At 55.2% G+C, this 70426-nt stretch overlaps 1 protein-coding gene across 1 annotated transcript; it reads right to left on the bottom strand.

Moving 5' to 3' along the window:
- Positions 1 to 21879: 21879 nt before the first annotated feature.
- TSC22D3 (TSC22 domain family member 3) lies at positions 21880 to 43108 on the bottom strand. Its single transcript, XM_013942233.2, has 3 exons — positions 42715 to 43108; positions 23865 to 23916; positions 21880 to 23241 (listed from the first exon to the last, which is right to left on the bottom strand). The coding sequence occupies exons 1-3, from the start codon at positions 43035 to 43037 to the stop codon at positions 22996 to 22998; spliced, it is 621 nt and encodes a 206-aa protein (XP_013797687.1). The 5' UTR covers positions 43038 to 43108; the 3' UTR covers positions 21880 to 22995.
- Positions 43109 to 70426: the final 27318 nt, after the last annotated feature.

Here is a 70426-nt window from a genome sequence, read left to right on the forward strand (position 1 = left end):
GGGATCCAGCTGCCAACTGCTGAAAGAGCCTGTGATGGGGCAGGAGGATATCTGTGCCACCGGCACAGCTAGCATAGGACAAGATATTGCATAGCGTCAAGATTAGGTGTGGAAAAAAGAAGCTGTTGGGCTGATCCTGCTAGAAAGGGCTAAAACCAACCAACGCTACCCTCTTCCACACCCTACATGCACATCTGTGCCTGGGCTCTGCCTCCCTTGTAAGCCTGCCCACACAGCCCTTCAGCTCCTGGCCATGGCACCTGCCCTGCCCTGCTCCTGGGCAATTTGCACTCCAGCTCCAAGAAGGGTCCAGCAAGCTTTGGGTTCAAAAGGAGAAGCTGTCCCTCACCCTGCCCTGGCACAAGTATAGGAGCAGGTGGCCTGGCCCGCTGCACATGGGGGTCATGCTGGGCACTGCATGGCTGCTATGCTGCCAGCCATGCTCTTCCTGTTCCTGCAGCAGTTGTGTAAACAAGTCCTGGGAATGAAGATCTGAGTCATCAACCGGCTCAAAAACATCCAAACATGGTAGCAGGCAGAACAACAGCTCCTGCAAAGCTGAACCAGAGTTCGGCTGGGGTCCAGGCACATGAAGAGATGCAGCAGGTGCTCCTAGCATCCATGCACAGCTGTGGTTTTGCAGGACTCTGGGCTGGAGCTGGGGGGATCTCCCAGCCCTGCCAGTGGGGCAGGACAGTGGTGCATCTGGGCAGTCTGCCACCAGCATGGCACAGTTCCTTCGGGACACTCCTGCATCAAGCTGCTCTGCTCTGTCTGGCCAGGCACTGGCACAGGTGGGCAGTCTGGCCCTGCTGGCAATGCTGTGCACGCATATCCCTGAGCACTCATCTCGCAGCAGTCCCAGAAATCCAAGCAGCAGCTTCAAAATACACTCCCTGCCCAGGAAGGGGTACATCAGACACAAGATATGTTATATACCTGGCAAACGTCTGAAGAGTTCAAAAAAAGAGAAAAGTGTTATTCTGCATAGCACTGTTGGGGTGGAAGTATGCTGGATGCCACAAAACATTCTGCTCTGGAGATCCAGAGTTTAGAGAGTCAAAGCAAAGTAGAAAAGGGTCCAGAGTGGCTGTGTAGGACCCAGCTGATGGAAGTGATTAGTATGAGGCTGGCTAGCTCTAGCTTCTAAAAATACAGGGTATGGCACATTGCAGTTTTCAGCCCAGAGGTCCTTTGTGATCCTCCCTACCAGCCTTCCTTCAAGCTAGTCAAACATCATTTGTGGCATCTTTTAGGCCTGAAAATTGGGGGAGGAGGGGGGAGTTCCCAAAAGAAACAGTCAGCAGGAAAACAGTGCCTGTTTCGAGGTTTATGGCTTCAGTTAAAAATAATCAGTCCTGATGAAAAAATTAAGATTGAAACAGGAAAGAAATATCCTGGTTTTGATGTGTCTGGGAACTGACTCGTCTTGGAAGTGGTTTGGGCTGGAAAGTCCCTTTGGCTTCTTCCTCAGTCCATAAGGGCACTGTGTTGCAGCAGAGCAAAGTCAGCAAAGTAGCTTGCAGATGGGGAAGGACTGAGGCTGCTTTGAGCCCCAGGACTCTTGGTGTCCTGGTTGTCTGCCTTTGGGAAATCACCCAGGGCCAGGCAATGGACACATCTGCACAGGCAACCCATAATTAGGTTCCAAAGTGACTTTGAAATGCCTCTCCAGAGCACCTAGCCCATCGTGATCCCCATGCAATGGCCCCAGGTGTTGGGCAGACCTGGCTTAGCACAGCTGGGAGTATGTGGTGTGCAGTGAGGACAGAGGCAAGGCAGGACTGTCCTGCCCTGCCCAATGCAAAGCCTCGGGGGGGTCCAACCTCCACATCAAGGGTGCACAGCTAAAGGCACAGGGGTACATCCCCTGCCCAGCCAGAAGGAGGTAGCCTGGAACAGCTACCCTGAGAGGTCCTTCACCACCAAGTCCAGCCCGTGCTCATGCTGATGGAAAATTGCTCCCTCAAAAATGCAAGTCATGAGCAGCCCAAGAGAAATATAGCACAGAGCTGGCTGCAGTGCAGAGAAGAGGGAGAGACAGGTTTCCAGCAGTGGCCCATTTGGGCAACGACTGAACACAAGGCTTTGCAAAGGAGATGGCACACCATGGAGAGGAGAGGCTGTGGAGGTGTCAGGACTGTGGCTATTGGGGTTACGTGGGCTGCCAGGGTTGGTGGGCACAGGTGCTGACTCACTGTGCTGTCTGGCAGCAGGAGCTGGTGTGTCTTCCTGGTGATATTCTGCCAAGAGCCTGGCAATAGGAAGCAGAGTAATTCTGGTGGTGTACTTCACAGAGCTTTGGCTAAGGTGATATATCCTGGCCAGACCAAGGTGGGCCTCCGAAGAGCAGAGAACCCATTCCTTCCTCACTTCCAACACAGCCTCTGTCTGAAACAGCTGGATGGGATGAATTGGTTCAGGGTGCCTGGTTGCTTTTCAAGGGCTGGTTCTTACCGTGGTGCTGAGGACCCATCCCTGGGAAGTTGCCCTGGAGAAGCTCAGACTGCCCCATCCTGCGCGGACCAGCTTGGGGCTGACAGAGGGTGGGAGAGGTTGGCCTGCAGATGGCACTGAGGGGTATTAGGCAGAGTAAAGAGGGTCGGAGAGTGCTTGCAGGACCCTAGGAAGCTTGTGGGAGGAAGAGGAGGCCAAAGACAACCCCACAGAGCTGTTTGAGCCATGGCAGTGGATAACATATCAGCCATGGGACCCCGTGTGCAGTGTGAGGGGCTAGGAGTGGTGGGACCAGGCCACACTTGGGGTCTGGTTTATCCTCACAGCCTCTTCTGTGAACTTTCTGGCTCCTTTAGTCCTGTTACTCTGGGGAGATAGGAAGTGGAGGGCATTTTTGGCCTGGTGCCTGCTTGCCACTGGGATGGGAGCAGTAGGCAGAAAGCAGATGCTCTGGACTTATATAGAGTGCTGTGCCTGGCTCCTGGCACATCACTGCCCTGGATGCCACAGAGATGAGCACACTGGGTGGCTGGGCTATAGGCAGGGGGAGATGAGATGTTCAGGGATCTCAAAGCACCCTCTGGGTCATGAAGCAAACACGTCACCTTCCCTCCTCTGGCTCCTGGCCCATCATAGCTGCAGGGAATCTGAGCTGAAGTCACTCCTGGGACCTGGGCGGTGGAAGGGAGAACACAGGCCTCTTCCTCCAGCAATAGCCCTGGGCAGAATTGGGTCACCCCGAGCCATGGGGCAGGGATACAGATCAAGGATGGACATGCTGGCAGGCTGGCTTCCAACAGAGGCAGTGAGCCCCAGGTGCTGGTTAGACATTCATACACCTCGGGGATGTTTTCTCTTCTTGCTTGAGTCCACACCAGCCGTGGAAAAACCTGGATGTTCTGTCCCAGTCCCAAGCTGATGCCTGGATTAATTAGTATTACAGCTTTCCCATGGTGTGCCCATGCAATTCTGAGCCCTTTGCAGTCTCCAGCTGCTTAATTACATCCAGTATGTGTGCAGAGTCAGGGCCCCACTCGGATCCTTTCCTTTGCTCTGCTCTGTTGTGTGCTCTTGGGGGTTTGCAGCAGGTCCTACAGCTGCCAGCAAAGGAAGTTTTCCTTTTTGTACCAGGCAGGCAGAGGAGAGAGGTGCTGCCACAGATGACTTGGGCTGTACTGGAAGCTGGTGGGATTCAGGACCTGGGGACAGGGCATGCCAGAGCAGAGCTGGATGGAAATTTTCCTCCAAAACTTGTCTTTTGACAGTAAACATTTTGCACAAACCAGGACTGATCAGGAGAATGTCAGTGTTGCTGGCATTTTTCTGTTGGGGAAACAAAAAGGTGATGTGGCAATTTAAAGGATTCTGACACAGCTTTGTGGCCTCCCAGGATTCTGCAGTACTGGATCTGCCCACGGATCAGGATGCTGAGTGATCACAACCTTGGTGTTTTAGGCATTGGTAGGACTCAGTACAACTCAGCCCCAGCAGGGTTGAAGTGAATGTGGCCCCAGCACTGTACCTTCTGGGAGGTGCTGCTGCAGCTCGGGGGTGCAGGAAAGCATTGCAAGTGAGATGAGGTACAAGCCCAGGAGCTCCGAACTCTCATTTCTGCTGGCTGTTGGGGCACTGGAATCATAGCTTTTGACCTGATCCCTTCTACAGGGCTGAGCAGACCGCTCAGGGACAGGGAGCAGGGTGTCTATGCATGCTTATGCATGCCTACGTGCGTGGTCCTTCCCCTCTGAGAATGACGCTGCAGTCCCAGAGGCAGACAGGGAGAGCTGCCAGGACAGTCCTGCTGCTGCAACAATCCCCTTAGCATAATCCAGGCCCAGCTCAGAGAAGGGGTTTGCTTTCTGGGGTGAAAAAGACCTACCTGCCCTCTGCATGGATACGTATTGCATTTAGCAGAGGACATGTGAGCACTGTCACTGCTGCATTGTGCACAGCAGGACAGACCTGGGACTGGCCAGAAATGCTTCAGGGCGTTCCTTGGGCCCAGTGCTGCAAGGGACAATGTGTCCCAGAGGCATTGCTCACTTCTTGGCCCCAGGCAGGTCAGGGAAACACTGGGCGCTTTGCTCCCCCAAGGCTGCCTGAAGGAGGAAGGCAGACTGGAGCGAAGGCAGTCACGGTACAGCAAAGAGAATGAATGGGTGGCCCTTGCTGGGTGTGAGCTGCTTATTCTGATTCTCCAAGTGCTTCTTGTAGGTGTGAAAATTAAGGAAGAGCAAATAGTTACGGGAAGGTGGGGATTGCCTCCCTCTGCCCTGGAGCAATTGGTAAAGTTTTGGGCAATGCTGGTTCCCACATGCACTGCTCCTCTGCACCAGGAGGTTTGGCGCACCCTGTCTTTGTCTGTAGTATAGCTGGGAGCTACCGCCACGCAACAGGTCCCTACTGCTCCCTCTCCAGTCTTGTGGACTTTCCAGGACCCAGAATTAGGGAGCTGTGCAGCATCACTGCTTGCCTTTGCAGGGCTTGTGTGCCAGGGTGCTCTCTCCGTGGCTTCCCAAATGGAGCAGTGCCTGGGTACTGCCAGCTGGGCTGGGTGCCAGCCACTCACTCACGGGGCTCAGGTCTCTGGCAGCACAGACCGGCGAGTCAGCTCCGGCTGGAGAGGTGCTGGCACTAAGCCACTGTCCTAGGGTAATCCCTGTCCCTAGGCAGCCCACAAACCAGACCTGCTTACTGCACAAACCTGGAATTCCCCAGTAATCCATCCATTAACAGCAACATTTATTGGGGCAGGAGGAGAGCTGGAAAGACAGGCAGTCCCTTCCCGTGAATGGGGTGTCCTCACTGGCAGAGACAGCTCTGGCCAATGAAACCTGCCCTGGGTATCTTCCAGATAGACATCCTGCCAGGCCCCTGGGGACGTGATGAGTTTCTGGCATGGCATTTAGGAGCTAACCAGGGAAGAAAGACATATCCCTTGGATCACTAGAGTGGCTTGGAGCTGTCAGTTTGTCTTCAGTCCCATACATCTGTCTGTCTGTCTGGATATTAAGGCACCTTCAGACTATGAAGCTGAGTCCTGGGCAGTCAACCCTCTGGAGAGAGGGGACAGACTGCACCCACATCTTCAAGACATACACTTGCACTGGGGGTTGTCCCCCTTCCTATTGCACTTCCTGCCCTTAGGGCTGCAATTTCTAAGTGAAATGATGATGGTGATGATGCCAGTGATGATGCAGTACTAGTAAGTTGTGTTTGCTATTGTTACAGTAATAATAACAACAATAATAACCCTGTCTTCCAGAATCTGCAGGCAGCCAGTTGCAGTACCCCTGCTGCTGCTCAGTGTTTTGCCATCCAGGCTCTTCAGAGTACTGCTGATCAGATCCTGGCCACCTTTGTGTTCGGTCCTAGAGCCTGGTGCTGAGCATTTGGGGGTGGGAGGTGTTTGTAAGATATCAACATCAATGAAAAGCCTCTCTCTCATATCTGCTTCTGGAGCTGAATTACCAAAACACTGCATGGGGCAGCTGAGCCCCCTCACACCCTGCTCCTTTGCAGCAAGGTCTTTCTTGCGTCTCTGGAGCCTTTACCTCCTTTCCACAGGCATGTACCTGTTCAGGGGATGACCAGTCGGGGCATCCAGGGCTTTGGTCCCTCTGGACTTGGCAGGCAGAGTGGCCTGGGAGGGGAAGCAATGTTGTCTCTGCTCATCTCAGACATCATGATCTGAGCAGGGATCGGTGGTGCAGGATGCGGGGTGTGGGGTTGGATGCTGAGCAGTGTGTATGAGGGTGGTGGGGGAGACTGTGTGTTTAGCAGTGTCGTGGGGAGCTATGTGTGTGGTGTGTTGCATGTGTCTGAATGGGCATGCATGTTGGGGGGGAGTTTCTGCATGTATATGTTGATGGGGGGATGAAGGTGTCTGTGTTAGTGTGTACAAGGCGGGGTGTCTGCATACATGTATGGATGCATGGTGGTGCATGTGTGTATGTGTGGGGGTTTATGTGTGTATATGTCTGTGTGTTTGTATGAGTTGTGAGGGGGAGTCTATGGGGGTGTTTTTATGTGGGTGTGCCTATGAGCAAGTGTGGTGGTGGGGTTGTCAATGGGTCCAGTTGTGTGTGATGTGTGGGGACTGTCTGTATATAGGTATGTGTGGTTGTATGCATGCTTGGTGGAGTGTGTGTGTGTGTGTCTGCACGTATGTGCGCATGTGTCTGTGTGTGTGTGTGCAGTTTCCCACGGTGCCGCTAACACAAAGGCCAGCGGCAACAGCAGCAGCAGCAGCAGCACTGCCAACAAACAGGCTCTGTCTGCTGGCTGGCCCCAGCCAGCTCCAGCCTGTCCCAGCCCTGGTGTCTCCTGCGCTGACGGCTGCACCTGGCAGTGCCCCAGCTCCTTGGGCTGGCACAGGGACCCGCAGCCTGTGCTGCCATGCATGCAAACCAGGGCAAGCCTCCTTGCACAGTTCAAAACCTGGCATGGGAAGCCTTTGGGTCTGAGGCCGTCTTCCTGGAGCCACAGCCCTAGGAGTTTGCTGTCCCCCAGATGGTGCTCAGTCCTCGGCAGGAGCAAAGGACCAGTTTTATACTCCTGGATGGTGCCTAACTAAATGGCCCCATTCTCACCGTCACTCGCCTGTCATGGTCCCGCTGTGGGCTCCAAGCCAGGATCTGTCTGGGCAAACTGGGGCAGCTCTCATGAGCCATCCCCATGCAGACACATGCAGGGGTCTCAGTAGTCTGGGTGGGCTGAGTCTGTGCACTATGCGCATGACAAACACAGATGCTTTCTCCCTTCCCCTGTGCACATCTCAGTCAGTCTTTGCCCGATGTCTGTGCTCCCCTCACTTTGGGCTCTTGGGGGAGAGTGGGAATAGGACCAGCTGGCCTGCTGTGCTGGGACTTGGGTGCCTCCTCCTGTTAGAGAGTGCAGGTCTCTGCTGCCACGCCATCCGTCCTGGCTGTATCAGAGAGCAGCTCCTGGGCCCTGGGGAGAACAGCGCAGCCCTCAGTCCAACCAGCATGGCTGCTGTCCCTTGTGCCCCCAGTTATCAGCATGGGCCATGCCTGCAACCCTTGCTCTATCAGTGTCTTCTGCTGTTTTCCCACACAGATGTTTCTATCCATACTCCACCCCAACCAATCTGAGTATTTGTTGCAAGATCTCCACCTGATACACAGATGGCCAGGCCAGCTTGCAAGGAGGAGAGGGGCCTTGCAGAGGGGACACAAAGCTGGGCTCTGGGGAGGGGGAAGGGGCACGTGCTGACCGCATGGTCCCTGCGGTGCCCAGCCTGCACCAGGCATGCCAGCTAAGGTATTTGGAGCAGGAAGTATCAGTGCCATAAGCAAGCCATTTCCCTGGCACTGCCAGGGCTGGCCCATCCCTGAGCCCTAGGAAACAGGGTCAGCAAGAAGCCTGTGCTTCGCACTGGCCCCCAGATCCGTGGGAGGCCAGTCCCTGCCTCTCTGTGCTTTCCTGCCGCTCCCTGGCCAAATCCTCTCTCTTTGTGCCTGGGTGGGGGTGGTGGGAAGCCAAAGTAAGAAGGGCTTTGATGTGCCATTTTGCTCTGCGCCACGGCTCCTGGGCACAGCGGGCTGGCACCGGCAGGACCTGGGCTCGTCTGCACGGCGCAGCCCATGCGGCAGCTTCAGAGGCGCCTGCGGCTCTCATCCCAGCATGGCGCTGCCTTGTTTTGGCCTGGTGAGGCAGGACAGTCCCTCAGCACTCCAGCCCCTGCTGGGATATGTTCCCAAAATGGCACTTCCAGAGCAGCGGGGCAGGCCAGTGGCAGTGCCCCAGGGGGAATCGGGGCCATGGTGTTATATAAGAGAGCAGGTGCTGCCCCATGGATGGGGAAGGTGCCTGGGGGGGCAGGGAAACCCCCAGGGGCAGCCTGAGGGGCCTTGCAACTACAAAGCCTCAGGCTCCTGCATCGCTGGAGCCATCCAAGAAATTGGTTTAATTAGGAGCCTCCATGGGAGGAAGCAGATCCCAGCTGGAAGCTGACACAGTCAATAAGTGACTCTGGGGCCCAGCAACCCCTCCCCACCGGGAAAGCAAAGGACCAGCGGCTGCTGTTGTACTGCCTCTCCTGCCTGGTCTTGACAGTGTGGCCCCAGTGGCAGGAGCCTTGTGGCGCTGGTATGTGGTCAGCACTGGGATGGAGGTGGCGAAGATGGCCTGCAGTGGGCTAGGACAGAGCCCTGCTGAGACCCAGTTACTCTGTGGCCCAACACAAGCTCTTTGCAAGAGTCTCAGGGCTGCGAGATGGATTTGCCTTCACCCTAACAGGGCTGGAGACAGCCAGCATGTTTTCCTTGCCAAGACTGAGTCCCCATGCTCCCAGGAAGCAGTTTCCCCAGCTGCCAGCCATGCTCCAGGGAGCGCAGTTCACAACACACTGGTGGGTTGTACCACAGCCCAGGATCTTCCCAAGACAGAGCCTGTGCTCTGCCCACCCCACATAGCAACACATACCCACTTGGCCTGCATGCCTGTTGGAGAGATCTGAACCAGGCTTAACACAGCCCTATTCAAACCAGATGGGTTAAAAGGGCCTCCTGAAATAAAGGCATTGCTATCAAGGGTGGTACACAAACTGCTGCAAAGTACATTAGTACAAGCTGTACAAATGGGCCTTCCCAGCTCAGCAGTTGCCACTACCCGGGCTCGGTAAGACTGAGGGAGGTTGGCACAGAGGGACTGGAACCAGGACTCTGCTCGCCTGCCTTCACCCCTGCTTTCCCCAAGTCTCGAACGTTCCATAGTCCAAAGGTCTCCCTCCTAGACAATAAGTAACAGGATGCTGGCAAACCCCACAAACCCCTGCCAGAGTGCTGAGCGCTATCGGTTTCCACCCCTACAACTCCCATCTGGGACGTGGGAGAATTTTCCCATGGCACAGACCCAGCTGCCCTCTCACAGTGTCCTGACAACGCCAAAGCCTGTATCAGCCTGAATTAACCTTTGCTGCGGAGATGTTTGGGGTGCTCCAGGGAAAGAGCAGGGCAGCAGTCAAAAGGCTCTGGCACACACAGCGAAGGCTGTTCAGACACCGGAAGCAGCGTGGCTGCAAGCAGGCTGTGGCACTCATGCCCATGTTTTCTGCTTAAAAGAGGTACCACATTGATGTTTCATACTTCATAGCACTGGGATGTTCCTGGAGAGTCAGGAGAAGAGGGACTTTTATGCAGCTGGGATCTCTCAGACAGGAAGTTTGGCTGTGTTTGGCTCAGAGGTGGCCAAGGACTATCTTTGGCCTTGCCAGGGTGTCTTTTGCTATACATATGAAAGAATTACCAAAATAATTTAAATGGTGAGTATGGACAGGTCAGAGGAGAGAATATCCAAGAAGAGGAAGATAGGACATTCCTCCAGGTGTGGAGAGGGAAGGATGGCAGTGTTGTGTCTGTTTTGCACTGGTGGGAGCATGAACAGAGTCCATACATCCTCCAGGAGAGCAAAGATTTTTCTCAGACCATCTCTTGCCATCTTGTCTGAGCCTCACCTATATGCGCCCATTATTCACTGCAGCAAGTAGGGCTGACCATGGGTTTTGCCTGGAGAACCCTTCTCGGAAATGCTCAGTGAGCCACTTCCCTGCCTCTGCCACAAACTGCAGTGCCCGCTGCAAAGCCAGGGAAGTTCTCCAACGAAAAGTAAAGATCAAAAATGTGGTAGGGAGTCCAGCTCGTGCATAGCCGTCCCAACGAGCACACAGACCGGGAGGGCTAGCCCTGGAAAGTAGTGTTGGATCTTGCCCTGGGATCAACCCTTAACCCTGACTGGGGTTAAAGCTGCAGACTTTAGTACACAGAGCCTGGGCAAGGAGCTGACAGTTTCACCTCCCACATGCAGTAACGTTGGTGAAAGAGAACTCCGTCAAAACAAACACGCTTGAACACCATTCTGCATCGCCAGCCAGCTGCAAGGCCTCTTATCTCAGCCTGCCACAGCGGCGGGCCCACTCTGTCCCGTGACCCTGCCAGCTGCAGGAAAGCCAGGCTTGGGAAGGTCTGCCAGGCAGGTGGCTCCCAGGAGATACCTCCACAGTTGGTGTTTCATCTCTTTTGCAGGGTCCCCTCTGCCCAGGTACGGGGAAGGGGGCCTAGGGGCAGAGTGCAGGTGCTGAACTGCAATGGAGCTGGGGGGGGTGTCAGGACATGGAGGCTCCCTCCTGCCCCATGATCTGCGGGATCTCTGCGGTGCGCCCTCCTTCCTGAGAAATCACCTCCCTTTTCCTGTGGGATTCCCCAGACAGTCAGGCAGTGGGAGCTGGTTTCACTCTGAGCCAGAGCTATCAGGATCTTCCGTCTCCGAGTGTCATCTCATGTGTGGTGAGACCCCCTTCCAGAGGGATGCAGGAGGGACCAGGACTGTGCTGTGTGCATCGTGGTGGCAGGGCAGCCTGTCTTCGTAATGTCTCCTACCTTGAGGTGACCAGTTGCAGCCTGAACCCTGATGGTGGATAAAAAAAGAAGGGAGGCCCACTCTCTCCACCTTCAGCCAGAGCAGTGAGCCCCCAGCACCCACTCTGTGAGTGGAGGGACTTCCCAGAGGCTACATGGGATGGGGAGACAGGGGACCCTGGCTGGTCCTATCCCAGCTTAGGGGAAGCAGAGATGGGGTTAGAAACACCTTCCCAAGGCAGCTGGACAAGGGTTAGGGGTCTCTTCCCCTTTGCAGGGACCATGCTCTCTAGACAGGGTCCCATAAATCACACTGTTGGACTGCTGGGCTGCATGATCCGGGCAGCTCTTTGCCAGGACTGATGGCTGATTGTAGGAAAGGCAATTCACAGCAGATGCCCAACACTGCCAGGGCTTATCAGAGCCTTTGTAGAAGTGGTGCCAGACTTTGGAACCTCCCCAGGTTCCCTGAACAGGACAGAGGTCATGAACAAGCCACGGCTCCCCACCACTCCTGGAGCTGGCCACAAGCAAGGGCTGGGCCAAGGCTGATGTTTCCCAGGAGCGAAGATTTCTGGGGAGGAGGCAGAAGTGACCGTGGGTTCATTTGCGGTGACACCAGGGTGATGGGCAGATAGCAGGAGCCTGGTGCGACCTGCGCCCACATTCCTGTCCTTGTATGGCAGGAAAGTGGCCCGAGATTCCCCTCCTCCCCGCCACACCTGGCTCGGCAAACACGTACGGCACGCAGGAATGGCGATAACAGCGGGAACCCGGGCAGTGTGATGGTGCCACCTTCACCAGTGGATGTTCAGGGTCCAGCTGTCAGAGGGTAAGCAGCCCCTGAGGTTGCTAGCACCAGCAAAGGGAGGAGGCCCTGTGGTTTCCAAGCAATGCCAAAGGCCAGTAGGAGCCATGAAGGACTCCCATGGTGATCCCCAGTCAAAACTGACAGATGGCAGCTGTGAGGGCCTGAATATCTGTGCTGGACCAGTCTCAGGTCCCTCGGCCCAACATCCTTCCCTTCACTTCCAACAAGACATGCTCAGGGAAGCTGCAGGGATGGGGGAAAGTTTTCACCATGTTGGGAGACATGAACAAAACATACACACTTGTCTAGCTACTCACCCCAAAAGCCAAGACATGCACAGATGAGACTTGCTGACAGTTCTTGGCCCCGTTACTCCACTATACCTAGGCTCAACAAGTTCATTTGAAAGCCACCCCATTTGTAACTGCACTGGAGCTCCCAGCAGTGTGGACAAGCATCCGCCAAGCTGCTCAGGAGCTCTCCAGCCAAGCTCTCTTTACAGGGTCTGGAAGGCCATGAGCCACACAGTGCAGCTCCACCATTGCCCCAGCAATCACATATTGCACAGCAGGGAAATGGATCAGGCTCCTGTGTGTGTCTCTCCCACAACAGCAAGTCACCTTTGGGTGGCAAGGGGAAGGGTGGCCTCGCATGCCACCAACTGTGAGAGCAAATGGCTATTGTGGGAGTCATAAAACTCTAAAGGACTGGGAGCTGGCACTGTTCCCAGGCCAGAGCTGTTTCTGTTTGTTCAGGGAAGACATTCTTGTTCAGTTCAAGTCTCAGTAGCTCTTAGGCAACCTGCCTCCCTGTTAATCATTAAGAGACTTGGGAAGATTTGCAGGTCAGACCTTGCATGTCCTTAAAAACAAGCAAGTGAAACCTGGGTGCTGAGCTCAGGGTAAATTTCCTTGGCTGTGTTTGGGAATGATGTGAATCTGTCACAGAGGGACAGGGCAGAACAGGGCCCCAGGTGAGGAGAGCCCATGGCCAGGATCAAAGATGTACAAGCAACTCCAGGCAAAAGGGTGCTGGGGCCCTCAACCCTAAGAGCAGCCGTGATGCTGCCCTGTCCCTCAGAGAGTGGCAAGGTCACAGTGCACTGCTGCTCTGGCAGGACAGGACCAGTCATGTGGGGTGCCAGCTGCAGGGGACAGGGTTTGTACTCCCTCCAGCAGGGTCAAGGCACCTGACTGGCTCAAATCCAATGTTCAGACATCTGTGTCACCCGTACCACGGTCACCAGCCAGCTACTTGCCCCTTTCCAGAACATGGACCCTAGGCTGTCCTGGGTTTGGGGTGGAAGTGGGACAAAGGGACTAGGAAGGACAGGATGGAGATATGAACCTTCACCAGGATGAAAATCAGCCTGTGTCAGTCAGGTCTGTCCCTGGGCTGTTTTCCAGTCCAGGCAAAACTTTGTTCCTGGATCTGACCATGGTGGGCAGATTTGCCTGGCAGAGCATGTCTGAGGCAAGCACAGAGTCCGGGTGGTTGGCCCCACTGCCAGAGCAGGGCCACGCTTAGTTCCCTTGGGTGGGGTTTGCAGGGCAAGCAAAGCAGTTCTTGCTTAGGAACGTCTGCACCACCTTCTGCGATGGAGACAATCCTTTGGTGACTCGTGCCATCTTGTAAGCACCAGTTTACTAAGCTCCCAGAGCCTAGATGCCTGAATTTCCCACACCGATTTTCCTGGTGATTATACTGTTTCTAATGATCAATTAAACCAAATTGGCAAGGTCCCTCAGGCCCCTAAATCCCGGCTAATCCCTAGCACCTTCTTTAACTCACATTGCTCATTCATTATGTTTCAGTCCCCTGGGTGGAAATGTTTGCTCTGAGTGTGCCTCTTCCTACATGAAAGCCTTCCGGGTTCCTGAGGTTTGTGTCTGGCTTTAAGGACTTATTGTTTCTAATTGATTGATCTGTTCTGGTGCTGTTTACTCTAAATGAATCTCCCTTTCTCATTAAGAATGAGGAAGTTCACTTTCTTGGGAACATTTTACTGTTCAGCAGCGTTCTTATCTCCTCCAACAGATACCATTAACCTTGCAGAGCAGCCACACTAGCTTTGGCACAGGCTCTTCTGTGTCGGGTTGGCAGGAATAATCTCATGTTGTTTGTGTATATTGTGTCACTCTTCAACCTCCCATGTAACGCAGATGATCTTCACCTTCCTCAGCTCCTGTTGTAATTGATGCTGTTGGTTGCCATCACTTCCCACTGTTTGGCTTCCTTGTCTTGAAGGCAATCCTCAAACCCCATCTCCATCCCTACTGAGGTGAGAATGACCTCTCCTCTCTTGCTGTTCCTTTCTTAAGCTCAGCTCCTTGGGGCTGTTCAACCTTGTTTGTGTCTGGGAAGCTGAAATCCTTTGCAGTTGTGCAGTATCAGCTTTTGCCACTGTCCCATCTCTGGGAGGTGCCTGTCCAGAGGGTTGCCCCAGAACACAAAGCCACTCCACCATGGGGACAAAACTTGGCTTTCCATGTGCCCCACCTTGTGGGGAGTCTGGGCTGCCTCTGGGAGGGAAAAATTTTGGTGGCTACCGCTGACTCATACCAGACTGCAAGCAGACCACTTCTCTCTGGGCTCCCCTTTCTCCAATTGTTTGGGCATAAAAGGATGACTGGTGCTACCGCTTCACCAAAGCACAGACAACACCATGCTATGGGAGTCAGGAGGCAAGGAGAGAGTCTTCCTCACCTGGCCCATTGCTTTGGCAAGTGGTGCGTGAGCCATGGCTCCCTGCATGGGATGCTGTGCTCTGGGGCTCCCCCATGTGACTCTCAGCCTTTGGTGGGGGTCCAGAGAACTGCCCCAAGGTTTTTGCGTCCCTCCTGCTGTCACGGCCCTGCTGGGCAAAGACTGCTCACACAAGGCTTCCTGCCTGCAGGCTAGGACCAGTGCAAATTTCTGGCTCCCACCAAGCAGTCAGCCCCATGCTAGCTTCCTGGACAAAGTGGGAGCAAGAGCAACACAGTCCTGAGCATGCAGGGCAGCTGTTGAGCACTCTGCTCTTCCTTTACCATCTCCACCAGCATTGCTGGAGGGAAATGAGACCCTCCAGGGTGCCATTGAGGGAGGGACAGGACCATGTGCCAGTGCCTGTAGTTCCTGGCGTGTGCACCCTCTCAGTGTCATGCTGGCCGTCTGGGTGAGCTCTCTCCACTCCGGGCACAGCAGGACTTGACTGCCTCTTTCCTGCACTCTCTTTTCCGAGTAGTTTTGCTCCATCTGCATCCTGGGTCCTCTGCACGGGAGGAGAATTTGAGAGTTGTTAGGACGTAGGCAAGGTTCACTATATGAGAACTAGGAGGCACTTGATGAAATAAGTAGGAGGTCAGTTTAAACCAGAAAAAAGGACTTTACACAGCAGGGAGCAATCTCTGGGGCCCATTGGCCATGAGGGGGTGGAGGGAGTCCAGGTGCTTTGAGGGAGGCAGTGACATGCACAGCCCATGGGACTTTTTGGAGAAACTCAGTTTGAGCAGGACACCAGATCCACTAGCTTCTGTGTGCCCACAGGTGCAAGGAGCTCCTGGTTGGGAAAGTGCACAAATTAACATCAGAAAGAGAAAGCAAAGGTGGCATGGAGTAACAGTAATGCTGCTGGTGACAGATCAGAGGGTGAACAGTGCTGGGTGAGCTGTTGGAGCCTATTGGTCTGCAGACAATCCCTTGGTCAGCAGCTGTGGCAGGGATCTTTAGGGACAGCTGGATCCAGTGTCTCACCAGGCTGTAAGATTTGACTAGGCCACAGATTGAGGATACAGCAACAGCCCACAGGCCACAAACCTTGTTGGTGTTTGTGGCATTTTTTCCCAATAGGAAAAATCCTGTGGTCCATGAGATTGCAAGGATGAAGCCCAAGCCTAGAGACAAGGGCAGAGAGAGAACTGGCCAGAAGAGAAATCTTCTGCCTGTTCTGTCCAGCGGTCCTTAGTGAAGCAGGGAGAGAAGTGATGTGCCCAAGGCCAGGCAACAGAGCAGTGTCGGAAGAGGTGTCTCAGACTTGTGCACCGTGCATCCTGTACGCCTGGAGCACCAGTGCTGCTTGAGGTTGTGTCCTTGGTGATCGCTTGGTGTTTATTTCACTTCCTGACGCCAGCAGTGCCTGTAGACTGGGTTTGAGGCAGAGTGCCGGAGACCACAAACCACCATGGAACACAACGTACCCAACTGAACACTGCCAGCCACAGCTCCCACCCTCACACAGAGCCTGCTGGGGGAGCCCCTGTCCCTGTGGCACATGACACCTTCCCTCCTGGGCAGGCTCAGCTCTTGCTCTGGCAGGGCGTGATTGCCAGGGCTGCAGGGGTGATGGCCAGCTCTGGCAAAGGAGAAAACAGTCTCAAGATCTGCCTACAGGTAGTTGTTTCTCTAGGGGACTATCTGGCCAGAAGTCCTGGTAGTGAGATCAGGAGCTGGAAGCCAGCACGCCTGGGTCCCATCCCAGCATCATTATTAGGGCAGCATGGAGCACATCAGAGAGACTGAGTGTGTGGATGGATGACAAGCCAAACTAAGCCGCTGTCCCACTCCGGGAAGGGCTCATTTAGGTGGCAGACTGGGTCTCCCTGAGCCGGAGCTGTTCTCCCTGTGCTTGTGGGAGGCAGGGAGCGCACATGTCTGGGCTGGTTCCCTGTTGTACAACGTTGTATAATGGCAACGCAGTAAATGCCGTGACAGCAACAGCTTCTCTGCGAGGACTCCCTGTACCCTGTTGGGAGGCACTACCCGGATCCTATGGGTGCCAGTGCCTGTGGGCAGGCAGAGCTGGCAAAGGGCATGGCTGCAGCGCACCTGTGATGGGCAAGCTTGCCAGCAGCTCTGCCAACGACTGGTCCTGGCATGTGTGTGCTAGGAACAGCTGCCTTCCCCTTCCTTTGACCTGAGGCCAGAGCCTGATCCTGATCCTGATTCCCAGGTAGCCCCTCCAATCTCATCCCTAGCTGAGTGCTATCTGGTGATATACAGCCCTTGTGATATGAGTGCAGGTACGAGTGCAGCCTGGCAGTGCCCAGGAGGCACCCTTTCCTCAGAGGACACACACAGACTCACAGGAGGAATAGTCTGACAGTGCTCACACCACTCTCTGGAGAGGAAAAGGAGGCCAGGCAGAGGGTGGGTACTGCTCATGATCACAGATGCCAGCACTCAGCTGCAAAGAGGAGGCAGGTTGGGTCAGAACCACTGGGTGGGTGAGAAAGGACAGCAGGACTTATCCCTGATGTTTTGAAGGCACTGATCTGAGCCCTGTCCCCATGCAGACTCCGAGCCCCAGGTCCCATCCCTAGCAGGGTGCGGAGCGCTGAACCAGCTGCCCCACAGATGCCAGTGTTGCGGGCTGGATATGGAGTCCTGAGAGGCCTTTGGGCTGTGGTGGGGCTTGGTGGGGCTGAGGGAAGCTGAAGGGGAAGAAAGCTTCATGGCTGTGCTCCCTTCTGCTAGGAGCATCTTCCCAACCCTCAGCACCACCTGGGCCCGGGGTCAGTCCCAAGTGGGGAGTAACCCCTCTGCTCACCCCGTCTGTCCTGCTCCAGGTTATCCTGGGGGGATGAATGCCAGTGCCCCAGGTGCAGCCCTGCTGCTAGTTCATCCTCCAGCCAGATCTCTCCTGCATTCTGATTTCTCCTTTGGGGCATTTGCTCAGCTGGGGAGGGGATGCAACACCTGTGTTTGCATTCTCAGCGGAATGATGCAGGCAGACCCCATGATCACTGGGCAGCCCTTGTTCCCCGTGTGCGTGCTCCAGCCGGCTCTCATTCCCTCTGTCCTGGGCCTGCCAATGAGTAGTGGTACATGGGTGTCCACAACACTGAGCTGTTCCTTGCTCAGATCTGGGAGCCATGACTCATACGCTGCTCTCCTGTGGGAGCTTTCATTTCTTAGCACAGCTTTCTCTTCCCAAAGGGTTCCTGAGACAGTGAGAGGTCCTACACAGCTGGAGATGGGCTGACTCATGGGCTAGAGGTGTGAGCTGATCTGGATGCTCAAGGGGATTGGGATCTCTGGGCTACATGGAAACTCTCAGCCATTCACTTATCTGCAAGGTTCCCATGGGGCTGGGCTGGGACACTGTGTTCGTGAGGAGCTGGGAGAGACGCTTGCATAAGACCGTCTGCTTTGGCTGCAGCCAAATTTTCCCAGATGGGATCCTGGTGTTCAGAACGCAGTGGAGAACAGCAGGAACTTGCAGAGCAGGGGGTGTTCCCTGACATACACCTGACCTTTGTGCGGACCTCAAAACCCTTTTGCTTTCACCCCACACAACACTGCACGTTCTCCCAGGCAGCCCCTTGCCCTATGGACACTCCATTGAGCATCAGCTACACTCACCGCCCCCCCCCCCCATGCACTCACAAGCCAACAGCTCTGTCACCCACTAACCCCTTTTCTCCGTCAGGGACCCCACATGCCCTGAGCTGGGCCAAGCACCTGGCTGGAGGGAGTCCTGGGGGATAAGACTGTCCTGGCAGGATGGGAGAGACCCTTCCTTGTCCCAGATGTGCCTTGGCCCAGGAACTAGAAGGAAGGAGTGGGTGTATAGTACCCCCTCCTGCTGGTGCCCTGTTTGCAGCAGTTTGGGATGCCAGGCCCATGCCAGGAGCTGGTTCCTGCCCCGGGATGGTGGTGCAGGATTTGCCAGTTCCCCAGACAGGGCTGTGAGCATCCTCATGGAGAGACATGTGCAGCTGGTGGGAGGGAGAGCTGGACATAGTCATGTGGGAGCCCTGGGCTGGGCCTGCATCACGCCACGCCTGGAAAAACACCGCTCAGGGCAGCAGCTGCTTCTCATTTTTTACAAATAAACCGTTTCTTAGAAACTTCCTGATGTGGTGCGTTAACCCTTTGGGTGCTGCTGAGGAGCAGGAAGTGGGTGCAGTCTGCGATGACCACGAGAAAGTGTTAACCCTCTATTGCCCAGACTGGTGCAGTCACGCATGTCCCTGCTAAAGCTTGCTCAGCTTGACTTGTCCCTGGCCCCCCAAGCCCTCTTGCACACCAGTCAGGATATGGCAATGCTGAGCGACTGTTGTGCCAGGTTTGGGCAGGCTGGGAACCCTCGGGGGGGGGGGGGGAGATTGGTAAGGGAGTTGTTTTAAACTCAACTAGCTTCTCTGATGGTGGTGGTAGTAGTGGGGGAACTGGTGCTCACCTGCCGATGTGGGAGGTGGGGATACAGGAAGGGGAGGACACAGGGCAATGAGCTGGGGTGGAGGTCTGGGCAGCCCCCAGCCGTGTCCTGGGCTGCAGCACCCAGCAAGCCTTGTCTTAGGGCCTGGCTTGGTTTCCCCCACTTTCTGCTGGTGTCCGTGGTCTGCCTTCAGGGGACTCCGTGCATGCCACCAGCTGGTGCTGCACTAGCATGGACTGCTCACCAGCACTGGCACCCTTGCAGCACCAGCAAATTAACACTGCCAAGCCCAGGAGCTGGCAGGGACAGAGAGCCAGGGAACTGGGCAGCCAAGGGTGGGCATGATCTCCGGATAGCTCAGTCCCAGCTAGATGGGAGGTTCCCTCATCACATTTTGGGTGTTGCACAGTAGGTGCCTCCCTCCACGACCTGTGCCACAGACCAAGAGGCTATGATGTCCAGAAGAAGCAGGGAGATGGGGGGGGTATAGTTTTTTTCCATCTCCGGAGGGCCTGGGAAGGGCATGGGGTGTCTCCAGAGGCTTTCCTGCTACACCAAAGCGACTGTGGCAGTGCAGCTGGGGCTGGGCTCGGCAATGCACAGCAGTGGCTTCCAGCGGTGGCGCGTGCCCGCCACAGGGAGGGGTTTCTGCCTGGGTTGCCCTGTGCCATTGGCTGGTGCCGTGTCACACCACGCTTTGGGGAAAGGAAAAGGCTCAGCCCATGCTCAGGAGGACAGCTTATCTGGAGCAGTGGTGGGAGGCAGTGGTTTGGGAGGGCTGTTGCTCTCCCTGTGGGGAAGGAGTGGGGCCCACCTGAGTGACCCCATTCCCCCTGCACAAGGCATGCGAAGCCTGTGGGACATCCCAGGGGCCACGCAGAGGGGATGGAGGATGGGGAGAGGTGGCAAACAGGACTTCATATTCCAAACAATGACATCATTGCATCCCTCAGATGCAGCCAGGGCACAGGGCAAAGCAAGGCCAGTCAGGGAACAGGGCTGGTCGCTACAGCCCAAACCTTCCCAGTCAGGGAGGTGCAGAAGGGCAGGTGGACAATTTCCCAGCAAGTGGGAGCCCCAAAATGCGGCGGGCTCCCCTAACACCCGGTGTAGTTAATTGGCCAACCAGTTCCCCTTGGGATACAGCCCTCCTGGAGATAGTCTTTCCAGCTGGGCCTGGCAGTGAGACTGGCAGCACTGGGAACCCTCTGCAAGCATGTGTGCCCCCAGCTTGCTGCAATGCATGTGTGCGTGTGTGTACGTGTGTGTGTGCAAGGGATGTGTATGTACATGGTGGGGGAGTGCTCGCAGGTGCATGCACCCAGCAGGGAGAGAAAACACACATGTGTGTGCTGCTCAGCACTTGCACTAGTGGGCTGTTTCTGCCCAGCTACAGTGCTGCTTACACAAGGCTGTGGTTGGGTCCCAACTCTGCAACAGCACGGCAAGAGGGTAGACATCCCAAAACAGTTTCGAGCTGTGTGGCCCCTGAAAGCCGCACGGGCCTGTGTTTTGCTGTTTACCCAGTGTTGCCAGGGAGCCAACCGTTCTCAGCACCCCGGCAGGAGGCTCCCCTATGACTCACCCCGGGCTGGGGCTGAGTCGCGCTCACTAAGGCAGAGACCTAAAGCAGTGGGAAAAGGCATTGCTGAACTTCAGGGTGCAGCCACCTACCAGCTGCCCTGGGACTGGCTGCGCAGGCTACAGCATCCATCCTAAACCTTTGTGGCCAGTGTCTCACTCACCTCCTGACTCTGCTGGTAGCCTTTAACCCTCACCCAGATGTCACAGCCACCTAGCTCCAGCATCCTTAGAGACAGCACCTTGTTGGCATCAGCATCCATAGAAGTGGAGGGAAGGTTGCTGTCTGCTCCATCTGCCCCTCGTGGTTTAATCCGGAGCTGGCTGCTCTTCAGGGCAGGGTTGGGACACCCTCACCCTACATCCAGCACTGTTGAGCCTGGCTGGCCCATGCACTGCCCATCATCCTGTGTTTCAAAAGGATAGAGCAAAACCAGAGTGAGAGCTGCAAAGAGACACAGAAAAACTAGCAGAGAAAGTGCCGAGCTGTGCAGGGAGATGAGCGTGGCTCAGCACAGCCTGGGCAGAGCATAGGGAGCAAGCCAGGCACAGACTGGAATGCACCCTGCTCAGGAACCACGCACCATCCCAATTCCCTCCAAGAGCAGGTAGAAGGAGGGAGCTGGGAGCTCTTCCCCAGCAGGCCAGCTGAGGTGGCACTGGTGGGAGCTGTACTACTGGGGGGGGAGGGGACACGGTGCCAGGAAGGCAAAGGCTTCAGCACAGCTGTGGGAAGAGGGTGATGAAAAGGGGTTGGTGGGTACTCTATCTGCTTGCCTGGCTCTTGAGCAGCTCTATACCCCAGAGCAAACCCAGCTCAGCCACTTCCAGCTGTCCCAATGCAACCCACTCCCTGGCACCCACCCTGCTCTCTGTCCCTGCTAGCTGGTGCCCTCATGCCACACTGCTCTTGGGCCTCCTCTCTGCTTGTCCAGCACCACCCAGCCCTCCCTGCAAGTGGCTCTGGCCACAGACATGATACAGGGGAAGAAAATCTGCCTGCACTGGCCTGGAACTGTGGGATCAATGCACCTTTTCCCACCACACACCCAGCATCCTGGGAAGGGAGTGGCTGCTCTTGCCTTAGAAATCCCTTCTGGGCCCAGCCAGAGCAGTCTAGAGGGGGAACTGGTGCGCCCCTGAAGGTGAAGAGCCACAGGATTTTCCCAACTGCCTGAATCCAAGGAGCTGGCAGAGAAGGCAGCACACAGCCACCCTTTCTCTCCCTGCAGAGCCAGCAGGGGACCCAGCAAGGCTGCTGGGGGAGGAACAGAGCCAGCCCTGCCCCCACGAGCTCTTTACATAACCCAGGCACCAGTTTGCATCATGCAGGGAATTCCTCCGCTGGCGCCATCCCATCCCTGCTGTCCCTGCGCATCTGCCCCCAAGACCAGGAGCGGGGCACAGGCTGCCAACACCTTCCGCAGGACCCACACTGCCTGCCTGGACCCTAACCACCCCCCCTTGCCAGCCCCTTCCCAGCCACGGACAAAGAGCTCCAGGAGCCTATATGTATAAAAAAGTAGAGTTTATTGCCATTTCTACCTAGATTTACACAACTGTGTCATTGCTCTGACAGTCTGACGTCAAAGCGGACGTCCCGTCAGTTCCCAGAGAGCTGGCTGGGGGAGGCACAGCGCCCGGAGTCACAGGCTTGCTCCCTCCGAGCCCCGTGGGCTGGAGCACGCCCCGCAGCCACCGTTGCCTCTGCCCAGTGCTCAGTCCAGACGCTTCCGCTGCTGCAGCTGCCCCGTGGCTCCCACCTCAGTCGGCACAGGAGAAGGAGCAAACCCTTCCCTCCCTCTGCCAGGGAGCAGTCTTGCAGCACTGTCCACCCAGTTACAGCCATGTGCCATTCCAGTCTTGACTTGAATCCCCCAGCTGTACAGAGATGGGCACATCGGCCCCAGGGGCAGGGCCACATGGCATCCCACGGCCTTGTGGGCGCTGCTCACCTGTATTCACGTGTGTTTATATATAGATATGTCTACAGAAGATACCTGAACTAATAAAACAAGCTTTTCCTTGTAATCCCCACACTGATGTGTGTACAGCCATGCACTATACCACAACTGCCAACACTGGTGCTGCTTAAAGTCAGGTTTTGGTTCCAGCATGCTCCTGGTTGGCTAGAGGGACAAATCTGTATCTCTCACTAAACAACTGTCTTCCTCCAAGACCAGTCTTTGCCAGAAAGAGACCCCCCCACTGCACAGTGCAGCAAAGGCACGGGACTTGGCGTGCGCTTTTTCCAACCTTGTATTCCCACGCATGTGCCAAAGGCGACCTGGCACTGCCGGTGTGTCACAGACTCCCAGGTTTCAGCAGAGCCCAGGAAAGGCAGGTCAGCCGGGCCACAGATTTACTCCCAGCACACAGGGGGAGGTCGGACGGGGGGGGGGTCAGCTGCTGGTGCAGCACCGCGTCTCCCTCGCAGAAGAGCATCTTCGTGCAGGAGACAGCAGCTGGCTCTACTGTCTGGACGGGGTTGCCTGGGGGGCACCTCTCAGCACTACTGCTAGTGCTAGGGTTTGGCAGTCCTCCGTGAGATGAAGGCGGAAACAACTTGGCGGGAGATTAAGTAGAAAGAGTTCTGTGGCTCTGCCCACCCCAAGGACAGAGCCACCTTATACCGCAGAGCCCCCGGCATCCTGAGCCGGGGCCGGCGCCCCTGGGCTCTGCTCCTCTGGGCACAGCACCTCTGTGGGGAGCCGGGACTGGAATTTCTCCAGCTGCTCGGGGCTGGCGAGTGTTTTCAGAAGGCTGTTTTCTCGCTCCAGCTGGGAGTTTTTCTCCAACAGTTCTTTGATCTGCTCTTTCAGGACCTCCACTTCCTCCCGCACTGCATACATCAGGTGATTTTTCACAAGATCCTGCAAGAGGCAAGCAAACAGACCAATCACTCAACGGTTATACCCTCAGGGCTGCTTCCACCCTACCCTGCAGGGCTCTGTCCCCCAGCCTCTTGCCAAGCAGGGTGAAGAGCCTTCTCAAAGGCTGGGTCTCTCCACCCCACCCTTTGCTCCTCAGCCAGGGCTCTGCACTCACCGGGCTTGACTCTGCCAGCCCAGGGCCAGAAGCAACCTTAGGCTTCCCCTGTCCCTTAGGTCTCGGTGCCTCCAGAGGCGTTCTCCCTCCCGTCCCCCACAACACCCCTCAGCAGGTCAGCAGGCTGTAATTCCCTACTGTTCTTGGGACCTGGCACTGCCTGCCCCCACATCCCACAGCACCAGAGGGTCCTTCCCAGGTATCCTATCCCCCCAACCACCTAGCCATCCCTCCCTCGGCGGGCTCCCTGCGCACTGCGGCGCTGCCGGAGCCAATGAGCTCTGCCAGCTGCAGGAGGCAGACAAAGGAGCCGCTCTGCCAGCAACAGGCTGGAGAGCAGGAACCCCCCCTCCACGCCACAGCACCGCCGGGGAGCGGCGATCCACAGCACAAGCACCCAGGGACGCGGAGCTAGGGCAGCAGGGTGGGAGGCAGCACTGCGGCTCACCATTGCCTGCTCGATCTTGTTATCGATGGCCACCACGCTGGCTCCGGAGGCGCTGGAAGAGAGCGGAGAGGCAGCGCGGTTAGCAGCGAGTCCCAGAGCCCGCCTCGCTTCCCAGGGCAGTTATGCACTGCCCCCCCCCCCTCGCCGAGATTAATGTACCGGGCTACCCCGGGGACCAATGCACCGATCTTCACCCTCCCTCGGGCCGCAATGCACCGGGGGCAGCAAGGAACCAAATCCCCCCCCTTCACCGAGGACAACGCGCTGGGTCCCCCCGACCGCGGGGGGGGGAGGCGGCAATGCCCACAGCCACCCCCGGGCCCCGACGGCGGCGGAGAGCGGCGGGGCGGCCGGCACCGGGGCTGCCCCTACCTGTTGTCGAGCTTCACGGAGACCACGTCCCCCCCGAGCAGGGAGGAGAAGAAAGAGATGGAGAAGTTGTGGAGCTGGTAGACAGCCACCTCCATGGGGGACTGGTACATGCCGGTGCTCATGGCTGCGGCGGCGGCGGGAGCGCGGAGGACGGGGCGCGGCGCACTGCGGCTCCCTGCCGCCGCCGCCCGCTATATGGCGGCCGCGCGTCACGCGGCGTCACCGGGGGCCGGGCCGAGCCGGCCCCGCCGCCACCGCCGCCGCCCTCCCCGCCGCGGCACCCCGAGGCGGCGTTGCACCCGGGCCGCCAGCGCCGCACCGCTGCCCCCGGAGCAGTACCGCAGAGCGGCACCCCGGCACCCCCGTCTGCAGCCCTGCTCTGCAGTGCAGCGACCCCAAACCCGGCACAGCATCCCAGTACGGCACCCCTGCACCCCAGTGCAGCACTTCTGCACCTCGGGGTTGCACCCCCATATAGCACCGCTGCACCCCAGCTCACCGCCCCTGCAGCCTGGCTCAGCACCCCTGTGCCTCTGCGCTCTGGCCCTGCAGCCCCGGGCCTCAGCACCCCAGTCCTGCACCCCTGCACCGCAACACCGCGCTCTTGTGACTCTGCACTCCCGAGCTGCACACCTCTGCACCCAGTCCTGCACCTCTGCTCTTCTGCACCCTGAGTCCTGGCACCCCATCCATTCCCAGCCCGCTGCCCCTACACTCCTCTGCACCCCATCTATTCCCCGCCCCCCCCATTCCTCTGCAGCCCACCTGGTCCCTGCACACCTCACATTCCTCAGCACCCCAGTTGCTGTGCAACCCCCACATATCCGAGCTTGCAAGGGGCAAGGTGTTTCGGCTGCGGCCACCCCACTACAGCCTTCAAGGCAACTCTTCTGGCTGCCATTTAGAGATGGAGAAAAGGAGGAAAACAGCCTTGTCGGGGTCTTGCATTCGGGGTGTCTGTGCGTGTGCCGCAGGGGACCCCGGGCAGCAGGACCTTGACGTGGTTGCAAAGATTCGTGCAAAAGAAAAAGGAAAAGCAATCGCTGTGCAAAACAAAAATCGGTGTGCAAAACGAAAGAAAGGCCCGCAATCAGCGTGCAAACAACTCCTGGGCCACGGCGGCGCCCGGGCCGCCCCCGGCGCTGCAAACCCCGCCCGCTCAAACCTTACATAACCCTCTACCAAAACATGTTTTGAGCCTCGCCTCCAGCAGCCTCGCAGCCGGAGGAGGCCGCCTCCCGGCGGTCAGAGGCGGTGCTGCATCAGGGGACCTCTTCCCCGCACCCACAGGGCAACTCTCAGGAACAAACAAGGCGAGCGCATCTCCTCCATCCCCTCAGTGGGACTCAGCCAAGCCCTCCAAAATGCCCCTGGTGACATGGTGGGGGCTGGATTTGGCATTGCCGACCACAGGCAACATTCTCCCAGCCCTCGGATGTCCTCCCCAGCCTGCCCCGCCAGCTCCGAGCCTTATCTCTGCCCTCTGGACCCCACAGGACTTTGCTCAGCACCCAGGCTGCATCCATGCTGGTGCCCCCTATCTCTGACTGGAGCCCTGCAGAGCCTGGTCTGTGTTAACAAGCCATGACAGGAGGTGATGCCAAATTCAGCCGTCTCCCAGCACTCAGACATCCTGGAGGAAAGCCCACGCCAGGGCACAGTCTCAGAGGAAGCAGAGCAGCCAGAGAGATTTCCCTTCCCTTGCTGGGATGCAGGAGCTGGTGCCTTCCTGGGAAGGAAGCTCACCAGCCGCCTGGCTGCATTACTGTGGCAGCCGGCCACCTCCCTGTGCCCGAGATGTCCTTTCCCACCACCCTGGGGCTGGCAGGCAGTCCTGAGCTGAGAGATGCAAGGGCATTTCAAGCAGAAGGGCTCAGACCCCAGCAGTGGGGCTTGCAGCCTGACATGCCCAGTGTCACAGTTATCCCCATGCACCTTGTGTTAGGGAAAAAGCTAACCCAGCAAAAGTGTTAGCTCTGGCAGAGGCAAGTGCCACCCCAGAGATGTTTATGGGCTGCCAAGGACCCTGAAACCCCAGAATCTGGGATTGTCCCCGATGCCAAAGGTGCCCAGCACCCGGTTGGTCTGTGCCAGCATGGAGAACCACCCGAGAAGGCGAGCCAGCGGCACTATCTCTGCCTTTCTTGGCACCGTCGCAGGCTGCAGGGCACAAAACAAGCATGGTGCCTCTTGCTCCCATGCCCCTTCCTCAGGAAAAGGGCTGAGAGTGGGAAGAGGGATATTTGCCCACTAGAAAGGGAAACAGAGGCACGGTGCAGCAAAATGACTTGCCGCAGAGCAAGCTGGCAGGGCATCTGCTCTATATGATGTCTTACACTGCCTCTGAGGGCAGGATGAGGATCCAGGTTTCCTGAGCAGTGAAGGACTCTTCGTGGGACATTGCCCTGCATGTGCACCTTGGCTGGGCAAGGAGTTCTGTGCAGCCAGGCACATTCAGGACCCCCCCAGAAACACAGGTTTGAGATGGCGATGGAAGCCTGTCCCGCTTTGCAGGGAAGCACCTTCCACCACCCAGGACCCTTTCCTCCCTCCGTCTGCATGGGGAATAACGCACCTTCCTCCTTGCCAGCGCAGGCCTTGTCTGTGCAAAACTGCCGGGCAGGGGGCTGAGCAAGGAGGCTGATGCCAAAGGGACCAGGCAGGAGCTTGTCCCTGCAGCTCTGCTGCTGCACTGAGGCCTGGCATGTGTCCCCCCTCCCTGTCCATGGGCCAGGCCCTACTCACCGGTCCCTCCTCTTGAAGAGGCTTGGGGAGTACGGCGGCTGGAAGGCCATGCTGGTGCCTGCGACCCCTCTTCGGTCCCTCTCCTCTCCCTGCTGCAGCCCAGTGCCCTGGTGAGCGATGCCAGCTCTGCCTGCAGCCACGGCCCCCCGGCCCAGCCAGGTGGCAGGGACAGCCTGGGTGCTGACCACATCCCCGGCAGCAGCGGCTGCAGGGCAGGGAGGGGACACGAGCATGGGGTAAACATGCCAGGCGGATGACCTCAGCCACACTGAATCAGTCCTTTCAGGGCCCGGCAGGACAGTGTGCCACCCCGAGCCGTGTGGGTGCCGAGCCGGGAACGGGTGGCTGGCCCCCCCCTCCACAGGCAGATGAAAGCCGCTCTGTGCACGCTTGTTCCCAGGGTGCCCGCTGGTGGGCAGGGTGACAGCCCCCAGACACCAGGCACAGCTGGACCCTCTCCCCCTTGGCTGTGGCATCCCAGGGCGCCCACGCCAAGGGCAGAAGCCAAGAGAGCCCCAACTGAGCTGCAAGAATAAGCCCTGCACTGGGATGTGCTCCTCCTAGCTCTATCCATGGCCCCAGGCTGGCCACATACCTACTCTGGGACTCGGTTTCCCATCACAGTTCAAAGAAGGATCCTATCTTGTTTTTGGGAGGTGAGAAAAGAAGGGGGGGGGCATTTCCCAGCCTGTACTAAGGCAGTCTCATTCTCACGTGTTCCAACTCTGTGGCTGCCTCACCCAAGTCCTGTCCTAGCCCTTGTCCCTTGAGCCCCATGCCTATGTCACCGGCGCTGCAGCAGGACGGGGTTTGTCAGGATGAGTTTGTGCCATTCTCATCACAAACAGGCACCTTGAAGGGCACCCCATGGGGCAGGATGTGGGATGCTGGGTCACCTTCACTACTCTGCAATACCAGTTGGGTTCCTCCTCCACTGTGTGCCAACCCAGTTCCCATTCCCATGAGTGTCTGGCTGCTTTGGGAGACCCCTTCTAAGTAAATTAGAAAAATCCTTGTTATAATGAGGACCTTGTCCACTGCTCCTTCCCAGCTCTACCATGAGAGTCAGCTGGCTGGGGTGTTATGGTCTGGCATGTCATCAGCTGTGCCACCTTCCATCTCCTGCAGAGAGGTAGGCAGGGGCAGTGCCCTGGGGAGAGACGGTGGGCAGACACCAGTCTGCCTCTAGCACTGACAACTGGGCCTCAGTTTCCCCACTTCTCTATTTCCATGCTGCAGACACATCCCCACTGCAGAGTACTCCAAGACCTGGTCCAGGCCCCTTCCCAAAAGAAAGCCCTAAACTATTACTAGTCTTGATGGGTGCTCACCAGCCCCGGCACTACTCAGGGAATCCCGAGCCCTTCCCAGTCCCTTCCTGACACTGCACCTGAACATCAAGCGCTGGGAAGAAGCCTGCTATTTCCAAGGCCACTGGAGTGAAAGAGGGAAACATGGCAGTGCAGCATTTTGAGAAGAAACTGGTTCAGCTCTGCCACCTCAAATATTTTTCCCTCGGGGCTGGGACCATTGCAAAAATAAACAGAGATAAGTAAATTACTTCTCTGCTGTCCCTCCTGGGCTCTGCCCAGCTCTAGGAGGGCAGTCAGCCCAGTCAGCAAGCATATCAATGCAGGGTGTTGGGATTGAAAGGAAGCCCTGCTGGGCCTTTGTCTGGCTCAGCCCTGTGGAGAGGCAGTAGGATTCGATCTGCACAGCCCTTGTCTCAGCAGAGACACTGGGATCAGGGCAAAGGCACTTGGCATGAACTTCCATGATCTGAAATCCCTCACTGGCAGTGGCATCTAGTGGAAAAAGCAAGTGGCCCGAGAGTGAGGGAGCTGGGGTGTTTCCCAGCTCTGTCATTGCCCCGTCAGCTGCCCATGGGCATGGCTGTCACTGCCCTGTGGCTTGGGTTTCCCAGCTGTAAGATTGGGGAGGATGCTGCTCTCCTCTATGAGACATCCAGGTGAGGGATGCTATTTTGGGATACAGTTGCACGATGCTCTTCTCTCCCCTACAACACACTTGAATGTGTGACACAGCAGGAACCAGGGGACTACTGCCCTGGCTATTTGGGGATGCAGCCAGCACACTCCATCCCCTTCTCCTGTCCCTCCTAGAAGAACACCTTTTGGAGGTATCCAAGGACCCATCTTATGAGTGAGACCTCCAAGGAGGCCAGGGGACATTCAGTGATTGCTTCCAGTGCCCCCTTCCTGACACTTCTGGTGGGCTCCACACAGCGCCACAGGAAACCCTGGTAGGAGCCCATGAGCCTGCATGCTCACACAGTTCTGCTTCTCCATGGGCCTCATTGACTCCCCAACCCATCCAGCCAGCTTTCCACCTGCTGTGAGGGTGATTCACTGCTCCTGGCTGGGGGCAAGTCCCTCCTGCATGCTAGGCCAGCGCAGGAACTGCCTCCTCTTGCTGGCACAGCCTCAACAGGGGCACCTGTAGCCTGCTGCCCCACAGCTCCACACATGCCCCTGACCTGCACATCCACCTGAGGGATGTCCCCTCTGCTGCAGGCACCCCATAGACATGTCGACAGATGCACACGAACATGGGAACACCTTGCAAGCCATACATACACATGCACACATACCTGTGTCTTGCATGCACATGCTTTCCAGCCCACATGGGCATGCATCCTGAACACTCATACGTATGCACTCTGCATCAACATGCATGCAGCTAGCATGTGTACACATGCACTCCCTGCATGCACACACACATGTACACATGCACCTTGCATGCACACATGTGCACTTTGAAGCCCACATGGGCATGCACCCTGCACACTCATACACATGCACTCTGCATGCATATGCATGTACCTGCATGCATACACATGCACACACCTCCTGCATGCACGCAGGTGCATCCTGCATATGCATTGCAAATGCTTCCTCCCTCCCACATACACACACATCGCCCTGACTCATGAATCACACAGACACACACACGTGCATGCACAGTGTCAGGATGCAGGGTGTGGGCAGCCCAGGCATCACTTCATGCAGGAGGAAGGGACCCCCCCCAATCCATGAGGCTTTACTGGTCCAGCCCAGCTGCCTCCGTGGCTCCACACCACAGTCCAGTGGCAAGAGCAGCAGCTCACAGCTCTCTGCCAGGCCCCCAGGCTGCATGGCTGGAATCTGTCTGAGCAGTTTACAGAGGAGGACACTGAAGCATAGGGTGGAAGATGAGGGAAGGCCACTTCTCCTGGGACCCAGAGTTAGCGTCAGAACTAGGACCAGACTCCAAGAGTCCTGGCCCCCAGCTCTCCTGCTTTCACCACTAGACTCCACTGCACATCCGGAATAGGACCAGCAACACCCCACTGATGAGCCGAAAAGGAATGGATCAGGGGCAGGAAAGGGGCCACCGGCAGCATGTGCAACAAGTCCTGCGCAGGACTCCAGCTGCGCCCCGAGCGGTGAGGGGCCCTTTCCCAGCCCCCTGTGGCCCCGGCAGACAGTCTTCCCAGTATGCTGGCCCCACTCCAGCAGGGCTGCTGGGATCAGCTTCCTCTCCCACCACCCCCCTTGTGCGCCTCCGGAGCCAGGCATCAGCAGAGCAGGGTGAGCAATGTCTCCCTTTCATTTCCTAAGGAGCAGGAGGCTGTGGACCTGGTGCTGCCCAACGACACCTGAGGCCATTGTGATGGGCACCTCACAGCAGGCTGGGTGAGGGAGTCCAGAGGTGTGAGCCACATCCCTGAGGCAGCAGCACGGCATCTTGCCTCATGTGTACAGCAAAGGGAGGTTTTTCAGACAAGGCCCCAGCTTGTGCCTGCGGTTATTTTGGGAACAATAACAGCACCTACTATGCAGTGCAATTGTGATACTCATTGTTGCACTCTCCGGGGGGAAAAAAGAAAGGGGGTTGTAATGGAGCAGCTATGAGAGGAGGTGGCACCAACTGCTTGCTCCTTCCCCAGCAGCCAGGCCTGCAGGAAACCCCAAAGCTACTAGCAACTCCTTAACAGGCACACGCACAGTGCTGTACCTCAGCCCCAAAGATGCCAGCCCCAATTGCTGGGGCAGTGATGTTTAGTGACAACTCCTTCCCCATTCCTAATAAGATGCAGAGGCATGAACACAGCTGGGTTGCAGCTGCTGAAGGGTTAAGCCTGCCTGTTAGGTAAGGATGCAGGCACACGCCGTGGACAGAGCAAGGGATAATACAGCCCCTGTTACACGCTCCTTCGAGGCTGGGACCAGCCCTCTCTCCTCTTGGAGCCCCACACCTACAGTGTGGGCTCAGCCCCAAAGGGTTGCAGGCTGGGACACGCGTCCCAGTGCCCATGGACTAGGCAGGTGAGGGGAGGCTGAGCCATCCACAGCCAAGGCTCAAGGGGGCAGAGACGAGATGTGCCGTCACACTAGGCTTCCCGCATTGAACCTGTGCTGGGTACTGCGGTGCCACATGCCAAAGGATGCCCATGTTCATTCGGCTCTGGGGTGGGCAGCTCTGGAAATAGAGCTGGAGGAATGGCACGTGATGCAAGCAGGAGTCACCTCTCCCCAGCCTGTGCTCTCCACGCCCCCCCCCCCCCCCCCCCCCCTCCAGCTCAAGGCCCTTTTAGCTGCTTCATGGCAGCATTTCTAGCTTGCTCTCTTCCAAGGACTCAGTTCAATGGGAGGAAGGCCCTTCAGAGGGTCCGAGGCGTGGGAAATGTTTATTGCCTGGCCTCCAAGACACTGGAGAGCAATACGGGAAAGGCACAGAGCCAAAGCTGCCCAGGCTGCTCAGCAAAGCAAGATCTCTGGCTTAAAGGGTCAGAGCAGGGGGGAAAGCAAAAGCCACAGCCTGCAAACAGGCAGCTAAGAAAACTCTGCCATTGATAGCCTGAAATTCTGCAGCCATGGCCTTGCTGGCCAAGGGGACTGAGGATGCCAGTGCTAGAACCAGCTGTACCATGGAGGAGCTGAGGGAGGGGTGGCTGGGGACACCGGTGACAGCTGGAGCTTGTGAGATCAGATGTGGGAAGGGCTGGGTGCAGGGCATGTCAGTGTGGAGCCCCATCCTGCCTGGTGATGGGGAGGAAGAGGTGATGACAGGGGCCAGCTCATAGGCAAGTGGGCAGCTGTGTCCCCAGGAGGGTGTCATCTGCTGTCCCACTTAGCAGTCCTGCTCCCAGGGGCCTGGAGCCTCCAGCATGCCCTCCTGCCTGCCCTGCAGCACTGGCATGGGGCTGCTGTGCTCGTAGCTGGCGCTGCAGGCCCAGAGCTGCTGGATGCTGGAGCACACCAAGCGCCAGCACAAAGCCAGTTGGCCAGCTCTTGTTTCCTTGTCCTGAGGACCGGTGTGTCCCAGCCAAGCTGTTTACTGCAGACTTGGCACTACCGATGGCTCCACTCTCTCTTTCCAGGAGCTGTGCATGACCAGTAACTGCCCCATGCAGCCAGGAGTCCCATGACATGGGGACCTGGTTTGTGCCCACCATAGCATTGGAGGGCTCATAAACCCCTCAACCCAGGGCATCTGCGCTCTAGAGCAGAAGGCAGTCTCTGCTGGGTACACCTCCTGTAAGTGTTCAGGCAGGTATCCGAGCCCCTGGTGCTGCTGGCATTGCCAGACCTAGCCGAGGCCCACTGGCTGGCAAGGGTCAGGAGACCCAGAGCAATGGGGAGAGCGGCACAGTGCAGTCATGGCCTTTGCAACACCCTGGAAGCCTGGGGAGGGTTTGCAATGGGGGAAGGCAGATGCAGAACCTGTCATCTCCCCACTCCCTTTGCCACCGCCACACAGCGACTGAGCCAGTAAGAGCTCCTGCGGGCCACGGTGACACAGGGAGTGCTGGCAGCTGTGGGCAGGGGACTTGCCACCTCCTAACCACCGCCACCCATACAGGGTTGTGAGACACTGGCACAGATTGCGGCACAGGGACTCCTCCAACCTGTTGAGCTGGAGAAGCTGTGGGGCGGGAGGAGGGAGGCAGCTGGCAGGCTCCCATGTCCAGCTGTTGGGCGGCCTGCTTCCTCTGATAAAGGTACTTGGCAGTACTCCCAGTTCTGTGTTTTCTGGCATGTGAGTGCACACCCCAGCGCTGGCCTGCTGAGAGCTGCAATTTTCCTTTCTCTCTCTAACATTGTCACTGGCCCCCTTCTTTCTCCCATGCCCCTGTCCCCCAAAGCACCCCAGGAGCAGCTGCCCAAACTCCAGCCCTGGGCAGTGTGGGGAGGGGTGATCAGAATTGGTGCGGCCCTGACAGAGGCCTTCCTGTGGCACTACCCCACCAGCTTAACTGTCATGCATGCTGTAAATAGGAAGTCCTCGAAGCCATGGCTTCCCCAGTACACTGCACGCTGGGGTGAGAAGGGAAGAGAAAAAAAGACTGATCTGCTTATTGCTGGCACTGAACTGTGCAACCTAGTCTCATGCCTTGCCTGTTTTTGGGCAACAACAGCACCACACAGATGCCTGCCACAGCTTGGGCAGAAATGGCGCAGCCAGTGCTGTGTCAGTGTGCTGGGACAGTATGCATCATGCCAAGGGGATATGCAACAAACCTTGCCACCCCAAAGCTCTTCTGCCTATGCACCATGCTCATGCCAGGGTCTTACAACCACAGCCACCTAGAGGGACACATGCCAGTAAGGCAGAGCCCAGCCATCAACCCAGAGGGGTTCCCACAAGAATTGTGCCCAGCAGTGGGGGGAGAGCACAGTCACCCCCAGGACATGCTCCCAGCCTCCAGCAGGTCAGGGATGCCCAGCCCCAAGGAAGATGGGTTGATTAAACAGCCCTTAGTTGAGTTTTCATGCACAAATCTGTCCAGGCAGTAAGCATTTCAAAGAGTATCAAGGAGTCCCATAGCTTGACCACGTGTTATCACCTTCTTTGGTTACCCCTGCCCTGCAGATCTTGTTACAGGTGAGACAGTGAACTTCAGGCCAGCCTTTATTTTATAGCCCTCTTCTGGTCTGATTTTGATCCCGCTCTAGAGAGTGGGCACCATCCCGACTAGCTGGGAGCACTATTTGACTGAACAGCTATGGAACCAGGGAAAGAGCAGACACAGCTGTGACGCCAAAGCAACCATCCACAGTGCCAGAGCTATGCAATGCCCCTGAGCCCCAGAGAGCACTGTGGGCAGGGGAGATGCCAGCCCTGGCACTGCCCTCCCAGAGCCTCCTTGCTGGCACAGAGCCAACTCTTCCCGAGATCACCAACCTGCAAGGCAGAGCACGCACCTCTGCTTGGGATGACTCTGCAACAAGGATGGGTATGTGTCCCGCAGGACAGGCACCTCTTTGCAAGGCAGGAGCCCCCAGGACCCCACACAGCAGCCCAAGACTCCGTCTCTCCTCTGGCTTGTGCCATTCCCCAAGTTGCTGGGGTCTGTTCACAGCCAGGCCAGCCAAGCTCTGAGCCTGCCTGGGAACACGGGGCAGGATGGGAAAGGCAGGCAGAGCAGTCTTCCAGCTCTCAAGGGACAGAGGGACACTTCTCAGACCATGTGTTTCCTATGGCGGATGCTCACGGAGAGAGGAATTCCAAGGCAGGGCCTCTGGCATCCGTGGAAGGAAACCTCTGGGCCATCTCACAGGAGGCAGTGGACCGTGCAGACACGCTTGGTGCTGGCAGCTGCTGCCCTGCGGTGTGCGGGGAGTGTCCAGCCCTCTAATTGGAGAGCAGTTTGTTATGTAATGAGAGAACAGAGGCTGGGAAACTGGGAGATAGCAGCACATCGACATCCTGTGCCCATACACCAAAAGCTAGCCATGCTAGCTGGCATTCCAGCAAGCCCCTGAATACTTCCCCTTCCTCTCTCAAAGGCACTTGGGCTTTGCCCTCTCCTGCCTGGGCAGATGGGGATGCTCAGTGCTGGAGGGAGCTTCATCAGCCCCTGAAAGCCCCTTCCCCAGAGCTCTGCCAGATGGCCAGGCCCTGTGGCACGTCAGAGTGTGTGAAGCTCAGACAGGCACAACCTTGTTGGGGCTCAGGAATGGGAGAGGAGCCGAGAGGCCGCTGCTCCGCCGACGCACAAACAAGCTGCTCTGGAGAAGGTCAGGCAAGGACGTGCGCTGGAGCTGCAAAGTTTCAGCTGAGCCTGTTATTAATACCCCGCTTGGCCTTTGCAAAGAATCCCGGGCATTTTGAACCGAGGACACTTCGTTAAAATCATTGCCTCGCTGACATTTCAGAACAATAACAACATGAAAGACAATAAGCTGTCGGCAGGACGTGTACCTGCAGCTCTGCTGTGGCCCTCCATGTGTCCAGTCTGGGCCACCAGCTGTGACCTGGCACATGCCAGTGCTTGGGGAATGGCCTGAGCCTATCCCCAGCCTTCGAACAGCCCAAAGCAGTTCTGCTCAGGGCTGCAGGGTTATCACTAGAATGGTTTCACATGAGGCCGTGGGAATGGCTGAGCCATGGAAAAAAATTGCTTTGTCCTCCCAGTGTTGCACTGGCCACACCACTGTAGCCCAGGCAGGACTGCCTTCCCCAGAGGAGCTGCAGAAAGGGGTCTGCGAGGACTGGATCACATCCCAAACATGGGGCTGAGAGGTCAGCAGGACACAGACTAGAGCGGGGCCCCAGGTCTTCAGATCTGCCACCAGAGTCATTCTGCAGCAAAATCCCCTCCAATAAATATATGTATATATATAGATAGATAGATACACAGACAGAGTATGACAAACTCCTATCCGAAAGCCAGCAATGTGCAGCGCCTGGATAAATATAACTTGGCGCTCATCCACAAACCCTGGATCTGGGACAGATTGCAGCCTTTAATACCTCTCTGGCCTTCACCCACACACACCCAGCCACACATCACCCCACCACAAACACCGGGGTATTCTCTGTGCTCCACAAATGGGGGTTTCACTCATTTCCCAAGTGCTGGATCCCCCAGAACCTCTCTCCCCTTGGCAGCCCCACAGGGTGAGCCAAATCATGGCATGGGCACCATGCATATACACATGCCATGGTCATATTCCCTGTGCTCACAAGCTGCTGCCAGGTCCTGCCAATATGCGGCTGTATGGTGTGTGCCTTGAACCCCTCTGGCTCCGCAAAAGGCCCTGCAAGGGGTCCGGTTTGGAAACTACCAGCCTGCAATGTGGCTGGGTGAAATCAGGCCCCTCCAAGCAGTCTGGCAGGCCATAGGGACCCTGCAGGCACTTGGCGGGCAGCTGCACCTTAGTCTCACTGCCATGGGAATGCCCTACCACCAGCTTGGGGGGACTCAAGGGCATGGTGTGCCAGAGAAGGCATTGCCCATTGCACCCACATTTGTGCCATGTGCCTGGCAGGAGCTGAGATGCTGGATAAGCTGTAAAAGCCTCCACCACCAGGTCAGCCCCAGCCCCAGTTCACAACCCAGCTCCACAGTACTGGACAGCCTTGGGATGCTCCAGGATTGGGACACACTGTCCCCTGAGGCATGGCACAGATTTGCCCACAGGGTGTCTCTCACAGTGCCACAGAATGCTGAGATCTGCCTGTAGTGGCACCATGGAGGGCTGCCAGACTGCCACACTCGCTGCCTGCGCTAGAGGCTATTCTCAGCTGGTGACAGAGCAGCTCCGGTCTCCCCAGGCACCAGAGCGCCAAGAGCAGTGGAGGTGCCAGGCTGCTCTTTGCAAGCTGTTTGGACTGTTCAGTAGGGGGACAGGATGTTCTGCCCATCACAATAAAAGCCTTTCAAGCCCTTTATGCCCAGTGAACTGGAGTTAAAGCTTGGAGCTGTGAATCCGGGTCACTGTCACAATCTGGACTCTGGGTGAATCTTTCCCTGCTCACTGCTGGAGGCCGCACACTCACTGGAGGGCTTCCCTTTGGTGCCCCCCGGGCTGGTGCTTGGCATGCATCTACCCAGCACGATGGCTCTGTGACCATTGGCCCAACTGTGTTAGCTCCAGGCAGGGATAGTCAAGGGCTGCAGGGCAGGACTGAGGGGCCCAGCCAAGCAGGAGGAGGCTAGGCTGCCATGATGCTGAGATGTGCTGCCATTGCGAGCGTTGGTGTACCCTGCCCTGTGAGACCTGGCACACTGGGCTCTGGGCTACACCCCATCTGACCGCACCCCAGATGTAATATCCTCTCCCCAAACCTGCCAGGATGTCATTAGCCAGGGGAAGCACCAAGTGCCTGCGAAATGTTCAAGGGCTAGGATACCCCCTTTCCTCTGGGGTCTGATCACAGGTGCTCCAGGCCTCTGGCTTTCCGGCTGCTGGCTGTGGAACAGCTCTCTGGAGTGCACAGCACCATACGTCCTTCTGCCTTCCCCAGGAGCAACTCAGCAAATGACACCCTCTGAGCCCCTCGATGCTATCAGCCCTGCAGAGACCCTGGGGGGGACAGAAGCCAACCCTTGCCAGCATCAGCACCAGGATGGTCCCACCTTGTGGGACCCCTGTGGCTTGTTCTGGCTCCAGCCCCTCCAGTTTCTTCCAAACCTAAAGTTCAAAGGCTCACACTTCCTGTTGAAATAAACCCTGGTGATTATTTCCCGCATGAGACTGTGTTGCCAATACCTGCCTGGCCTTTTAGTCCTGGGGCACCTACCCCCTGCCTACTTGGAGTTGTCCAGGTGTCCTGATGGACATGCAGTGTCTGAGCATTAGCAGAAGGCCAAGATGACAGGTTTCTGTGCAGCTGGAATTAGTATCATTGGATTTTAGCTTGGCTGTGCCAGCTCTGCTTGGCCAAAAGGCAAAGCCTTGCAGTCAGAGGCACCTGGCTTCACCCTGATGGGCTAGAGGTGCTGAGCAGGGCTCTCCGAAACTCCAAGGCAGGTTAAGGAAACTCCTTTCTGGAGGGAGCTGGGTCTCGGGGTACCAGCCAGTGTCAGGCATACAGTGGCCTTGGGGAGATGTGCACAGTGTGGCATGTGTGCCATGGCCAGGCAGCAGCCTTGCAGAGCCATCCCGAGCATAGTGAGCAGCACAGCCGAGCTGTGCAGCTGCCAGTAGACCCGCCTCTTCCTCTGCATGCTCCGCTCCAGCCTCTGTGGTGCTGCACATGTTGCCCATGTGCTGGTCCTTGCCTCCCTCCCCCTTGGCTCCCCCGGGGCCTTCTCCACCAATCTGCGCTCAGCCCAGCCCTGCGCAGGCAACACTGTGTTGAGTAACAAGCAGGGAGCTCCTGCTCTGACTGCCTGAGCTCACTGCTGCCGGGCTTCCCCTGCCCTGACCAAGGCTCCCTGCAAGCCTGGCCTGTGTGAACACTGCTCTGTGCCCTGGTGCTGCCAGGTCTCACTGGGGTGAGTTCCAGGGCAGCAGGATGCCTGCAGTCGAAACCAAGGTGGGCACAGGAGACAGGTCTGCACCTGGCTGCCCATCATCTTTCAGGCAACAGGAGGATTTGGGCACATTGATGTCAGCTATTCCCTGTGTCAAGGCTAAGTGAAAAGTCTCCAGTGTCCCCAGAATCTCAATAGTCTGTAGGGCTCAGCAAGCCATGTTACAAGACACAGGCCAGGCAGGGCCCACATGCAGCTCTATTCCATGAGAGCAAAGCAAACAAATACCCTCCGTGCACTGGTCCAGGGAGGGAAGGGTCATTTTCACAGCCACCTCCCAGGCCAGATCTGCCCTGCGGGGACTGCGAGAGCACACCAACCAGAGGGAACTGTGTCCCAGCAGAACAATCTCACACCCACACCTCTCTCACGCTCACACGTGCTCCTGCGCACAGCCCCTCTCCCAGTCAAAGCCTCCTTGTTGCTGGACAGCCCACTCTCCATGCTGGAATGTGCTCCCCAGCCCCGCTGCTCAGTGCTGCCCTTTAAATGCTGGCTCCATCTCCTTCTCCTGAATCATTGCGGCAAAATGACACAAGATGGATGGGAACAAGTGGTGCCGCACCATGCTCCAAATGCCACCCTGGCACTGCTGCCCAGACAGCTCTTGTTCGGTGACCTGACCCTACCCCGAGAGCACTAGTACTGCTTGACTTCTCTTGCACTGTTTAATCCCGTTTGCATGGCCCAACCTCTCTCTCAGCCTTTCTGCACCCGTGCTGCGTTCCCTTGCCTCCTTGCAATTTCCTTTGCTTGCCCAGGGCCCAGAAGAAGGTGGCCCCCAGCCCTGTTCATATCTCAGACCAAAGTGTCACTGCCTATCCTATTAGGTGGAGTGGCTGATCTCACAGCACTGGGAGAGGGTCAGGCTAGGCAGATATCTCAGCTTACTGCCTGTAGCAGGATGGGGCACAGGCTGGCCAGGCTGCCAGATCTTATCCTGACACCCTGGGAGAGGCTGGGCAGCAGACCTGGCACAGGCTGGTTGATGTGGGTGAGTGGCTGGCACATATCTCCTCTCCCCAACCCTGGAGCCAGGTGGAGCGCAGCTTGAATCATGCATCAGAGCACACCCTGGAAGGACCAGCACCAGGGAGGCAAGGGTGCAGTTCTCCCTCTGCAGCGCTAGCCCCCTCCAACACTGCCAGCTATCCTCACCACCTTCCAGCCTTGGGAAAGGTGCCACGTGGTCACGCGCACCTTACAGGGCTGTGGTGCCATTCTCCCCATCCCACACTTGTTCAGACTTGCATGTAGTTCTTATATGAGCGATCTTGGGATAACGCTGGCACTGTGGAGTTAAGAGATGGCTGAGATCTGTGGCCTGTGTGCCCACAGCTCCAACTCCTTTGGGGAGCAGATGTGTGTCTGGCCCACCAAGTACAGCAGTAGGAAGCCTCCCTATATTTGGTGTTTCCGTGCTATCCTGGCTCCTTTGTGCTGCCCAGGCCTCTCCTGTCAGCAGTTCACAAGGCTGCATGTAGGGCATGGAGGGGAGATGCCCTTTTCAAGCAGGACCTTATACACTCTCCTAGCAAGAGGATTTCCTGCAGGAGTGCCAGCCATGGGTGCAAGTGGTCTGGATCATCTCTACCTTGTGCATCCCTCACAGCATCCCTACAGAAAGCAAAGAGAGAGGAGAGCCAAGTAGGGACCACCCAGCTAGGGAAATGCACAGAGACAGGTCAGAAATGCAGCATGCACGTTCTCCTGAGACCCACAGCACTGATCTAACCCCATCGCAGAGCTCAGGGCTTGATCCATCATGGGCTGAACTATCTCCAGTGCCCCTGGAGCTAGATCCTGGTTCCAGATCTGCTTGGTCTCCCATGTTATACTAGACTTTGGCCATGTATGAGTGAGTGTATCCTCAAGACCTCCTCCCGTGCCAGTGTAAGAGCACATCAACAACAGCAAGGGACACAAACCCTCCTGGGTTCCCCAGTGCCAGCAGCAATGGTGCCCTTATCAGACCTGTTATCGAGGTGTTCCTCTGGCACCCACAATCCCCTGCTTTGTATGCTATCACCTCTTGGGTATCTTGGCTCATTCCCCAGGAGGCGAAAGTTCAGGCTGGAGCAAAACAGGTACACACAGGTGTGGGCACACCTGCCTTCAGTGCCTGAGGCAGTGCCCCCCAGCCTCCACACACTATGCCACCCAAGGGAAAAGTGCGATTATTCAAGGGGTCTCCAGACCAGGTTAGCAGTGAGCCGTCTAGAAGCATGGCATGATGGAGGGATGCAACACCTTTTTACCACAGTTTAGGCACAGCCTTTCGCAAACAAGAGTGACCAGAGTCTCTCAGGACACAATACTCACTAGGGCACAGACTTGGAAGCTGCTGTGCAGAGCACTGAGGGGCACAGATGGGGAGAGACTCTGGTCCCCTGGCACCTGCAGATAGCAGCAGAGCTGCTCTGTCACAGCAGGGGAGTTCTATGCTCACCAGGAGCAGCGTGTGTCCTGTCCCAGCAGGGACTAGTTCAAAAGCAGGCAAGTCTTGCCCCTACTGCCTGCCTCTCACCCATGGGCCCTGTCACTGCCTTCCCCAGGCAAGCAACCTGGATGCTTGGCTCCAACATTAAAGCCTGGCAGCCTGCGCTGGGGATGGTGTCTCGCTTCCCTCCCACGCCCACGATGCCAACTGGCTGCAGTCTCCCGGAGCAAGGGGAAATCTCTGCCTCGCTCATTCCCATTTTTGTCTTGGCTGGGTGGGTTGCAGCTGAGAGCTGGCTTTGCCTCTCACTGTGCAGCCGGGAGCCCGGGCTTGATGCCGTTTGCCTTGGCGGGCGGCCTGGCCCCTCCTTTCCCACCTGAGAGGCAGCTATGAGTTATGTAAGTGCAGGAAGAGCGTCTCCATCGAGAATGGCTCGGAACGAGCAGCCTGCTCAGCATGAGATGCTGGCTTCAGAGAGGAGGCGTGTGCATGCATCCTGGTTTGCTTGCACACATGGGGCAGCCACATGTGTGCCCACCTGCCTTCCTGCACTGTGCAAGGGGAGTATATGTTGGCATGAGGGGTGGTTTGCATGCATGTGCACAGCCCAGGAGGGTGAGCAAGTGAGTACGCCTACAGGTGCATGTGCGTGCAAGAAGGGGAGGAGACGGTGAGGTGCTGGGCGCTTTGTCTACAGATGCGTAGGTGCTGCCATGCACCCTGCCTGCAAGCTGCCCCACCCGCAGTGGAGGAATGAGTCCTAGAGTCAGCGTGTACCCTGCCAGTCTCACAGACACCTGCCACATGCACACCCATGGGCCCGCATACCCTTTCAGTTCGCAGCCCTGGGAGAGGGCATGTGTCCCACACAGGCAGCTCCGGGAGCTGCTACCTGTTACCTACTACAGCACACTCCTGCTGGGGGTCCTCGCTACCATTAGCCAAGCCCAGCTTTCCTAGTGTCAAGCCTGATAGCCCTGGGCCCACTGGCCTCCAGCACAGTGTGTCTGCTGCATGTCTCTTGAGCCCTCCAGGGTGGCCACTAGCTGGTCAGTCCCTTCCCAGAGCTGGAGCCGGGAGTGCAGGACCAGAGACAGCTCTGTCTCCCTCCCCAGGCCTGGGGTCCCCCATCTCCAGTGCCTGAAAGCCCTGCAGGGTCACAGCCTTGTCTGCATTGTCTGCAATGCCAGGCCAGGGGAGCAGGGAGGGATCCCAGACTCCTGCCTTCCCCCTGCCTTGACATCGGCAGGGTAAAGCCCAGCCCTCACACAAGTGGATGATACAAGCCCAGAGCATGTCCTGCTGCTCAGGGGCATGCAGCCCCATGCCAGAGGAGCCTTTTCTGAGCTGAGTCGAAGCAGCTGGAGCAGGGTCAGAGTCACTTTCCAGAGCTGGGAAATACCACCGTGGCCAAATCTGTCACTAGTCAATGCACTCCAGGGAGAGGCAGGGAAGCTGCTGAAAGAGCAGGACCTGGCAGCAGGACTCTTGGGTTCCCTCCCCAGCTTCCCACTAACTCTAAAGGGTGGCATCACGACTGTTTCCTGAGCAACAGACTGCCCATCTCCTTGCAAGACCACCATGCGGGCAGTGCCTGTGTGGACAAGATGAAGCCAGGAAGTCCATAAAGTCCAGGTGCCAAGACACATGGCTGGAGGCTGCTGTCGCTCCCCAGACACATGGGGCACCAATGAACAGAGGAGCACCACCGATCCTCATGTGAGCAGTCACCCAGACCTGCACCCAGGATGCCACCTGGCACCACCCACGGCCAGTGGACTGGGCTCCCTGCCACACATGGCTGCTCATGCTTCTCCCCACCTAGTACCCCTCCACACTGTCACTCCTACCTTGCCCCAGAGCCCCACAGCTCCTCCTGCCCCTGCTGGCTCAGGGTACTGCAGGCCCCAAATCTTGCCCCCGCACTGCCAGCCACCAGCTCCTGAGCATACAGCCACCCCAGGCCTGGCTCCAGGGATGTCCAGCACATTGGCAGTCCCTCGGGATCTGCCAGTGGCACCCACCTGTGGAAGAGTAGGAGGATGGAGAGCAGGGTCTGGTCGATGTTCCTGTTGCAGATGCCCTGGTTGAAGAGGTAGCAGGGGTCCCGCACGACGGGCTCCAGCGAGTCCTGGCGCATGATGGAGCTCAGCTTGTCCGTGTTGAGGTTCTTGCGAACCAGCTGCTCCTGCAGCTGCCGGAAGCTGCTCACGGTGGGGCTGCCCAGGTTGTTGTTCTCGCCCCCGGCCCCCTCCTCCAGCCCGCTCCGGTTGGCCAAGTCCAGGCAGCAGCTGCAGCAGTCCAGCCCCACGGGCGACCGGCACTCCTCCGCGGGCGACGAGGACATCCCGGGCCCCTGCGCGCTGCCACGGCCCGCCGGGGCCGCCTCGCACACGGCCGCTGCCGGGGCTGCGAAGGGCGAGCGGCGGCAGGACGCACCCGGCTGCCGAGCGCCGCGCACAGCTCCGCTCGCCCGCCCGCCCCGCGCCGCCCCTGCCCCCGGGCCCGGCTCCCCGCCCGCCCGCCGCGCTGATTGGTAACGGCGGCCCCGAGCGCACGGCCGCCCGCCCCGCCGCCTCCCCGCCCCGCCGCCGCCGCCGCCGCCGCCCTCCCGGAGCCGCCCGCCGGGCGCCCGCCGCGCGGGGCACCCGCCCCGGCACCCGCCCGCCGGGCGCCCGCCTGGGGTCCTCCCCCCAGCCCCCTGCCACGCAGCTCCCCCTGCCCCGGTACCCGCCCTGCCACCCCCCAGGCACCTGCCCCGCCGGACACCCGGCTCCCCCGTGGCACCCACCCCGCCACCACCACAGGTCACTCTTGCAGGCACCCATCCCACTGGGCACCCGCCCTCTGCCACCACCCCGGGGCGCCCACCCTGTGATGTTCCAGGCCACTCTGCTGGGCATCCAGCCCTCCCCGCAGAGCAGCCCCTTGTGCACCTGGACACCCTCCCAGGACACCTCCCCAGCTCCCAGGATGCCTCCCCAGCTTGCCAGTGGGCCACCCTCCTGGACCCACCAATCCCCTGGCAGGCAGCCGGGCATGGACGAGGTGCCTTCCCTCCCCCCACCCCCCCCCCCCCGCCAGTCCTTCTCCCGGCATCTCACTAGGACACACTTGCCCATGTTTCTTGAAAGTGCTTTCCACCCCCCTCCTGGGGGCCCCAGGGGCCAGGAGCCATCCACAGGTCCACAGCAAGCACCTCCAGGGTGTTCACAGCCCCCAGACCTGGCTGGTCTGTCCACCACCAGAGAGGGTGGTGAGAGATGACAGGGCCATGTGGTGCTTGCCAGCAGCTCCCTTACCAAGAAGGGACCCCCTGTCCCAGTCCATGCCTCTAGTGCGGATGGAGCAGAGGGACTACAGGAAGCTGGAGTGGCCAAGGGTCTCTTGAGGTTTCAGCAGGGGGCACGAGGTAGGCCTGCATGGCCCAGGAGCAGAGGCAGAAAAGATGAAAAAGGAGAAAAAAGTCTCCAGGATGGCAGAAATGCCTGGAGTCACCAGGCACCAACCTTGTAGCTGGAAACCATTTGCCCAAGAGCCAAAAGATGGCACAGGTGGAACATGCACATATTGAGCCAGGGTGGCAAAGGGTGTGCAGAGAAGTCTTCAACTGCCAGACAGTGTTCTGGGGACTCAGGGGACAAGCAAGAAGAAAAGGAAATTTCCACAGAGGGAAAGAAACGTGACCTAACTAGCACGTCTGCATCCCAGTGGAAGCATCTCCCTGACCAATATGCTAACATCGCTCTGTGAGACGGTGAAGGAATTCTGGGGCACATAACACTGTGCTGAAGACACTGGGACCTGGTACAAAGGTAACAAAGACATAGACTGTGATGCCCTGTGATGCCTGGGAGAAGGAACTGGAGGGCAGTGAGGACTCAGCTTAGGAGCATGTACAGAAACACGGTGAGAGAGGGCAACTTTCCATTCCCAGAGCTGTTGTAGCCATCCCAAGATCTGGAGCTCCTTCTCCAAGAGAGACCGGATGGATTGTAGGATGGAAGCTAGGCTTTGTGGGCTGATCTGTGATCATCACCAGGCAATGATCCCTCTGAGCCAGCCAGCCAGATCCCTCATCCCCTTGGAGGAGAAGCCATCTGGAAAGAAAGACTGGGAGCTGCTGAAGAAGAGTTGGCTGAGGATCTAAAAAGCCATCACAGCTACACAAGGGAAAGAGCAGACAGGGTTTTTAAAAGCTCACTGTGGACAAGAGGGGAAGTGAAGGCAGCGAGAGGAAGTTTATACATAGGAATTACAAACTGATTGACAGAAGAGCTTGCAGGAAGTAGCAATCAGAGAACAGCAGAGGGTCTGAAGTGCACAATATTGATAAGGAAAGATAAAACAGGTCAAAATCCATCTGGCAAGACAAAAACACCTAAACCAACAGGAGGACAGCAGAGATCCTGGCAGTATAGCAGCAGTAGCATGAGATGTTAATAGGATAGTTAATACAACTGAATAAAAGGCAGAAGTGTTCAATAAACATTTCTGTTCCATATTTGGCAAGAAGGAGGAAGATGCATTTGTATCACATGAGAATGAAGTACTTTCCACTCCATTAGTAACCAAGCAAGACGCAAGACAACATCTACAGATAAACAGCCGTAAAAGTGCTGAAATAGATCTTGGGCCAGCACAGTTCATTTTTTATAAATCTGGCAGTCCTGGGGAGATTCCAGCAGTGTGGCAGAAAGTTGTTAGTAGGCCAAGATTTGGTCCCACCAGCAGAGGTGACTTGGGCAATGGGTGGCATTAGCAGGGAACCCAGACGTGGGATGGGAGGAATGCAGTGAGCCTGTCTCACATGGCTGTGCAGTCAGAGAGGTCTGGGTTTGCTTCTGCTGTGCCACATAATTACAAAGCTCTGTCACAGGGCTGGAGAACCCTCAAAAGTCTATACAGAATCTGCCCGTACCCCTTTTCTCAGGAATGGGAAGGCACAGGCCAGGTCTTTGTGTCTGTTAAGTGCTCAAACAGCATAGCTGGCCCTTCAGGATGGCCTATAGGAACCGGGTGGAGAAGGAGCATATTGAGAGAGGCTGGGTGTTTCCAAGGAAGTGCTTCCCAGCCCCACTCCACAGAGAGCAGTCTTGGACTTGGGACCATTCAGCATTTTCCTCCCCAACTTCCATGCAAGCAATAAAAAATGACAGCTGATAAGTCAGTGGGTAATAAAAGTGGCAGGGCAGTGACACGGAGTGGCTTGGGTCCCTTGGTGACCCAGGGCTGTTCAGGGTGTGTTTCAGTCAGGTGAAAGTGGAGTTAGGCATTGAGGAGTAAAGCATGCAGATCTAGACTGAGAGAGAAGGCTTTGAGAACTCACATGGAAAGGCAGAACTGGGACCCTGGGCTGATGAGGAAGCCAGGTACCTTCCCGAAGGAAGGGTGACATATACGATCGCAGACTGCTGCTGGGGTGTCCCCTCTTTCTGTGGCCCTGGTGAATGCTGGGGACCACTTTGGAGATGCTTCTTCAGCGCTTGGGGTTCTGCCAGGGGTCACTGACAGGCCTGAACCCAGGGGGAGGGAAGGGAGGTCTCTGAGCATTGCAGATCTGCCCAGTGCCGGGAGCTCACCCACACTCTCTCCTTTTTTCACACCCGCTGGTGTGCAGCACTTCATGTGGGATGTGCCAGGAGCATCGGTACAGCCTGTCGCTGGGGCTGTGCTGGAGTTGGCAAGAGGGTTCCTGGGTGATCTTGCACTAGTAAGCGTGACTGCAGCTGGTGCCAGAGGGCCCTTAGGAGCAGGAGGGCGCTGGGATTTCTTCTCTTCCATCCCCCCAGGTGGAAAACAGTCCCTGTAAACTGGGGCAGGAGAAGCAGTGGGAGTAAGGCACTACTAGGTGCTCCAGAGGGTTATTGCCCCAGACAGAGCTGTGCTCCACACCTGGCTCCGTCTGGGGCAGGGATGTGGGGTAGGTTCCCTGCAGGAGCTGTGGGAGGCTGCTGCCATCCCGTGGGCACGGGGGGTAGGACATGTTCCTGTTCCTGCACCCCTGGGATGGCACCCCTTTGTGCCCTTCTGGCTTACCCAGGGCTCTGTCCCCTCCACTGTGCCCCAGGAGGGCCTAGAGGATCTTGCCCATCTCAGGAGGTGTGTGCCCTGCCCAAGGGCCAGCACACCTGCCAGTCTGGGCGTGGGTGCTGCGCCCGGCACTTCCAGGAGACGCCTATGGCCACGGTTCATTTGTATGGCTTCGTTCCAGGCAGCCTTTCCCAGTCCGCTTCAGGGTTGCCTTTATTTTTAGCAGGCCTGATCACCTCCCTCCTGGTGAAAGGAGCCCTGGGATGCAGATCGCTGGCTCCTGAAGGCTCCTTCTGCCCTTCAGCTCCTGGACAGGCTACTGGCCTGCAACCCTCTCCAGCTACTCTGAGAGCTGCCGTTTTGGGCTCCTGCCAGCCCTCCAACGAGCGTGCTTGCCACAGGAAGGGCTGTCCTGCACCAGCACTACTATTCCCAGTGCAGCCCAGCAGTCAGCTCCTTGTTTCTCGTCTGGAACTGGCACAAGCCCCAGCTCCTGTGTTGTGGGCTGTCATGTTCTTGCTGTTGTGCTTCACCACTAGCCTTACAAGAACCAACGGGCTCCCTAAAGCCCCAAATCGTGGAGTCATATGATGGGACATGCTTCACATCTCTCTCTCAGCAATAAACGGGATTAATCTCACCTGGCTGTTAGTGTGGGGCAGCTCAGGCAAGATCTGGCTGGTGCAGGTACCCAAGCCCTGCTCCTGCTTCTCCTACAGCCCCCCAGAGTGCAGGGTGGGCTGGGAAGGAGGGCACAGGGGAAAATGCAGAGTTTGCTTTTGCCCGTGCTGATGGGCAGAGCCACCAGGCTCTGCTCCCAGCCCCTCCTCTCAGCCAGTCCCTTTCACCCTAGCCACTTGGGACCAGAACTGCTGCAGCAGTGCTGGACCATGCAGTGTCCCACAGTTAGCCAGCTCTGTGCCAGTCATGGGCCAAGCTGGTCCCAGCTCTCTTTGCAGGGGGACTGAAGACATGTGCCATCCATCTGGGAGCTGCTGAGCCAGGGAAGCTGCAGGGTCTGTCCAGATCCCACAGCCCCAGGCCACATTCCCAATGCACACCTTTGGGATAGCCCTCCTCAGAGAGAAGTGGGAGAGGAGATTGCACCCCATCCTGATTTTGGGGTGACTTGAGAGTGACCCCCTCTTCTTGTGGATCCCTGCTCCGGCTGGGTCAGCACCGTGGAAGGGTGTAGTGCTCTGGGAACAATCTGGCTGTGCCACCTTCCCAGTCCCTTCCCCATTCGTGCCTTGGTGGGAGCCAGTTTATGTAGCTGGGCCATCTGCTCCAGGGGAGCCTGCTGCTTCCTGGCCATGCTGCAAGGCAGAGCCCCTCTGCGCCTCCACAGGGTGCTAAGAATAACCAGCGCCGTCAGCAGCCGTGATATTTCCAGGCTCCTGCCAGTGCCACCCCCTCTCCAGCCTGCTGGGCACAGGATGCATCTGCTGCATGACGTCAGGCGCCAGCCACGCAGGAGGAGGGCAGGGGTGGGCAGTCTGTGAGGGGAATGCATATGGCTGTCGAGGAGAGGGCTTGTCCCCCCTCCTGCCTGGGGCAGGAGCATGAAAGCTATGGTGGGACACGGGCTATTTCTTTCCCTGCACCCAATATGGGGACCCAGGGAGCTGCTGGCCTATGTTTTGTCCTGCCTTTCCTGGTATCCCACATGTCCCCCATGGCCTCATCCTGAGCTCTACAGGACCCCTGGGAGATGAAGGAGGCTTCCACGGGTGGATGGCCATAGCTTTGTGTTCCTGCCTGGGCCCTGTTACATTGCTGCCTACAGAGCTGTAGTCACATGCTGGGGATGGACAGGGACCCAGCCAGGCTCTGTTGCCTGGCAAGGGGTCTTCTCCATCCAGGGGGATGAGACATTCTGGGCCTGCTTGTCATTGCACAGAGCAGTATAGGGGGCAGCTTCCCTTAATACCTGAGCAGCCCCTTCCCCTTTGTATGTGGCCACAGGGACTGTATACAACTCTCCTCTGGGCTTCATGTCCATGTGAAACGCCAGCTCTGCAGCTGGCAGAGGAGTGTGGCTATGGGTACCCCCAATTGTTGGGGGGAACCAACAAGCCCATACTTTCCTGAAACTCACTGGCCCTGCTGGTGATGGGATCAGGCAGGGACTAGGCAAGACAACAGAGGGGACCTTGCTGCACTGACTGCAGATGTGCACATGATGGTCTTCCTGCTGGGGGTACGGGGACCATACTGGGACCCCCTGGTCCCCTGTCCACACTGAAGAGCCTCTGTGGTGCTCTGCTTTTCCTTGTGAAGGAGAGGGGGAACTATTCCCCAGAGCTCTGTCCTTCAGTTCCCTGGTCATTGCCAGGACAGAGCAGGGGGTGTGTAGGCAGAGACCAGCTCACACCTGCATCCCTATATTAGCACAGTATGCCAGGTCTGGCCCAGCTGCACTGAGTGAAAAGATGTGGCAGAGGAGTCCTTGGGCCTACCCTCATTAAGGCAGCAACACAGATGGTTGGAAACCAGGACTTTCTAGGGAAAAAATCCCCAGTCCTTCCCCCGCCAAGCTTTTCTGGAGCTTTTCCCACACGTAGTCTTTCCTAGCCCTGCTTGCCCCTATCCGTCTCCTTTGCCACCACTCCACAAATCTCTCTCTTGTGTCCCCCTAGGTACCCAGATCCTCTTCTGTGTCTAGGTCCAGCTGACAGCAAGGGGAGCACCTTCCCCTGCACCCAGTTTGGGTGTCCACAGTGTTGCAACCATGGGGCAGCCCTGCCAGTCACCAAGATGGTCACTGCAGCTGGACGAGCATAAAGTAGAGCTGCTGCATCTCCTCCGAGGACCTGCAAGCTGTGTTTCTCCAGGACCTACACAGGGTCTAAAATGGGTGGGTTTTGTTGAGACACAGAGGTCTCACTGGGTGCCAGGCAAGGGGGAAATCCTGTGCTGGGATCTAGCAATAAGTCCTGTGCCACTAAAGCAGCCCACAGCAGCTGCCGGCACTTACATAACCTACGGACAGAGTCCTTCTCTCCGGGAGATGGTGAGTCATGCAGCCTGCCACGAGTCTCGGATGTTTTTCTCTTTGTGTAACATTTGAGCATTAAAAATGCCCTGACAGGCCCCGACCAGGGAAATTCTTGGCATGCAGGTTTCCACGCGCTGCCTTTCCCCCAGCACAGGGTTCGCACACCTCCAGGTAGTGACTCCCCAGGTTCAGTGCATGCAGTCAGAAGGGCATGTCAAGCCGGCGCAAAGCGTGTGGTGAATGGCTACTTCAATGCAAGACTTTTCAGCTGATTTGGAAGGAGTTAAAGAATATCAACTAAGCATTCCCACAGGGCTTGTGTGAGCCTGGAAATGAAGTCTTTAAGTGAGAGGGTAAAACAGCAACTTCATACTGCTTACACTAGCACAATCACTTTATTGGTATAATTAAACTGCCCCCGATCAATATAAGGTGTACAGCAAAAGGACTTCTGTGGTGGTACAAGCTTCAGAGATATGGCAGGAGGGTGTTTGGAAATAATTATGGCTATCCACACGTATGGATTTACTCCTGACCAGTCTGATAAAGTATTGCATAGAGCAAGCTGAGGACAGGCAATGGGGGAACGGCACTGTGCTGCTCCTTGTGTTTGGAAATTAGGTTTCAGAGTTGGCTGAATACGGTTTATGGCCTGAAACTGGGGAAAGTCTCTAAGAAAACCACATGAGGTTTTGCCTAGAGGCTGAGCAGTGACAAAGCCACATGGTGGTCTGGGCAGTTTTCAACATATTTTAAATGTAAAATAGGCGGTGTTTTGCTCCTCTGATGAAAAAGAAATGCTTGCACTGGAGGTGTAAAGTCTGAGTCTGTGATTAGACACGTTACACTGCAAAGGAAAACACTTTTCAGGGTGCCTGCTCCTTGTCAGAATGACTAGGGGTGCCAAGCCACCCTGCAGGGCCTTACTGCTGACAGATGTCTCTCCTATTCTCATAACTTCTCATTTATAAACTCCTCTACCTCCCTTTCAATCCCATGATTTTATCTTGCTCCCAAGCACACAGAGAGATTACTCCTTTCCTCTTGGTTTCTGTCTTTTTCATGTTTTAGGAGTGTCACCACATTCCCCCTTGGCCTGGTCTAGATTAAACAAATGCAGTGAAACATGGAGGAAATGTTGGCTCTTGCCCAGCTGGAGGTGGAAGAGAGGAGGCATGTAGCATCTCTGGGGTGAGGGGGAGAGGGTGGACATATCTGGAGAGGGGCCATGGGTGACACTAGATCATGCTGGAATCATTGTAGGGGAGGAGGAGACATGGGGGAACTGGGGTGTTATGGAACATGCATGTCATGGTGAGACCCAGGGCATCATGATGGAGACAGAGAGGATACCAGAGGAAGCTGGGGTATCATCATGGGGCAGGGAAAGCAGGGGAACTGGGGATATTACAGTGAGGGGGAAGGGACGAGATGCAGCCACATTTCAAGGTATTAGCAGTCAGCCAGCCCTGGGAATCAGGCAGCCTGGTGTGAGGTGTTTAATCTCCACACCTAGGAATGCACCCATATTACTGGAGACTTCCCATCTCCCTGCATCAGCATGGTAACACCAAGCAGAAGCCTGGAGGGAAATGTGAACACAGCAAGGCCCTGACTTGTCCCACACGTGTGCATGCACACATACACACGCTCATGTGCCTGTGCACTTCCCCTCTTAGTCCTCTCCTCTTTGCAGGGCTTCAGTATTCGGTAGTCTCTTTTGGCAGTCATGATGAATACCAGGAATGTCTTATTTTTGGTGGCATTTGAAAGAATGTACAAATATTCAACAAGACATCTATGTTTTCCCTTAGGATTTGCTGTCTGTTTCCCCATGGCAATAAATTCCAGTTTTGAGCATTATGAATTATGAATTTTTGACTGTAAATCCATCTTTCCAGCCCTTTCAGAGGGAAAGCCTGTGTCTAGATAGAAAGGTCTGAGTGCAAAGAGGTTTGTACACATTGAGAAACAGCTTTGAAAAAACCTAAGGAACAACCCTGTTAATGCTATCCTTTCTCCTTTTATCTGCTGGAAGAGGATAAACCAGGCCCATAGAGCCCACCCTCACTTAGCAGTTTAACCCAGCATGTTCCTGAAAGGTGGGAGATGGCCTAAGACTCACATCAAGGATATTTTCTCTTCATTGTATACCCCTTCCTTAAAAGTACCCACTCATTTACACGACAGCAAGTACCACTACCCCGACATGGGTCATACAGACTCTACATGAACAATGAAGGAACGGAGCGTGTCTGGACATCCCCTTCCATCTCCATGGCTGATGTGAGCTTGCTGTCTCAAGATCTGCCCCTTGGGAACACTGGGAGAGCCAAGGTCTTGAAGGACACATCTGAGTGAAGTAGACATGTGCCCTAACCTTGGCTCCTAAGGATGGGACGTGCCAGGTCATGGCTTCTTGTTCACAGGGAAATCATCTCCAAAAAGCACCTGGGGCTGGAGGAAGCCCAGCAAACCCAAGGTAATTGCTCCTCAGGAAGAGGGAACAGGGAATGTGGGAGCCATCCCAGGGGATGCCAGCACACCCACCCTGCCAGCTTCCTCCAGAGCTCAAGGCAGAAGTATCATTAGCTTGACATGCTATTGCCTAGCAACTGCTGACGTTGCAAATGAATCCCTTCACTAATGTCATTGCAAACTTAATGTGGATGTCCCAGTCCTCTGGCAGGGCCCTTTGTGCTCAGGCTGGGTGTAACAGAGGGGAGTGAGAGCCCTCCAGGCTCATCGCTGGGGCTTGAATGACCCATGGGGGGGCCATGAGTGTGTTATCTTTAGAGCGGATGACTTCTCTCTCAGGTGCACCTCAGGGTTCTCCTGTCTCATCATGGCTAGGTCCCAAGCAGGTCCTCACTTTCTGAGTAGAGCAGCTTTCAGTGGGGGCATGCTGCCCCATGCAGACACCTTCCCCAAGCACACTTCCTCTGACCAGCCTCAGTGCTCTACACCTGCCTTTAAATCCCTGGCATGGGCAGGCAGCAAGCAGGCAGCCTTGAAGCCCCTCCTGTCATCTGTCACAGTGCCCTGAGGAGAGGTGTCCTGGTTTGGTCCTCACCCATGGGGTAGGGCAGTCAGCAGAGGGCGAGTGACCCTGGCCAATGGGAGAGTCCAGCTGACCCTCTCAGCCAGTCCTGACACACATGGAGAGGAGCTGTGTGCTTGCCCCAGGTTCCCCATGCACCAGCCCATGTGAAAGGGGAGAGCCTGGCACAAGGTCCCTGTGTGGAGAGAGGGGAGCTCTTTTGGACCCTTGGACCCCTAGTTTCATCCCCAAAATCACTGCTGCCCTAGATGCTCTATAGCCTCCCCAGAGTACTTGGGGAGGACTTTTCCCATCCTTGAGCCCAGACTTCGAAAGTAAAAGGAATGGATGATTCAGCTTCTCTGTTCTTTTTAGACATTGTAAGCCTAATTTTCCAGGCACTCCAAACCCCCAAGCCCAGCTCAGCACTTTCCAAGTTCAACTTGGCCTCAAGGTATGATGCCAGTTCCTGAACAGCTGCTTCCTCCAGGCTCTTATATCTCCCCACACTTCTCTGCTCCTACTTAAGAGGGAGGTGCCAGTGTCAGTGCTGGTGCCCGTGCAAAGCTAAGCTAGGTTGACTTACTCCTTTCTAATGAAGGTGCACATTGGCAGGGCAATTGCAGTGTGCACAAAACTGTCTTCTTATATATACCTCCATCCATCCCAGGGTCCCACATGCTGAGGAGATTCTTCAGTACACGGAAGGTATGTCTTCCTTGGTGTTATGGAGAGACTTTTAACCTTCCTAGCCCTGAGTGCCTTACAAGCGGTCTGACCCCCAATTCAGGCTGCACATCACAGGAGTGTCTGGAGAAGCCAGCACAACTCTCCTTCACATGGGTGCTGGGCTCTTCCTGCCCACTTTACAAAGCCAACACCAGAGAGGGGAGCACAGGCAAGTGTCTAAATGCCCTCGCCTTGCCTTCAGGGTCCTGAACAGCGGCAGACATACAGAGCGAGATGGTCCCCATCTCCAAAGCTTGATAAATTTCTGTGGTGAAGTGCACAAACTCTCAGCCAGAGCAGCCACTGGTTTCTGCACAAGGCTAATCCTCACCAGGGAGACACTTTTTTGCACAGCTGGAAAGTAGGAGCTACTTGACCCTGCAGGGACTGCACATTAGCAAAGGGGTCCACATGCCAGTACACGCGAGGAAGATAATCATCCTGCATGAAGACCTGCCCAGCCCGTGGCACGGCCACACTTCACAGCAAGTTGATAAGCAGACAGCTGGCAGCTGCAACATCCCATTCATGTGAAGAGGGTGACCATGGCTCGGGCCACCTTCCCTTTGCCCTAGGTGTTGCAAGGACATTTGCAGAGCCAAGGCCACATCAGCGAGCCCAGGGGTAGCACAACCTGGTGGGATCCCATGCACTCCCCCCCTTCACCGGTACCAGCCCAAGTGCTCATAAAAGCATCCAGTTTCCTTAAGATATTAAAAGAGCCCTTGATATGCTTGGGAGCACTGGGGGACTGCCCCTCCGCTCCTGACCAAGATGGAGGTCCCCCCCAGCCCTTACTGCTTGCACCAGCCACATGGGAACATGCTTGCTGGCTTTGTTTCCCTGTGGCCAGGAAGAGAGAAGGATGGGGATGAGTTATGGCCTGTTAAAAGTGTTTGATTACCTGGGCACTGATGGGAAAACCCTGCTGGGAGGGGACAGGGATGGTGACACAGATGGTCCAGGGAGGAATGGCTCGGAAGATGCAGTGAGTAAATTCTCCCCACCAAGTTCTGCTTTGTGACCTAATAGCAGATTTCATTTGTGTGTGGGGAAAATAAGCAAGGTGTTTCTTCCTGCAGCACTGGCCCATCGGGCAAAGATAGTGCTTGGGCGGGTGGAGGATGGATGGGCTATCACTCTGCCTTCTGGATATGTCCCAGCACTGCCCAGGGGGTCACATCACTGAGGCTAATGGGGGCTTTTCAGGGTAAGTAGGGCAGGATAAGGATCTGCCTGATGCTGGGCTGTCTGGGCTGGGAGCTGTATGCCTGGGCTGGGTGCAGACTACCTGACTTAGGTCCAGTTCAGGGCTAGCACATCCAGCTTGGAGCATCCCAGCACCAGATCCTTGGGCCAAACCCACAGCCATGTGTCCTTTGGAAGATCCATCCCACCATTCTTGCCCAGTTGGGTGGCAGAAACTCCCTCTCATGGCTGCGTGTCCCCACATGTTGTTCCCAGCCTAAGCCTAGCCCCATGCTGTGGGTCTCTGTCTTCCCAGCTGCAGACACAGAGAGGGACAGTGGCAGCAAGGTCTGCCTGCCACCCTGGGAGCAAAAGAGGCCTCTCCTCCAGCCATTCACCTGTCTTGTGCTTCCAGTGGGCTGGCTTGAGACAGGAACTGGTGTTTGCTTCAGACAGGCTCGTGTTGCTTGGGAACGAGGAGGGGAAGGAGACTGCCGTTTCCCTGATCTCTGAAGTGGCTCCAAGCAGTTCCCAGTAAAGTGCACAAGGGCAGAAGGAGGCAGGACTGGCATGGGGCTTAGCAAGTTATGAAACAGAGTCTCTGCACAGCAGTCTTACTGGGACAGGCTGTGGGAAGTGCTTAGCTCCCTGGAAAGTGCTGCCTGAAACAAAAAGTCTTCCAGGCATCCTGCCCTGGTAAAGGGCTGACTGGTCACTGTAGGGAGCAAACCTTCACTTGGAGAGCGGCATCTGAGAAGTCGGTGGAAGCTCCAGGAGAGCTGCACTTTCTTTGGAAGACCCACAGATCTTCCCACTCTTGGAGTGGATCATCACTGCTATCTGCATCCTCAGGGAATCTTCAATGGCTCTTGCCCTGAGGCTAGTGAGTACCTCTGTCCCTCTCAGGTCTCTCCCATGAAGACCAAAGAGAGAGTTTACAGTGTCACCTCCACCCCTTGGAGAAATAGTTGCTGGTGGAGGAGCTGTGATATAACAGCAATGTTTCTGAAAACATGAAACTCAAGATATTAAAACCAATCATCTCTGCAAAGCAATTTACTTCCCTGGAAAGCCCCTGCAGTTATGGGATCATTTTTTTTCCCACCCTTGTTAATTTATGGGAGGTATTATAATTTATCAAAAAGACAGAAGCAGCACAGGCCTAGTTATCATTTTTAATTCTATCTTTAATTAGTGCTGGCAATGGGTTGCCAGCTGTGGCACTGCCAGAAGCAGCCGCGCAGTAAATCCCCACCTAATACACTCACTTGAGTGACCATGGAGATTAAGGCTTTATTAATATGAATGAAATTGCATTATGTTCAATTGAGTGCAGAAACTAATTTAATTGTGCTGAATGCTTGTCCAGTCAGTGCCAAAATTGATGGACAAAGTCTCATTTTGCCAAGGTTTCCTATGGTAAGAGAATGAAGACAGAGGCTGGAAACAGGGCTCTTCCTTTGGATTCAATGCAGTAAGTGGTATGTAGTGGAGGGCGGACGCCTTGCAGCACCCTGCCTGCTGGGTGCTCTACATGCTGCCTTTTGGGAGGAGGTGAGTGGGGTCACTGAGTCCCCAGACTGTGCCAGGGGAAGACTTCCACCTTGGAGATGCCTGCAGTCATGGCTGGGACCTGAAGCTTGCTGCCACCCCTTTGGCTGTGACATTATGGTGCCTGGCCTGGGGAAGGGGAAATGAACCATGGCTCTGGAACATGATGCCCACATTGGGCTCTCTTCTGGAGGGTGCCAGGGGGATGTTGCATGATGGGGCACCCAAATTCCGGCATCCATTTGCAGAGCTGCAGTGGCACTAACTGCACTCCAGTAACATCCACATGACCTCTCTAGTTACCAGGTCCTATCTGCACTCTGCCCCCACTCTGCACTTGTTTGCAGATCTTCCCAGGAGAACATGTGCCTCTGTATATCACCTGGGGCCCCCAGTCACAGGTAACAGGGTGGGCTGGAACCACTAACACCTGGCCGGGGTAGGCAGGCACAGGTATGTCTCCCTCTGTACTGTACTCACTGCTGGGAGCTGGGTAGGGTGCCTGCATAAGCCTGGACGATGGAGGCCACCCAGTGCAGTAGCAGCTTGCGGGCAAGGTCAGGGGAGCTGTCAAAAACATAGCACCTTGGAGTGTTTCAGTGCCAAAAGGAGCCAGGAGGAGGGCTCAGGAGGAGAAACCCCCTGCCCCCTGTATTTCACACATTTGCGGCTGGGTGACAGAAACATATTGATGAAATGAAAAGGCTTTAGTTAAATACAGTTTAGCTCTGTCATCAATTACCCAAAGCCTTGAGAGTGAGTGAAGATTTATCATCACCAGCAGAGCCATATGCTCAGGAGCAGGTGCACGATTTGGCAGCAGCTGGAGTTGGGCTCGCTCTCCCATTTTGCTTATGATGATACGCTGGGTCAGGCAATACGCATCCCCAGAGTCAGCTGCTCTGGTCTTGTCCTAGCTCTGCAGATCTCACAGGAACCACCCTGAGATGCCCTAGAAAACAGCCAAAAAGCAAAGGATAAAACTGCTGGGAGGAGGATGCTGCACATTCAGCTCAGCACACCAGGTAGATGTTCTGGCTGCCCTTCCCCTGCGGCCGTCTCTGCCTCCCAGGGAGCAGAGGCACCAGCTCTCTCCAAAGCCAGCCCTGCTGCTGGTTTTTGTTTGCTGGTCTTGTGTTCGCTCCAGGTCAGTCTGTGAGGTTGGGCCAGAAGCTAGGCCAAACAGCTGAGGAAAGGTCGGACGTTACAGGTGTGGCTGGCCAAAGTGACTACTCACACTACCTACTCCACAGAGCTAATACACCTGCTACATGTGCACACATGCACAGTCCTCTCAGCACACATGCATGCACATGAACATGCACAGACCCTCTCTCACACGCACACGCTAGCTGCATCAGCCACTTGCTTGGCCTGCTCAGATGGGAACATGTTCTTGTTCACACACCTGCTCAGACGCATACAAACACACATGCATGTGCAAACCGTGCCCACATACCTAGATGCAGACATATGCAAGAACACACACTTGCAGACACCCATCTGTGTGCAGTCTCACACGTGTGGGAACACACGCATACCTGCCTGTGTGTGCTTTTCATGTGGGAAGCCTGGGAGCCAAGAGCAGGGCTGGCACCCAGGGGCTGGGTGAATCCAGGTCTCCATCACTGTCTGCGGCAGCCACTGGATGGCAGCAAGTCCCCAGTGCTGAGCCACCGGTGCCACCAGGAGAGGGAAGCTGGGCTAGCTTGAGCCAAGCAGAGGAGCAGGAATCTGGGGGAACTTGAGGGACAGCCTGTGGGGAGCAGACAAAGGGACGTGCTCTCTGGAGTGTCCAGGGAGCTGAGGGATGTAGAAGGGGTTTCCTTGGGCTGCAGGGTGGCTGAAGTCAGGCTGCTCTTTTCTCAGCCTAATGAGATCTTAACATGGAGGATCACTGCTTGGGGATCAAATAAAATGACAGATCAAATTAAATGGCAGCCCCTGAAGACGAGGCCATCAGGGGACAGCGCAGTTCCTGCTGCAGACAGCATAGCACTGCTGAAAACTTCCCCAGGAGTGGTGGGCACAGCACCAGTCAACAAAAACACAAGTGATAAAGCAAGAGGTAAAGATACCATAGAGTAAATGGTTCCCCAGTCTGGCCCATAAAGCAGCCTGATGGGTTTTTGATTCTGATTAATGTAGACTTAATGAAAGCACACCTGTTGCAGTCTCTGTGGTAGCCACTTGCATAGACATAGTAGGGATACCAAATATATTTCAGGGTTTTCTGTAGCTTCTGGTATAAAGATACATCTTGCTAGCCAACATAAGTGTGCGTCTGGTCACAGGAGTAAGCATGACACCTTGCCCTGATCATCTCAGGCATTTCACACCTCTCTGGCACTTTTGAACTTTGAAGGGAAAGGCAGGTCTCAGCCTATTGGCTGCAGAAACCCACATGAACACAACCCCCCCCCCCCCGAAATGTTTCCAGTGTATGGAGGATGCTGCTGTTTCAATTGCAGAGGAGACAAAGCCCAGAGGACTTTGGAAGGGAACTGGTCTTTGACCTGAGAGGATGAAGTTTGCAAACATCTTTGCATCTGGTGAAATGTCCCAAAGATCATTCTGGGGATTAGCTCCACCATACAGCACATGAGGAGAGGAGGAAGGGGAGAACAGACTCCTGAATACACACAAGCAGAGAGAGACTTAAAACTTGCAAATTGCTAATTTATCCAGAGCAATGGTGTAAGAAGAGCTGGGAGAAAATGACAGGCAGTCCAGAGACAAGGATGGCACAGGCTAGGAGAATCTAGGGCAATGTGGAGTAACCCAGGGAACTGGTACTGCTGGTAGCCAGGGACACTTGCTTCCATGTTTTTCAGGTCACGAAACCAGGCTCCAAGGAGAAGCAGGGAAGGAAATTTAGAGGGAAGAAGCTGTTGGAGCAACAGGAACCTGATGTCGATACAGCTTTGCAAAGAAACTCATGCTTCCACTGTGATTTCTGATCCTGCTTGGGCTTGGGGAGATCTTTTGGCAGTATTCCTGTGGGAATGTCTCTGAGCTTCAGATACAAATTAATGGGCTTTCTTGAACTGAATGTAAGTCTAAGCGGATTAGAGAAAACTGAGAAGAACATCACCTTTAACAGCTCGCCATGTGAACCGGAAATTTGTAAGAGTGGCCTAGAAAAGGCAGGCTAATGGGAGAGCTGGTCAGATAGTCCAACAGGGCTATGGCTGTGCAGGAATCATGAATGCCCCCAAAATGCTGTGGAAATAACTGGTGCACTGGCAGTATTGGCACAACAGTAAGTAGTATGTGGATGAACATTTACGGTGAAAAATAAGCCAGATAACAACTATTGTTAATGGACCACTGTTTAAACAGCTAGGAATTGCTCATCAGAAAGCTGGGGCAGAGCAAAAAATAAGCATTTTAATTGGATTATGAAGGAGATAAAACAAAAATGTATTATAAGTTTAATACAATTAAGATAAATGAGCCATTACATAATGGTGAGACACGCACATTTAACAACACCCTTTGAGCCTGTCATATGTGTGTGGCCTTCTTTATGGCTAAAAGCCATGTGCAAAACAGTGAGAGAGAGCATTGCACCCCGACCTTTTGGTCTTATGTTCCTGAGCAAGGTTTCCCTTGCTCATCTTCTCCAACTTCCAGCAGCCAGTCTGTAGTACAGGGTCTCTTTGTCTGCTCCTCAGGTAAGGAATAATCTTGAAGAAAAAGCAAGAAAATGAGGTAGAATGCTTTACTGTCAAAGCCTCATTATTTAAATTCAAACTCCTCTTCCCTCTTTGGAAAATAATATGTCAAAAAACAGCAAGACTCCAGCATCAGTGCTCTCCTGGGAGAAATGTTAAAAGTAATATCTTAAGCATCAAGTTTATGTAATACAGGAAAGCCTTGCGGTGTTTTGAGCTTTGACAGGAGTCCCCAGGTAGACAACAAAGCTCTTCTCCCCCAGTCCGGGTCTATTCAGCCAGTGTAGGGTTTCTTCTAAAAGAGCAAATCCCAGCTGGTAGAAAGAACCTCTCGGAAGTCCAAGGAGCTGTCAGGCCTCAGAAGGGGTGGTTTCTGTGTTAGCAGTGCATCACTAAAGCTAGCAATCAATCTCTTCAGTTTGGGATTCAGAAAAACAAGTTCCCTTGCTTTTGGGATGGTGTTTGTCAGTCTGGCCAGAGTAACGCCAGGGTGTATGGCCAAGGTGGTGCACCCTCATGATGCCTAGCATCCAGCAAAAGGCTGGGCAGCCCTGGGAAGCTGGGAAAGGTCCTTTCCTAACCCAAAAGAACTGCTTTTCTTGGTCAGAGATGTGGGGGGCAAGTGACCCTGTGGTACTCAGCATCATAGCAGACATGGGGAGGAAGGGCATCCTCCCTGATCCCTGTTTGGTCCCTGTTTGGTCCCCAAGGTAAAAATATCCCTGGCTGCCTGCTGCAGCCTGGCTTTTACTAAACATCCTGTAGGGTTTAAATTTAAGTGATGAGGGCATTCGAATTAGACTATGACACCAAAGCATAGCAGAAAACAGCTCAGCCAGGTTGTGCAGACATCCAGAGATAAGCCTGCCTCCCAGGTACTGCCTTTGGGAGGTTCATCTGAAGTATGGGCTCCAAAGACAGCATGAAATAGGCTGAAGACTGTCTTCATAGGCAGACAGTCCTCTCCACAGGATGATGAAGCTTTCGGTCCCAGGATTATTACAGGGCTGAGGTTATCTGGGGATTGGTCTGGGCCTAGCACCGTTATCACCAACAGGAACAAACTGAACAAGAAGGTCCCTGACCCCAAGGGCTGCGAGGCTACAGTGAAGGTAAAGATCTGGCTAGGTTCAGAAAGAGGGTCTTTGCACTCATGCTTCAGACCTGCTGGATTTTAAGGCCTGTCTGCTGTCCAGTGGAAGGAAATTCTTTGGTACCCCAGGCCTTAGTACATCTTTTAGTATTTGTTGGTGCTTTATAGAGAGTGCCTGGGGAGAAGTGAGCTTGACTATGAAAAAGAGAAATTTTTCTGCAGAGTGCTACTGCTCCTGCTATGCTCAAATTCACCAAGGACCTAGAGGCTGAAGTGTTGGAGAAGGGCAGAAGGCAACTCTTTAATCAGAAAGGGGTGTTGCTTGGATACACTGCTAAGCAACCTCAGGCCTCTTCAGAGATGGAAGTAACTTGCTTCCCTTCCTTCTCCATTCCTTCCTCCTCATCAGTATCAGCCTTGAGTCTTTGGCATGCTGAGTCCATGACCATAAAGCCATTGCAGTCTGGGATGCTGCTGTGGCCGTATGAAGCCTGGTAGAGGCCAAGCTACAGGGGACATGCTGGTAGAGTGTGGAGAGAAGCATCCCAGTTTGACAGTGCACGTCTCGCTGGTACGAGGGCTGCCTTGGCTGGTGTTTGTTCAGCACTGACTATTAATTGCCAGTGCATAACCCAGGCACAGCAGTGTGAATGGAGCCTGTGTTGACCCTGCTGTACTGAGGCAGCATGTGTTGGGACATCCTGTATCAGACATCCCACAGAGTCTCAGGGTCCTCAGGGCTTGCCAAATGGACTCAGCATGTCTCATGCAGAACTGAACCTGGCCTGGTCCTTCTCCACCTTGGTGATGGCCAGGGTGTTCCATTTGCCCCAGAGATGCCTGAGATGTGAGTGGGACAGGAGATGGAGTGGAGAGACATGCTCTGTGCTCTGGGGAAAGGGTGTCCTGCCCAGTGGGCACATCCTGCCCCTGTCCCTCCCCATTTGGGGACTCGCCTCCTGCTCCTCCAGGTGCCACATCCTCCGCTGCTGAGGGCTGGGGCCTCAGGGGCATGCACAAGCGTGGGGACAGAACTGAAATCCTTGCTGCCTTGGAGAAGTTCTTCCCCCTCAGCAGAACAGCTTGCATGCCACCAACCTCAGATCTCCTTCCTGTGTACACTCTCTCAGCCTCCTTTGACATGTGTGTGCCCCAACTGTGATCCCCAGCACTCCGCTCTTTCTTAGGGTTGGGTACACAGGCGGTACCTCCAGCTTGCTCTGGGTACAGAAGCCCCTGCAGTCCATGGACAGGCTCAGGAAGGCAGGTACAGTGACACTGGGAGGAAGGCTCATCAGACTCATCATCATGCAGCAGTCACTGCTGGACACATTGCCTGTCTGACAGCTTGGCACAGCCAAGGACTTGATGCCAGCTCCAGCCCCACGCCTGTCCCATCCTCTCCGGCTCAGCTCCAGCCATTGCTTACAGTGTAACTTTCAGGCTTTTAATTAAATCTCCATGAAACACCCATTTGAGATGCTTAATTTAAAGTGAGAGCTAATTAATTTTATGGGCCTTTGCCATGTCTGTTTTATTTCTGAATTGATGCCCAGGATGTGATGACAGGGGCTGCAGTGCGCAAGGCATCTCCTGACTCTTGGAAACTGTCTAGACAGTCATGGCTCGTAAATGCCACTGAAAAACATATGTGAGGCTGGTAGCTCACCTCATTCCCTGCCTGGGCTCTCTCTCACTTGCTCAGTGAGATGCCAAGTTGAGGGGGAGGGGTGGTGATGCCAGGTTAGGCCCTTGTCTTGGCTGGTTTGTGCCCCTGGTGCTTGTACTGCACTGCTTGAAGCCAAGTCCAAGGACTGTGTGCTAGGAGTGCAGTCTGTTCCACGGGAATGTCTGGAGCTCTCTTTCTCAGGGACCACCTCAGCACCAGAGTGCCTCACCATGTGTTTGCCCCTCAGAAGAAACTCTTGCCCCCACTTTGCAGCAAAATTAGGGCCAGACCCTTGATTTCCAGTGCTGCCTCACACAAGACACCCAACTCCACTGCGAAGACCTCCATGGCCTTGGAAGCTTGGCTGTGCTTTTCCAGCAGCATCAGTTCAGCCTGGGGATGCTCAGAGTGTCTGGTTTCTGCTGTGCTGCTCCCTCTGGGCTGAGTGGGGTGGGAGGGCCAAAATCCCTGCTCACTTTCTGGTCTACCTTGGCCTTCCCATCCCCAGGGTGTTGCTAATGTTAGCCGCAGTCAGGAAGGCACAAACATGGGATTCAGACCTCTGCAGGTTCCCACACCCTGTTGAGCTTGGTGCTTGGGGATCTGGCTTGGGAAGGCAGTGGCCCACAGCATAGTCCCTGGCCTCTTGGTGTCAGGCTCTGTGGAGATGCTGGAGACCAAAGAACGGAATCTAGGGAGCAAAGCTCTTCCCTGGAGCAGCCCAGGACTGAAGCATGCTGGCTGGACAGGGAATGCGGGAGACCGCTTTTGGTGCTCATGCTGTCCCTGGGGGCATAGGTAGGTCTCTCTCTCTCCCTTGCACCATATCACCTGGGAAAAGATTATGGATTCCCCAGGTGAAGTTACGCGAGTGCCTGGGCACAGCTGAGCCTCTCCCTGCAGCACAGTGGCTATCTCCCTGCAGAGGAGCCTGTTGCACAGAGGGTACTTCTGCTGGAGGAACCCAAGATGGATTTGTTTTCAAGGGCCTGGCAGACCTACAGGCTCCTGTTTTACTGCTGACTGTAAAGGGCCTTGTATTAAATTGTGATTGAAAACATGAATCATCTCTCTAATTAAACTGAGTTGTTCTGTGCCAGGAAATCTCTCTCTTTGTCAGGATCTTTGTTTTTAAAGGGGCATAAATCTCAGGCAAGGCTAAAGATTGGCTCCATGAGCCTTTATCACAGAGTGGCAGTGATTTATCCTGTGCACCCTGGCACCAGAGAAGGAATAAAATTAATAATAAATATTTATTTATAAGCCACAGTGAGTCTGAAAGTGTCTAAATACCCACAACAGCAGCATTATCATTCTGTAGACTGAGCTTGCTTTGGCTCTGAGGAAATTTTGCCAAATCCAGGCTTGTTCAGCAGGAGGTGGGACACCAGGCCACTTTGGGGGCTTGCTGACATTGAATAGACACTTGCAGTGGGGTTCATTGGTTTCCCCATCATGCCAGCAGGATGGGATGAGATAGGATGGAGTGGGATGGGATGGGTGAGAAGAAGACACAGAGGCCATGCAGGACCGGTCTGTGTCCCAGGCCTGGTATAACAAAATTGTAATAGATGCACTTTGGTAGTACACTGGTCCCTGCTGGATACCTCATGGTAAGGTTTGTGCAAGGGGTAAGTTATTGCTTCTATCTCCTCTGAAGCACCTGGTGCTTGGCACAGCCTGAATGGGGATGTGTTGCAGATCTGACACACTCCTCTGGATAGCACAGGACTAGGATGTAGGCACCCCGTATTACCATTCTGGCCAGATCTGGGTTTGCTGCAGCCATGAGCCACCCGGCACCTTCCCTGCACCTCAGTTTTCTTCTGCATAACAAGAAAGCACTGGGACCTGTGCTTTCCTCATAGGGAGTTCATGGTGGAAACTCACTGTTTGCAAAGAGCCTGTGCACTTGCTGGGTGACTGGAAACCCATGCAGATGCCCCAGAGCAGCCATCTCTACTGCTTGCAAGTATCTTTCCAGGGTATCGGGAGAGAGGAAGGATGATAATTCATTACAACAGATGCATCATTGCTCTTGCTCCCTGCCATATCCATGAGACTTTCCTCTACCTAGAGCTGCCAAGAGCGTGAAGCTTCTCCTATGCCTGGCGGGTGGGAATCAAGCTCCCATGGCCAGTCCTGCCAGCCATCCAGCACCGAAGGTTTGCCTTGCTGAGAGCACAGGCTGCTAAGCCTAGCTCCTGGGAGCACCATCATCCTTGATATTTGTGCCATTCATTCATAATGCCGCCCTGATATTTACAGAGTTCTCAGAGAGGTACCTCACCTTTACTGACCCTCGGGTCAACATTGACAGAGCCTGCGAGAAAAGAGGGAGAAATCACTGGCAAATAGTGTAATGTATGCATCCAGAAAAATATTCTGAGCTGCTATTAGCATTTGAGCAATGCAAGGAATAAATGTGGAACAGATCAGAGCAGTAGATACTGCAGCTGGAGTAAGCCAGATGTTAATTATCTTAAAATGAGAAGGAGGGAGAAAACCCTGCCCTGGATCTCCTGCCCCTCAGTCTCCTCTCAGAATGGATTTATTTGCATCCATGTCTTCAAGATAGCTCAGCAGAGCAGCACCTTGGCGATGTTTGTTCCTCAGAGAGGTTTCTGCAGGTCATACTAGTAGGGTACAGCTCTTCGCTCCTCTCATTAACATCAGCACAGAGAAATGGGCATCAGGGCTGGCTGCAAGGGTTATTTTGGCAGTCTTTTCCAGTTCTTCTGGCACTCTGAGATGAGGCCTTGTCTGGCACTCTCTCTCTCTCTCATGCTCCAAAGTGTCCGTCTGTTCTCTGAACAACTTCTTCTAGGCCCAGCCTTTCAACTGGTTTGCACAGGGATTTCAGCTTGGTGTGGGACTCTGTTTCCTCCAAAGATCATGCTTACAAAATGGGTACAGTAATACCAGCATAAAAGCCCTCGAAGGACAGCTTGTCCCTTTCCTGCAATGCCTACTGAAGCTGCTTGCACACCAGGCTGCGAAGAAGGGGTTGCACTGGTGCACAGCTATTGCGGGACACATTCACCAGGTCAGCTTTTAAGCCTGTAGATGTGGCCCCCCGGGGTTCCCATCCAGGTTTGCAGAGGGCACCAAAACAGGGATTTCATTCTCTTATGGCCTTAACATATCAGCCAGTGACTGCACAGAGGAGGACTGTAGAGTCCACTAGGACTCTGATAGTCCATCTCTACGCACTGGTATTACAGTGTCCATCATTGCTTAGAGGTTGTGGAATGGCCAAATTATACAAAGCTCTGTACAAGGCTTGGGGCTCAGTGAACAAGCTCCAGAGGAGAGGGCTGCTTAAGATGCTATGTCCCCAGCTATTAGCCCGCAGCAAATCAGGCTATGATCTATCCCTCAAAGACTAGCATCCTAGCACAACTCCAGCGAGCTGGACTGGACATTACCTTCTGCTGGTGCTGGGCCAGTGAGCACAGGGAAGGGATGGACAGCGGGGGCTGTCATCTCTGAAATGCCATTAAATTGGCTGCCTGACCTTTCCACCAAGGCAGAAGCCATTTCAGTCCTGTTGGCATTTGTGGGGAGAGCTAGGAAATGCCACACAGTCCTTCCTGCAATCTGTATCCCAGGAGAGAGATGGGAGCACATCTCTCTTGTGCCTGCCCCAGGCAAGACTGGGAACTTTTGGGGCTAATACTGGGAGAGTAGTCAGTCTCTAGTCAGATGGCAATATACTGGGAACAGTGGGAAATTTGTACTCACATATATGTGTGCGTGTGTGAGCGCGTGTGCGCACACACACACACACACACACACACACACACACAAGTGTTTTGTACTATTACTCAACATGCCCAGCACTGGGGGACAAGCATGTGCTGCTGGACACAAAGGTGAGCCTGTCTAAATGCAGAGTACTGCTTCCCTGAGGGCTTTCCAAACCAACCTGGCCATTCCCAAGAAATCAGGTTTTTAACACATGTCTTTTACCCAGTGATAGCAAACTATGCAGGGAGAATTAGAGCTAAAACATGAACTGTAGCAAAAGACTGATACATTCCAATGCTAAGTCTAGAAACTGTGATATGTTTGGAAGTATTTCTTCCCACAATATCTAGAAGGTCTCCTGTGCAGACACTGATACAAAACCCACCACCTCCCTGAGTGACTTTAAGAGAGTGACAGGAAGGAAACAACTTTATTGATATCAGAAAAAAAGTCCCCTCCACAGTTCTGACACAGACCACATGGGTGTCTGTGGAGAGCAAGCTGTGGAACGAAAACCTGCACAAGATAAGACAGCAACAGACTGGAGCTGTCACCCGTTCATGCGAGGACCAGAGCAGCAACGGAGTTACGCCTGAGTTCCCCGCAAAGTATTTCAAAACATGTTGCTTCCTTTTAGCCAAATTTATTCTAATATTGAATCCACAACAAAAGCTACCAAGATGACAAAATACAACCTTGCTGGATATTTTCTTGTACTTAAAGAAAGGGGTTTTCAAAGAAAGTGAGTTTCAAAACCCATTTGAAAAGTGAAAAATAACAGACATGGAAATCAATGACAACATGAAGAGGCTGGGAGAGGCTGAGAATGTTGCTGGGAAGGCTCTTTAGGAGAACAAATGCTCTGTCTCACTCTGGCTGCATTTTCATAAGAGCTCCTCCTGATTTTGGTGAGGGGCTGTTCTGTGTTAGCTTCAACAGCCCTGAATCTCTTGATTCCTACAAGGGCTCCCAAAAAGCCAAACTGGATGATTTGCTAGAAAGAACCTTAACAACCACTTTTGATGGCATTAACAAATGTTTGCTGTCTGGGATACCCAGGATAGCCACTACATCAGACCATGTCCTTGCCAGAGCAAATAGATTCAAGCAACCTGAATTACCTGTTTATGATCCACATTTTTCGTTGGTCACTACTAATAAAACAGCCAAAGAGACAGCTGCAGATATTATATTCAGACCAGAGTTCCTTGTATCTGTCTCTTCCAGCATGAATTTAATGAGGCTTTTCGAAACAGCAAAAATCCCTCCAGACAGTGTTTCTCATGTACAGCCTTATGTTTCATGCACAACCTCAAGTTTTATGGCCACTTCAATGGGACGTTTTGCCCAGCATGGCACAGTTACAGACTAGGGGACCTGACACAGCTATGTACTCTGCACAGGAGATAGATAGTCTGTCTTGCCTGTCCATATTTCTCCTGACTTTGTGCCTATGATGCCAGGTTCCCCAAATCCCACCCAGAAGTGGTGGTGGAGAGCTCTGGTGATGTTGGATATGTGTACCACTAGCATGTAACATGCAGTGTCTAGAGGTGCATCTCCACTGCTGGACTGCTCTGGCTCCCATACCATGGTATATCTCCAAAGATATCCCAGGGTGGCTTTCTTTCTCACATAGAAGTCATTAGGTAACAGCCTTAGAGGCAAGAGGGGAACCCAGGCATCCTGACCCACAGTTGACATTGCATTTCAGTGAAACTGCAGTCTCTGGTCAGAGTGGCAGAAGTGGGGAGCCTGGCTGGAACATGTGCAGAATGCCTTGACTAGCTGATGCATGGGGCCTGCCACAGGGGCAATGTGCTGGAGCCCTGGCCTGTGGTGACTGATGAGGAAAGGTGATCTGGAGATGAAGAATGCTGATGAAGTTGTGATTTTATTATCTTCTGCTATTGCTGTTATTATTTGTAAGTCGAAGGGCTGTTTCTGTTATGTTCTGTTCTGAACGTTATAGGCTGCCATTGCTGGCAGACTCCAGAATAAGGGTATTCCTCCAGCTTGATGCTTGCTAGCAAACAGATGCATGCACTCACACACTCGTCTCACAAGCACCCCCACGCTCACAGATCCTTCAAATATCAACACAGGCTTTCAGCCTGCCTAATATCCATGCCCAGGCCCTGGGTCTCCTGCTTACTGGCTAGTCCAGCTTGAAGTTTGCTAGCAAATTACCCACTCACACATTCACACACACCAGATTAGGGGAAAATATAAACACTCTGGCCCCCAGTTGCTGGCACAGGAGACACCTGGGCCCTGTGATCGCTGGTCCCTCCAGCTGCTGATGCCAAGACCCTCACCTACCACGGTTGCTGATATGGGGGCCACCATTGCAGTCCAGGCTGGCCCTCTCCAAAGCTGTGCCTGTAGCTTCTTAATGGCCCATCAATTAGTGGCTGAAGAGTTTAACTCTTTGTCATTGTCTTCATTATGGATATCAGGTTAGTTTCTTTGTGTGTTTCCTTTATGGCTTTTCCTGTTTTAATGACACCCTTTAAACTGAAAAGGTCCATGATCTGATAACCTTAATGAAGCAGATGCTCTTCCCCTATCCTTACAGTTTCCTCTCTTGTTTTTTTTCTGGGAATTGAGGCAAAATACCACTGGATCTTGAGACAGAGGATAGAGGGGCCTTGGAGTTTCCCATATTTTACTTTTTATTGATGCACTGCACAGTTTTACCACTGAAACAGCATTGCTAGCTGTCCCAGGCTAGTGATGATGGGGAGACTGTGAGCCTGGCTCCTCTTCCAGGGAAGCAGTGTTCTGACAAGGGCAGGTATCTGCAGAGGGGCAGCAGGCTTCTAGGGGATGGCAAACACTGTACAGACAGTGCTTGGAATCATGATGTGTCTAACCTTGAATGCATGAGTGCTAGTCAGTGAGCACAAGCCTGTCCAATACTGATTGCCTTATTGCCATGCCATGTCCTGGGCTGGTCCAGGACCACCAGCAACGGAAGGCAATTTTCCAACTGAGGATGGCCAGAGCTCAGAGTCACGCTACAGAATGGTGTTGGCCTAAGGTTTTCCCCCCTTTTCTTTTTACAGACTCTCAGAGGGAATTCCCATGCAGAGGGCTCTGGAGAAATGAGGCTGTATACGGGAAACCTACTTTTGGGGTCTGGGGTGAAGAAGACGGGGTGAGCAGTGAATTAGGCCCCAGATTTACAATGAGCAGGGCCGGGTCCCACAGAGGATGGGTCTGCTGAAGGCTGGGAAGCTTCTTTCTGAATGTCCTTGGTCTCCAGATGCGTCCATTTTGTCTCCATGTGTGAGGACAAGGGCTGCACCCTCAACAGGGTGGTGCTACCTGCTACTCAGTACTGACAGGGCCAGGTCAGGCTGCAACCACAGCATGATGCCTGGAGGGACATCTCTCTGACCCCTTCACCTACTCTGCATGGCTGCTAGTCTATGTAGGGCAGAGTTAAGGTGGCACTCCCAGCATGGGCTGTGCCCTCTCCCGGCACAGGGGTGGCTACTTTGGGAATGTTAAACAACAATTGATTGGGAGTGGAGGGAACATCTGGAGGCTGCAGGAGCTAGTTTGCACCAGCTCCTCAAGAGCATGGCTTACACATGCTAGCTTTCTTCTGCCTTTGCTGGCTGCAGGACAACTACTCTGTCCTGGTCATGGTACTGGCCTCCATTAGCATGTGCCCAGCTGCAAATTAGAAGATGGAAGTGGCCAAAGTGGTTTGAATAGGCCTGGAAAGGGCCTGGACATTTGCTGCACACCATAAAGCACCTGACATTTAAGCATGGCAGTGAAGGCAGGACATTGCTGTGACTTTCTTTTGGAGACACTTTATTTGCCCTCTCCCAGCTGGATCTTGTCACACTCCCGGGTAAGGTGGGAAGTCCCGAAGCAGGATACGTGGGGCATGAAATGCTTCAAGCCTCCAGGGGAACGTCTGGGCAGTGCCCAGCCTGTGTCCTTAACAGACAAGGGGCGTGAAGATGGATTTGCACCTGAGCAAAACAGAGG

Source organism: Apteryx mantelli, chromosome 13 (genome assembly GCF_036417845.1).
Source record: "Apteryx mantelli isolate bAptMan1 chromosome 13, bAptMan1.hap1, whole genome shotgun sequence".
Lineage (NCBI taxonomy): Eukaryota > Metazoa > Chordata > Aves > Apterygiformes > Apterygidae > Apteryx > Apteryx mantelli.

Bases quoted from the DNA above. Each gene is read 5' to 3' on its own strand.
- TSC22D3 (XM_013942233.2), bottom strand. From the start codon at position 43,037: ATGTCCTCGTCGCCCGCGGAGGAGTGCCGGTCGCCCGTGGGGCTGGAC. The intron at 23,917-42,714 runs GTGGGTGCCACT...GCTCTCTTCCAG, and splicing joins ATCCTCCTACTCTTCCACAG to CGCCTCCGGAGCCAGCGTGG. The intron at 23,242-23,864 runs GTGAGCCGCAGT...TGCCTCTTGCAG, and splicing joins ACAAGATCGAGCAGGCAATG to GATCTTGTGAAAAATCACCT.